Source organism: Pelodiscus sinensis, chromosome 11, assembly GCF_049634645.1.
Source record: "Pelodiscus sinensis isolate JC-2024 chromosome 11, ASM4963464v1, whole genome shotgun sequence".
Classification (NCBI taxonomy): domain Eukaryota; kingdom Metazoa; phylum Chordata; order Testudines; family Trionychidae; genus Pelodiscus; species Pelodiscus sinensis.
The window spans coordinates 32,532,069-32,597,946 of record NC_134721.1 but is presented as its reverse complement, the minus strand read 5'-3'; the positions used below and the strand labels follow the sequence as shown (position 1 = coordinate 32,597,946).

Sequence of the window (65,878 nt, the reverse complement as noted above, 5' to 3'; positions counted from 1 at the left end):
CTGAAGCTCAGGGAGGCAATGATGATTACTGTGTGCGGAAGAGAGACTTTAAACCCTGCATCCCCAGCTGGGCTGGATACACCATGGGGATCCCTATTAGTCCTCAGGAAGCCAATAGGGTCTGGGAAACTGAGGGCTGGGGAAGAGGTTTCTGAGAGTGGGGGTGCTGCAGTCCCCTCCCCCAGAATCTGAGTTGCTCTCCGTTCCCTGCAGGAAGCAGTGTATAGAGCTGGAGCAGCAGTTCGACTTCCTCAAGGATCTGGTGGCCTCGGTGCCCGACATGCAGGGAGACGTGGAGGACAACCACGCTGAGGGCGAGAAGGTCTCTAGGAGGTGGGCAGTAGGCGGCGTTGTGCTACAGGGAGGGGGGTGAGAGGCTCAGTGGGGAGGTTTGTACCTTGCAGCCAGTGCTGGCTAGGGATGTTAGAGACCGTGTAATTGAATAGTCGTGTAACCACATGAAATTTTAGCCGTTACATGATTATTTGATAGTCCCTGGGGGCAGAGCTGGCAGCCAGCGTGCTCCCGGCCCCATTCCCGGGGAGGTGTCTGCCACCCTGTGCTCTTGCTTCTCTATCAGAAGCACCAGCACAAGGTGGCAGGCAAGAGCCAGTCCACAAGGGGAGCCTGTTTAAAAACCAACTCCCTGCGCAGACGGGCTCCCGCCTGCTGCCCCTTGCTGCTGCTGCCTCTGACACAGAGGCAGCAGTGCGGGTGGCAGGAGCCCCTGTCTGTTGGGGCTCCAAGCGCCCTGCAGACCGAGGCTGCTCCGGCATGGAGCAGCCCCCTGTCCGGGGAGGTCGGACCCACACAGACAGGGGCTGCTGCTGCAGAGCAGCCTTTGTCTGCGGTGTTCCAAGGCTCACTGTGGACAGAGGCTGCCCCATGGGATGCTGGAGCAGCCCCTTCCTGTGGGGACCTTGGATGTGGGGACAGGGCCTAGGCAGCTCCGCGGAGCCAGTTGTTGGCTTCCTCCAGCACCAGTTCCTGTCTGCCCCCCTGCTGCCTCTGTAGGGGGAAGCAAGGGGAAGGGGGACAGGTGGCTCCACAGAGCTGGTATGCATGGAGAGCTGCATTCTTGGCTCCCGCCTGCCCCCCTCGCCCTCCACACTGCTGCTTCTCTATCAGGCAGTGGGTGGGACAGGCAGGCGGATCCAGTGAACATGAGGAGCCCGGCAGACACCAGCTCCCACCTCTCCTCCCCCTGCTGCCTCTGATACAGAGGCAGCAAGGCAGGGAATGTGTGTAATCAGCAGGATTAACCGATAAGCCCAGGCTTATCAATCAATTGTGTAGTCGTCTACACTTTGACATCCCTGCTGCTGGCGAATGCTCCCTGAGGCACTGTGCTACAGTGAATGAGGCTGGGGCTCAGTAGAGGGCACTCTGCACCCACAGCTGACGCTGGCCTTTATTCCCCAGTGTGCTGCAGGGAGTGTGGTGGGGCTCAGGAGGGGTGTGCCTCCTCTTAGTCACTGCTAGCTGTAGCACAGCACTAGGGAGTGCTGTGTTGCAGGGAGACACTGACAGACGGTGGTTACCACAGATGCTCTCACCCTTCACTAAGAATTTGAGAAAAAACTCCAGTGTCCAACTCAATTCCAATTCATTCTGCCTCCCAAAACCCCTGCTTTGCCCTCAGAACTAGGCGTGGGCCTTCTTCATGCTTCCTAGCGGAACCTGGGCGTTGTTGCTGTGTGCTGTTACCCAGCCACCATACCACACACCAGAGATGGCTGCACTCCAGCCCTGTTGCAAAGTGATTCCTAAACACCTCTTCCCCATTGCACCCCCAGGGGATTGGAACACATTACCGGTGATTGTCCCAGTAGGGAGTGCTGTGGCCAGTTTGGGAGCTTGACAAGTGGAACCCCAAAGTGTGGTTCAAGGGTGTTGGGGTTGGGATGTGACCGGGGAGCCCTGGCGTGAAGCCAGGGGGACTGAGTGACCCAGGATTGAGGGGTCAAGGGATGCTTTCTGCATCAGTCTCTGCTGGAGTCCCCATCCATTGACAGAGCCCTGACGACTCCTTGGTCTCTCTCTGGACGCAGGGGCCGGAAGCCGGGCAGTGGGCGGAAGAACGGTGGCACTGGCAGCAAAGGAAAGGACCCGAAGCAGTCAGGCACAGACTCTGAGCAGGAGGTGAATCTAGCAGGAGGTGTCTCCCAGCCCGCAGGCTCCTTCCTGCATGCAGTAGTGCCCCCTGCTGGCTGAGCTTTGCTGATGTGCATGGGACACTGAGGGCCGGGGGAGAAGTTTAAGTCCTTGTGTGGGATAGATGGTGAAGGTTCTTCAGAGGTTGCCCATCTTGGCTGCCTCCCTGTATGGTGTATGGGCTGGGTATCCACAGAGGGGTGTAGGGTCTGGTGGCTACAGCAGGGGGGTGCTGAGAGCCAGGTCTCTTGGGTTCTATTCTCAGCTCTATCGTTTCCCTTTTGTGGGACGTGGGGCTGAGTCCCTTTCCCCTTTTCCTGCTCAGTGTCCATGGGGCCAGCTCTGGGGAGCATGAGTCACTGTGTCCCTCAGGTGGTGCCATCTCCATGCTGAGCCCCCTGCTTAACCTGCTTCCACAGGATGATTCTGAGGACAGTGAGAGCGATGGGGAAGAGGAGACGTCCCAGTCTACACCCCCCAGCCGCCCCACCACTCACTTCCCCAGGTATGAATCGGAGGCTGTCCAGTCAGGAGCCATGGCCTGCCGAGCCAGGCACTACCTCAGTAGGGCTGAGGGACTGGGCAGTGCTGGCTAGTGTTTAGATCTTGGGCTAGGGGGCAAGACTTCTGAGTTCTATCCCTGACTGAGGGATGGGAGTGGGATTGAGGGGTTAGAGTCGAACTTTAGCTACTTACGGGGAGTGGGCGCTGGAACCCTCGTAGCAGAACATATGCTCTGGATGGATCCTGACTTGTGGAACAGAGCTGGGGGCATAACAAGCCAGATGGGCCTGTTGCCCTGATAGAGGGGGTGGACACCAGGCTGGATAGGATAATGGGGATACTGGAAGAGCCCATAGATGTGATTGGGCCAACGGCGGGGGTGAGGGATATGGGGTAGATGATCTTCCCTCCCCCACACTAATTTTCTTCCTTCTCCCCGCCCTGGCTCCAGCTCTCCAGCGCCATATTTGCACTTCACCTGCCCCCCACAGTCCACCATGGCCATGCCTGTCTCCGTGCCCCCAGCCCTGCCTGCCATGATGGCCTCTGCTCCAGCACCCCCTGTCCCAGCGCAGGACGAGGAGGAGGAAGATTATGACTCGTAGCCCTGATTCCTTTTAGTTTATTTTAGTTGCTGCATTCGACGGGGGAGGGGTGGTTCTTAAATTTATTAAAAAAAGAGAGAAAAGCATTTTACCTCCATGTGGTTTGTTTTTATTGTGTCCTTGGGGTGGGTTCGAACCCCTGATTCTCAGAGCCCAGCTGGCCTTGTTCTGTCATTCCTCTCTGTGGCGCCTTCCCTACTGGACCAAGCACGACTGAGCCAACCCAGTGATTAGCTGCAGATGTCTCCAGAGATGGGAATGGGTACAAAACAGCAACCCCAGCTTGTGAATCCTTCCCCCGACTTTGCATCGTGGCTTGATTTCTCCCTTCCTCAGCCTGAAGGAATCCCAGAGAATCTAAGGCTAGTGGTTCTGTTGGCGTTCCGGGTGTGATCCATGCTTTGTCTAGGACACTCTGTTCCATTCCAGGCCTCAGTATGGTCAGGCTGTCAGGTCACAGGGGCTTTTTTGGTGATGGGTAGGATTGTTTCAAGTGGCACCCTCCGGTATGCCCCCACCCAGCAACTCTGGCTTGTGATGGGGGGCTGAGCTTCATTTTCATTAGAAGCAGGACATTTGGTTCCACGCCAGCCCTGGTTCAACGTCCCCCTTTTCTCTGCTCCCGGCAGGGCGCTCTCTGATACTGAGATGGGGGCTCTTTGTACTAGCGAGTCCTAGTCCATTGGAGAGGAAAGGGACACAGTGACTCTCACAGGCAGCTTCTTCTCCCTGCCCCCATCACTGCATGTGAAATTGACTCAGCTCTGATGATTGACTGGGGATGAATCTGAAGTAGGGGATGTAACTAGGGCTGGAGAGGGATTCCCCCCCCCCCCCGAAAGGATTTAGTGTCTCTGGACATGTCTAATCTGCACTTAACTGCATCTGCCACTGGAAGATAGTCCTGTGGTTTCGCCCATCAGAATGCCACACACACAGCTTTCCTGGGCTCTGTATGTTCTCATTCTTTCATGCCATTTGCACTCCATCCTCCAAGTGGGACTGGGAGCCAGGGGTCCTGGGAAGGGAATGGGAAGTGCTAGGAACTAGGACTCCTGGGTCCCTTTCCCGTCTCTCTTTCCCTCCCAGGATATTTAGTGGACACAGTCTCCATTATTTCATTGTTACTAAACCCCAGGGCTCCACCACCCCACTCCTGTGAAGTGTAGCCCTAAGGGACAGAAATTTCCACAGGCCCTTTTCACACCCATCTGTCATAGGCTGTTTCCATGAAAGGGTGGGCCTTGGCATCCCTTCAGGGCAGGGGTGCTTTAAGCTATCGGGGTGGGGAGCATGAGGGGTGAACACTGGGTGGCTTGCAGCCACCTTGAGAGCTGGGATGTTGCGACTTTTAACACATTTGATTTTTGTATCGACTCAATAAAGTTCTGATTTCATTAGAATCTTTTTGTGTTTGGAATGAAATTTACAATGGTGTGGTTCTTATTGGAGAAGGCAACAGAGCTGGCCAGGACTCCTGGGTTCTATCCCTAACTTGCCACTGATTCTGTGCGTGTAGACTTTAGCACAGGGATGGGGAACCTTTTTTGGGTCAGGGGCCACTGGCCTCCAGAAAAATCAGTTGGGGCCTTATAAAAGTGAGAAGCAAAAAATAACAACAAAAAACCCCTCACGGATGTGGCCCCTGACTGAGAAGGAGAATGACACTCCCCACATTCCCCTTGCACACCAGAGCCTAGTGGGGCCCAGGTTAGTAGATTCTGTGTGCTCCAGCCCCGCAGGGGGAGGAGGCTGAAGTGCCAGCACAGGCTCCCCTGTGCTGTGGGGGAGCCCTGAGCCTTGGGAGCCACGTCGGGTCCCTGGGCCTGAGGTTCCCCACCCCTGCTTTAGCAAGTTCCTTCCCCTGCTATCTCTGCAGGGAGGAAAGGGCCATGGCCCCTCCCAGGGAAGAACTTTGTCAGGGTGTTTGTGAAGAGCTGTGGGGTCCTTGACAGCTGCAGGGTCTGGTCCCAAACACTTGCCCCATTGGCTGAGCTACATCCCTCAACCTCTTCCTCTCCCTGGCCAGGTGAGAGTCCACCTCTCTCCAACCCTCATTGGCCTAAGCTGGTAATTTGTCTCCATTCCCCTGCAGACTGCTCCTGCACAAGAGTACACACATCCCTGTGCTCTGAGTCCCCTCCATATCTCCCTAGAGGTGGGTGTTTTAGGGATACCTGGTTCTTATGCCCCAAGCCCCACCCTAATCTTTGATGACTCCTCCACTCTCCTGGAGTCACCAAGGGACTAGCTTATAACCCTCTTCCTAACAGTGCCCACACTCCACTGCAGCTCCAGTCTCCTCCCGGCCCCCTGGTACAAGTGCATCCTGCTCTCCAGCACCTGCCTCTCTGAGCCCCAACTGGGCTGGTGCCCCCTCCTCTCTCCAAGGTGGGACAGGGAGGTATCTGCACCCTGGGAGGTCTCGCTCCCTCTTCTAAGCACTTTGGAAAAAGTCAGCTCTCTCCACAAGCAAATGCTGGTTCTCTGAGGCGATGTCTAGACTGTAGTGCTTTTTAGCAGTGCCACGTCCAAGGAACGCGTCCGCTTTTTCGGAAAAAAATTCAAAAAAGCGGACACACTCTTTCACTATCCCTGTAAACCTTGTTCTATGAGGAATAAGGGATGTGTCAAAAGAGCACTTTTTCAGTTTGGTGCTGTATAGATGTGCCAAATTTCAAAAGAGCCTTTTTTGAAAGTAAATCAGAAAAAGACACACAAAAGATACCTTTTTCCGATTGAACAGTGCAATCTAGACGGAGTCTGAGAGGATCAGCCACTAGAGAGGGGACAGAGTTCCCCTTATCATGGCCTACAACTGTGTAGAAGCTGGTGCTAGAATCCAGAGCATTAGGAGGACTCCTAGGCTATGTCTACACTTGCGGCTTCTGGTGCCAGAAATATGCAAATGAGGCTAAGCGTGACATATCACTGAGCCTTATTTGCATACCTAATGAGCCACCATTTTTCAGAAGAGGCTCTTGTGCCAGAAGGAGCTGTCTACACTGCCCCTTCTTGCGCAAGAAAACCCTCTTGCGCAATGCCATTCTTCCTGAAAATAACTGACGTAACGGCATTGCGCAAGAGGGGTTTTCTTGCGCAAGAAGGAGCAGTGTAGGCAGCTCCTTCTGGCGCAAGAGCCTCTCCTGCAAAAATGGTGGCTCATTAGGTATGCAAATGAAGCTTAGCAATTTTCCACACTTAGCCTCATTTGCATATTTCTGGCACAAGAAGCTGCGAGTGTAGACATAGCCCTAGGTTTTCTCCCAGACTCTAGGGAGGCCTTACCAGGCTGGAGGCCTTTTCAGGAGAACCAACCACAGATTGTTGGGCCCTGTAGAGGGCTGAGCTGTGAGAAGCAAAAGCTCATACTGAATAGACTAGTGTTCCCATTGTCATAGTTATCAAGCTAATCCCAGGATATTAGGGACACAAGGGGACTTCCCCACAAGAGGTATTACCTCACCCCCTTATGTTTCTTTATACTAGTGACTAGTTCCTCGTGCTCAGGAATGGGGCATCTGTGTTGGCTGACACTAGGTCAGAAAAGCTGCAAAATGAACAGATGTCAGCACAGGAACCCTGGAAGTTTTTGACACCCCCCCCTCCCAAAATTCCTGGTGTTTCTGGTAGACATCTCAGAATGCGTGGATGCATAGCTGTAAATCTCAAGTAGGAGAAGTGAGGTTCTCTTACCTCTCTACTTGGCACTGGTGCAGCCATTGCTGGAGTCCTGCAGCCAGCTCTGGTATCCACAGTTCCAGAAGGATGTTGCTAAAATGGAGAGGGGGCCAAGAGCTAAGGGGTGGAATGCTACATTGCTGGGTCTCTGCATAGGAGGCTGCATGGTGAATTTGAACTGATGCAGTGCTGTATGGCTACAAAGCAAAGGACTGCAGCAAAGGGGTGTGGATGCACTTCAGTTCACTATGCTTACCTTGCTGCATTGCAAGTGAGCAAACCACGCTACACTGATGTCACCATGAGGACATGGCGTTAGGATGTGCCCTCTTGCAGGGTCCCAGGTACGGAGCAAACCTGGGAACACCCTGATTTAAAATGGTGACATACAGAGCAATGAACAGGGTGCAGAGGGAGCAGCATCTGTGGGAATGCTTCATGCAGTGTTAGCAGGGCTTACACAAGCACATATTGCGGGCCATTCCCTCTGAAAGGCAAAGTGACTGAGACCTGGATCCAGGAGGGTTTGTGCCCAGGTCTGCCTGGGTGTCCTTCCCTGTAAAGCAACTGTATGATTGTTGCCTCCATAAGGCCAAAGGACAGGCAGAGAGGCCTTGTTCTTTGGCCTGTGAAGGTGAGAGCTCTGTTAGGAGCAGTGAACTCATCACGACTGTAGAACCTTGGGTGGCATCCATAAGGGACTGAGAGGCACTAGGATTCATTGCGGATGTAGGTCTGGAGCAATGGGGCAAGCAGTGCTGGCATCGCTCCATCAGCTGCCTGAGCCAGAACAAGGGGTGGGTGTTGTCTCCATCTGCTTAGCCTCCCACTGCCATGCCTGCAGCCTCCCAGAGCCCCCTGCTCCCCCAGCTCCCAAAATAGCAAAGGGTACCACATCCAGCTGATACGCTTGCAGCATCCCAGAGTCCCCCGCGCCCCCATCTCCTCAGCTGCCAGGGGGTCACACACACACACACACATCCATGCAGCCGGGACCAGCCCGCCAGGGAGGGGGCACACGCACACTCATCTCCCCTACGCCCCCTTAAGACTCTATGGCAGACGCCCCCGTCCCCGCCGCTTGGTGGCCGATGGGTGGGAATCCTAGCGAATGGGAGCGAGGACTCCGTGCCTGGTGCCCAATAAGAAGAAGGGGCGTGGAGCAGCTGTCACAACCGATTTAAAGAGGCGACACTCTCCGCCGGCTCCCCCTCCCTATTCCTAGTCAGCTGATGAGGCCTGAGCCCGGGTCCGCCTACAGGGCATCCTGGGCTGCTCTTTTCCCGGAGGCGCATGGAGGAGCCGCTGGAGATGCCGCCGGGGGAGGAGAGCAAGGTGAGCCCGTGCCCTCAGCTGAAACCTGCATTCCCCACCCGAGAGGGGCAGGAGCCTGCACCCTGCTACCCCCCACCCTGGTGCTCGGGGTCGGGTATCGCCCTGCATCCTCCCCCTCTGCGGGATTGGGTGCCCGTACATCTAACCCTCTTCTCTTCCTCAGCCTTGCTCATTTTCAGGGGAGCTCCCCGCAGACCCCTCCTTGCAGGTTGAGATCTCAGACGCAGTCAGCGAGCGGGACAAGGTGAAATTCACTGTCCAGACCAAGGTGAGGGGGGAATATGGGGTGAGGGGATTGGAGAGACAGGGTGGTAGGGGACCTTATGGGGGGGTCTCCCACCATGGGGCTCTGATGTTTGGGGGTCACTGGAGAATGTAATGAGGTTTGTGGATTCTTGGCTTGGGCATCCCCATTTGAGGTAGTCTTGGGGGGGGTCCTTGGTTTGAGGAGGTCTCTGGCAGGTCTTTATATTGAAGTGAATACTAGGGGGGTCCCAGATTTGGGGTGTATCATTCTTGCCCCATCCTTGTTGCAGAGCTCACTGCCCCACTTCACCCGCCCAGCACTATCCGTGGTCCGGCAGCATGAGGACTTTGTGTGGCTGCACGACACCTTCTCTGAAAATGATGAATACGCTGGCATCATTGTAAGTGGGAGTATTGTGGGAGTGGAGGGGAGCCTGGGGGGACATTGTAAAACGTGACTCCAGAAGGGGCAGATGAGATATGGAGATCATCATGATGTGGAAGGTGTCTGGGGGGGACATGGGGAGGGGTGTCATAAGGGGGAACATTATGTCAGGTTCTGGGGTCCACAGCTTAAGAAGGATGTTGCTAATGTGGGCTCAGAGAAGAGCCCTGAGAAGGATCAAAGAACTGGGAAATGGAGAGACTCCAAGGCTCAATCTGACCAGTTTAACCAAGAGAGGATTTAGGGGTGACTTGATCCCAGTCTGTGGGAACCAATATGGAGAACAGAACTATGGCCTGGAAATTGTCCAGGAGGTGTGTGTGAGCCTTTTGCCTTCCCTGAGCCCTGCCCCTCCACACACATTGCAACTGGCTATGAACCCTTTTTCAGCCTCTCCAGCTCCACCTCCCAGCCTCCTGTCCCAAGCATTGCCCCCCACAGCTTCAATCCCCTCCCCAAAAATGTGAGCTTCCCTCAGCTCTGCTCTCCCCCATACCCCAACTATGAGTCCCCATCAGCTCCACCCCATGCCTCCAGACTGCCCTAGTCCTCCCCCTTCCCCTAGCCTTCCTCACTGCTAGTATCAGGAGACCATGGGCGCTTGGGGTCACAGAGGTTCGGGAGGCTGGAGGAGGGATTCAGAGCTAATATTTCTCCTGGTTCTTTCCCCACCACCTCCCGCCCAGATCCCCCCGGCACCTCCCAGGCCTGACTTCGAGGCATCCCGGGAGAAGCTGCAGCGCCTCGGGGAGGGGAACAGCACCCTGACGCGGGAGGAGTTTGCCAAGATAAAGCAGGAGCTGGAGGGGTGAGTGACACCAGGGGAGGGTGGAGGCTGAGCTCAATGCCCCAGGATGGCACTAGGAGGCGCTGTGCGGTGGGGGTCAGTAAGGGGCTCTGTGCCATGGCTGCAGTTCAGTGAGAGGTGACACAGGGGTCAGTAGGGGCACTGCAGGGGGCAGTACAGGGAAGGTAGTGGGGGTGATCCAGGGGGCTCACTGGGGACAGTATGGAGGACAGTGGGGGGCACTGTCCCTGCTGATGCTCACCAAGCTGTCTCCCACAGCGAGTACCTGGCCATCTTTAAGAAAACGGTGGCAATGCATGAGGTGTTTCTACAGCGCCTGGCAGCCCATCCCATCCTACGCCGGGACCACAACTTCCATGTCTTCCTGGAATACAATCAAGATGTGAGACCCCTAGCGCCCCTCCTCTGAACACCTCTCCCCTGCTGAACCCCCTAGTCCCCCACCCACCTGAGGGCCTTTTTGATTCTGCGCCCCCCCCCCCCCCACCTGGACTCCACTAAGTCTGCCCCAATCCCCCCACCTCTCCTCTTCCATGCTGATCTCCCCACTGAGTTACCCCCCCCCACTACCAGCCTTCTCCATTGCTGAGCTGCACCTCCCTCCCCCCTCCCCCCGAGATGTTTGCCTTCCTGGCACAGGCCTCTGGTATCCAATTTGAGACCATTCCCATCTCCACCCCTCCCATCAGCAAGAGGGGCCATGTGGGAGATAGTCCCCACACAACACGAGGAGAACAAGGCCTGGAAGGAGCTAGAGATGTAAGAGGGACACCTCTTTCTCTCCTCTTCCTTGTCCCCCTCTCCCCTCCAACCCCGGCCTGCATAGACCTCTCCCCAAGTGCTCATTTTGTCTCTGACTCTGGTGGTAGGCTGGGAGGGATGTGGGGTGCAGGGGGTCCTGGGGGCCCCTCTCCCGTCTGCGCCCCCAACTGGCACTCCCACTCGTTGCAGCTCAGTGTGCGTGGAAAGAACCGCAAGGAGCTGCTGGGTGGCTTCTTCCGGAACATTGTCAAGTCAGCCGACGAGGCACTCATCACCGGGGTGTCAGGGCTGAAGGTGAGTAAGGGCCTGCTGCACAGCAGTGGGGTGTGTGAGCCCCCTGGGGATGAGGAAAAGAGTGCATGCCTCCATCTCATCCTATTGCCCGCAAAATCCATGGGCCCCGTGCAGACCTCTCTCCCCCCCAGCCTCGAGAATGGAATGGCCTGTCCCGATCCCCCAGTGACATTTGGGGGGTCAAGCCAGACCAATGCCTGTCCTGCAGCGCTGGGTGCCTCCAGTGCTCTGCTGCTGTGGCTCCCAGCCCTGACACCAACAGCCAGGCTATCCCCATGCAGGTCACACCCTCCCGCAGTGACCCAGCCTCCAGCCCTGGCTTCCCTCAAACCGTGGGGCAGTCTCCAGCCCTCTCCTGGAACACTCCCAGAAGTAACACAGCTCAGGGCTCCTTCAGAGACAATCCAGGGCTGCTGACAGATGTAATGCCAAACGCTTACTGAACTGGCGTGGATTAAAGGAAGTTTAGTGAAGGAAAAGGCCCAGGTTTGGTGGTTCCCAGAGGAGGAGTAAAGATAAAGGGCTACAACAGCAAAAGCCTCCCTTGTGCTTCTGAGAATTACAATCACTGCCTTAGCAGGGTCCTCACCTAAATCCAGTTCCTCTGGGAATTCAACCCCTTGGCTGGAGGACCCAATGGCAGGGCCATAACAAGGGTGGGGCAAGTGGGGCACTCGCCCCCAGCGCATCATAATCAGGAGCACAAAGACGCAATAAGTAAAAATAATAAGCTGCAAAAGTAAAGAGCATGATGCTGCTAACCTAAGGAGAGGAGGCACATAATTAATATTTTGCCCCAGGTGCAAAAAATACCTCGTTACGGTGCCACCCAGTGGTCTGTGGGTTCAAGAGCACTGGCCCCTTGAATCCGTCCTGGTTGCACTTAGCTAAGAGGCCTCTCCTCCACTCGCTAAGCTGCCAGCTTTGGTCACCTTTGTATGCACAGCTGACTTCCCTGTCTCTGCCTGATGACCAGGCAGGTCAGCTAAGCACATACATATTCCTTTGCCTACGATGGACTGGCCTTAGGCACTGCCTGCCAAACCCATTTGAAGAATGTAATTCTAGTGCTCATGTATAATGCTTTGTGCACATCCAGGCGCTACATCACACACACATTGTAATGAGCAGGGAATTAGCGGTCTAGTGAGATCTTGCATGCCACTGTTTGGGTCTATCTCATGCTAACGGTGTGTTAGGTGTAGTGAGGGTGTCAGGCCTGATGGGAGTGGCTGTCAGAGAAGCAAACCATCAACAGGCTTCTGTGTCATTCTCCCACCCTCCAAATCCCAGTGTGGAGAAACATGGCCTGTACAGATCCCCCCCCTCCTCACAGCAAGTGGCGCAGCTTACGCAACACACACACACGGTATTGTGGAGAGTGGCGCCACATGGACAGATCCACGTCCCCTCCTGGCTCTCACCAAGAGTGGCACGGCCTGCCCAGATTCCTCCCCCAGCAGCAGTGACCATGTTAGCACTTGGCCCAGCCCATGTAGATTCCCCCTTTTCCCCCCCGTGCAGGAGCCAAATGGCAATCTCTGGGCATGAGGAGCTGTGTAGTATATACAGTGCCCTGCTCCTGTTTTGGGTGGGTCCGTGTGTGGGGCACCCTTGGGTCTCTGGCTCCCTCTCACCCTCTGCAGGAGGTGGACGAGTTCTTTGAGCATGAGCGAACGTTCCTGCTGGAGTATCACACCCGTGTGCGCGACACCTGCCTCAAGGCCGACCGCGTCATGCGCTCCCACAAGAGTATGTGGGGGATCCCTTGCCTACCGCCCCCATTGGTACCAGGGTCACCCTGGCAGTGCCCCTTTCAGGAATGTCTCTCCTGGGGAAGGGAGGTCCCTGGTGATCAGGGGCACTCATGGGTGGGGACCCCTGGGGTGCTTAGCGCCAGGGATTCCTGGAGCATGGCAGCTGCCTAGCGGTCCCCTACCAGGAGCCAGTAGGGGGAGCCCTTAGGGATCAGAGTGGTGGCGGCCGTGGGGAGGGATACTCCATTGGGTTCCTGGGGTTGGGGGTGAGGTTGGGACCCCTGATTTGGTGGGGGGAGGTGGGAATCCCCAGGCTAAAGGGTACATCCCCTCCCTGATGGCTGCCCCTGCATATAGGCCTGGCAGAGGACTATATCCCCATCGCAGTGGCTCTGGGCAGCCTGGGCACACAGGAAGTCCAGCAGCTCCAGATGTGAGTATTGAAATGCAGGGAGGAGCTCTCCTAGGTCCTCCAGAACTGCTTGCTGCAGGGGCTGTGCTGGGGACAGAGGTATTGGGACAGGGACTTGAATAAACTCCACCAAGCTTGGGGGCAAGGGGCTGATATAAGGTGTCCCCCCCCCATGCACTCAACACTAGCTTCACCCTGCAGTGACCCAAGTTGGGCACCAGGGGGCACTTCCAACCCAGCCTGGGGTGCCAAATGGGGATTCGAGGCTGGGTGGTGGTGGTGGTTGATGCAGTGGTTGGGTGTAGAGCCGGGGGTGGGCGGAGAGGCGGTTCCTGGTGTGGCAGTAGAGTTCTGTGGAGAAGGGAGCATCTCTGGCAGAGCTGGGGGGTGCAAGCTGTGTCCTGCCCTCACCTGATGGGGGTTGTCAGGTGAAGGGCAGGATACAGGAGATACTGAGGGGGGATGGGGTGCTGTCGGGTGAGGGGCAGGATGCAGGGGACACAGGGATGGGGTGCTGTCAGGTGACGGGGCAGGATGCAGGGGACACGGGGGATGAGGGGGCTATCAGGAAAGGGGGTGGGATTAGTGGGTGCCCTGGTCCTGGGGGTTGTTCATGTGACATTGGAGGGAATATCTCAGTAGGAATGAGGCATTCAGAGTGGCCCTAATGTAGGGGAAGGGCATGGGGTCTCTCGGGGGCTGGTGGTGGTGGGGCAGTACAGGGTTACTGATGAATTTCCCCTTCGCTCCCCAGGAGCTTCTTGAAATTGGCAGAACTTTTTGAACGGCTGCGGGTGAGTGATGGCTCCCCCCGTCCTGTCCTGAAGGGTCTTTTCCCCTCCCCTACTCTGCTATGCGCCCCCTCTGCTCTGCAGCATCTCCCCTCACCCTGCCACCATTCCTCAGGCTCTGGACCGCCACCCAATCTCCTGGTGTCTTCCCACCCTCCCCTGAACTCCACAACCAGGATCAGCCCACCCCAAAGGTCCTACAGTGGGGAGGCAGGACCTTCATATTCCTTAGTCTGCACCCCTCAGAGGGCCTCCTTACCCACTTGCTGGTGCCCCATGTGGCTGAGTGTTTGTGACCTTTGAGTTCTATGCAGAGGAGGTGATGTTAGTTCAGAAGGGTGAGGTGGGGCAGTAGCTGTGGGATTAATCTCCCCCTTTACTGAACCTCCTTCTGTCCCCTCCTCCCCAGAAGCTAGAAGGCCGTGTGGCATCAGATGAGGATCTGAAGCTGTCTGACCTGCTCAAATACTACATGAGAGACTCACAGGCAGCCAAGGTACAGGCAGCATGATGCAGGGATGCAGCCATCTCTGGGGAATGGTACAAGGTCTATTTATACAGAGATCCCTCCCCGAGCACTGAGACACAGCCAGTTCTCTGGTGGGATGTGGGGCTGTTAATATGAGGATCTCTCATTCATCCCTGAGATACAGCCATCTCTGGGGTGGAGCATGGAGATGTATAACAGTCTGTGTCTCCAGGATCTGCTGTACCGGCGCCTGCGGGCCCTGGCTGACTACGAGAATGCCAACAAAGCACTGGACAAAGCCCGCATGAAGAACAAGGAAGTGAAGTCTGCTGAGACCCATCAGCAGCTGTGTTGCCAGCGCTTTGAACGGCTGTCAACTTCCGCCAAGCAAGGTAAGTACAGAAGGGCTCCTGGGTTCTGTCCTTGGCTCGGGGGGAGGAAGGATAGGGGGGTGGGGTCTCTAATGGGTTAGAGCAGGAGGCTGGGTTCCAGATCGCCTGGGTTTTCTCTCTCCCTGGGCAGAACTGACTGATTTCAAGTCCCGTCGAATCTCTGCCTTTCGCAAGAACCTGGTTGAGCTGGCAGAGCTGGAGCTGAAACATGCCAAGGTACCTGGGGGGACCCCCTCAGAAATCCCACAACCTGGGACCCCTGGGAACCCCCAACCCAGTCTGTGTGTGGAGACACAGGGACTCCTCCAACCTGACTGGGAACCCCTGGGGATCCCACACTTTCCCTCCCCTACAAACCTGAACTCAGACCTCCTCAGAAGCCTCCATCTCTTTCTTATCCAATCAGGGTCCCCTCCTCACCCAATATATGCTCTGTTTCACTATCCCCTGGTGAGCCCTATTCCCTCCCCCACCTCCACATGCTCTCTGCATGCTGGGGTGGGAGTCTGGAGAGTTATCTGAGTCCCCCTCCCATCAGCTGCATGCCCCTCTTAGCACAGAACCTGTCCTCAGTTGCAATACCCAGAGGCGGCCAGCAGAGGGCAGAAGACACACACGCTTGGGCCCTGTGCACAGCTTGAATCCTGCAACACTGCTCCCAGTCAGGCTGGGAGCCAGCACTCCTGGGGTCTGTCCCAGCTGAGAGGGCCAGGGAAGGGTCATTTTAGGTTTGATGGGGATCCCAGTTTACCCCAGAGCATCACACTGTGGGGGTGAGTGTTCCCCTCCCCTTTAACTCCCCCTCTTTCTTCCAGGCCAGCAGCCTGCTGCTCCGGAACACCCTGATTGTGCTGAAAGGTGACGTCTGATGCTGCCACCCAGCCCTGCACCTGTGGAAGGGGCCGCTCAGCCTTTTGGTGCAGAGATCCCCCAGTACGACTGCAGCTGCCTCAACCCAGCCCTGCCCAAGCCAACCCTGCTGACATTCCAGCCCCTCGATACCTGCTCTGCAGAATGGGTGGGGCCAGTTGATTTGGGGGGCAACTACCCCATAACAGCCCATTAACTGACTTCCCTTGCCTCCCAGCCAATGCTGCAGCCCACAGTTCCTTCAGAAAGGCTTCCTGGGTTCTATCCCCACTGTTGGAATGGCAGAGAGGTAGAGTGGGCAGGCTTGGAGCCAGGAGTCTTAAATGTGCCCGTTCCCCTCTGCCTCACCCTCCCTTGCTGTGCATTGGACCACACAGGGTAGAGAGAGAGAGAGAGAGGTGGTTAAAAAGAGAAGTTTTTCCTCTTTAACCTCTGAGCATAGGACAAGAAGCAATGGGCTTAAATTGCAGCAAGGGAGGTTTAGGTTGGACATTAGAAAAAAACCTTCCTGTCAGGGTGGTTAAGTGCTGAAATAAGATGCCTAGGGAGAGTGTGGAATCTCCACCTTGGAGATTAAGAGCAAGTGAGAGAGAGCTAGCAGTAGTGGTCTATTACTCATCCCTGAGTGCAGGGGCCTGGATTAGAGGATCTCAAGATCCCTTCCTGTCCTTTCTAGCTGTGCAGAAGAGTCCAGGCTCAATGCCCTCTCCTAGCAACTAGGGGCAAGCAGAAAGAGGGGAGAAGGGGTAGGAGAAAGACAACACACCATGGCCAGGCAGCTCTTATTCAATTCTGCCCTTCCAATGCAGTCAATCCATTCACAGCTCTGTAGCCCCCAGCCCTAACCTCTCCCAATAAAGGCCCATTTTGTATCCAGCTCCATCCAGTGCAGCCTCATTGCCAAACCCATTTTTCTTCCTAGCCCTGCTTCCTACACAGCTGCTGCAAGGACTTCCCTGCTTCAAACACTGCTTACCTTTACTTCCCCTGTCTCCCCACCCTCCCCAAACACTCAGAGCGGAGAAGCTGTGCTGGCATCTCAAGCTAGGGTGAACATCCATACAGGGTCGTCAAGCTGTCGGAGGCTTCAACCCCCCACACCTTAAGTGAGGGAATGTATCCGTGAGGGCAGAGGACCCATTCAGGCCCCATCTCCTGCTGAGCTAGTACATGGCATGGCTCTACCCCCCATTGAGACTCTGGGTGGCTGCTGGGAGTAGCAGCCCCAACAGATTGTGAGAGCAAGGAGTGGGCAGCACTATTGTCCTCTTGTGTAGTTCACTCTCCCTCCCATCCCCCCCAGCAGCTCCACTACCAGGGCTAAGGAGCCATGTGTCAGGGGAAGCAAAGCCTAGTGCAACAGACAGCCAGCAATCTGGGCCAGGACTGAGATACGTGCAGGGTTGGGAAGTGGTCCAGCTGCCTAGATCAGGAGCCAGGCACTGTGGGAAGAGACCTTCCCAGGTCCCTCTGTGTCCTTCCTTGTCAAGCAGCTGCTATTACTGATAAGGCAGCAGCCACACCCTAGCCTCCACACTGATTGCAGACTCCCAGGACTCCTTAGTTCCGTCTAACCTTTCCTGGTGACCTCAAACCTTCCAAATTAAAAAAAAAAAAAAAAAAAAAAAAAAAAAGAGGCAGGGCAGTAGGTTGTTAGCATTCATTTTTTTTATTGAAGGTCATTACAGGTGCTGCTTCCATATTAGTAAGTTCCACTGGAAGGGTGTATCCCAGCCCCCAGTTACTTAAATTTTGCAAGTTTCTCCACAATATTCCATTTATACACAGTACTACAGACAAGCACAAAGCCACTAAGTCATGGACAAGTTGGCAACAGGGGTTTGCTTTCCAGGAACACCCCCAGCTCTTCTGGTGGGGCTACAGAGAATCGGCATCCTTCATTGTTTCAAAAACACAAAACTCTTAAAAAAATGTACACACACAAGAAATGTTTAATTCCAGAGTCAGGAAGAGGCTACAGGGATGCAGTTAAGAGGAGCTACTAGGATGTCACCTTCCACCAGAAACTGCTAGTGGCTCAAGACCTGGGTTGGCTGTTGGAGGGTCCCTCACTCACTAGCCCTGGCCAGCAATGGGTTGGCCATTGAGGCTTCAGCCCTATGGAGTATTTGAGATGGGATGTCAGGAGAGGGCAATGTGACCATGAAACCAGTTTGTCTCCTTCAGAGGTTGGTCAGAGACTTTCTGGAATTGAAATAGGGAATGGTCCCAGAACTAGACCAAGCTCAGGGAAGGCTCCCCAGGAATGGAAAACTGTCCTAAGACCTACAGTGAGCTCCCATTCTCCAAGAATGGTCCCTTCTTGGTGTCTCTAGATACCAAGCTAGGGAGCTCAATGCATGGTCCCTTCTGATGGTGCAGTGGCCCAGGACCTTGAGGAGAAGCTACAGTGCCCAGGGAATGGTCCCTTTTGTCTCCAAGGCAGAAATTCCAGGTAACCAAGGAGGCAGTGGGTTTGGCAGGTGCCCTGCACACCAGGCACGGCCGGGCCGTGGAGTGTCTTGGGGACTCTGATCGTGCAAACCGGAGAAGGAGACTTAGGAGGCAAAGAATCTGAACATTATCTAAGTAATTATCCCCCCCCCACGACCCTCCCAACCCCACCCCCAAAAAAGGTAGCACAGGACTGATTAACATGGAAGCTCCGGTATAAACTGGCACTAGGAGCCGCTCACAAGGGCTTCCCTTCCAAGCTGACGACGGCATTGCCGCCCAGCTTCTGGGCCAAGGTGCAGCGATCCTTCACCTCCTCGTAACAGGTTGCTTGCAACTCATGCTTGATACCTGAGGGGAAAGGGAGGGAAGAAATGGAGGTTTACGGGAACCAATGGGCTGCAATCATCCCAACATAGCTGGGATCCAGCTTGACTCTTCCCCTACCTCCCAGATCCACCTCCCCTTGGGATCTAGCCAGGACCTGGGACATACCCTTTTCCATCACTCCCTGTGGGCAGGGTGAAGGTGTGATATCCAGGACAACAAGCCTTAGCCTGGACATGATCAGTTGGGAACCTGAGGATTCCCAGCTCTGCCCCCATCCCATCAGGGACCTTTCCACACCCCACTCTGAGCCATCCTGCCATGGGATCATGGACTATGTAGCACCTCCCAGCTGGTCACATGCATCAGGGAACTGATACTCCCATCCAAGGGGGGAGTGGGATAAGTCTCAGAGCACAGCAAGGAACCAAATCTAGGCTCCTGGACTACTACCAAGTGGCTCCAGCTCAGTGTTTCCCAATTTTATTTGGCTACGGAACCCTAGGGCCATGTTTCATCAAAGAAAAAAAAAAAAAAGCCCCACTGCCGCAATTCCCACCGCAGCTCTGTCGACTTAAGAGGGGACGGGGGAGTGCCGGCTCTTCGCAGAACCCCAGGGTTCCACGGATCACCAACTGGGAAACACTGCTCTAGCCCATTAGTCCCACTCCCTCCCAGAGCAGGGATAGGAGCCAGGAGTCCTGGTATCACAGGTGGTAGCTCCCCAGGGCCACTGCCAGTGCACCGTTCCAGCTGGGCTCAGGCAGACCATGAGGCTAGAATCACACAGCACCGTCACTGAGCCATCCTGCTGCAGAGCTGCTAGCTTACTCACCCACCACAGGCCAGGGCCCCCTGAGCTGGCAGGGCTGGGGGCACAGGAATTGACTCACCTGTGAGTTTCTTCTTGATAGCATCCTTAGAGCTGGCATAGATCATCTTGCTCTTGAGGGGGGCACATTCTGGGGCCCTGTGGGGAGAAGGGGAGGACTCACACCAACCTCAGGAACTGGAGGCTTCCCCAAGGGACAAGCCATCACCTGAGGTTTCAGACACAAACCCACCTGGGGACAGACTGAAGGGCTAAGAGGACAGAGCAGCAGCAGAGGCTGAAAGGAGCAGGTGGAGAAGGGGCCCTGCTATACACTAGCAATAACACCCCATAGGCAGATTCAGATTCCCAGCAGGAGGCACAAGCAGCAAGAGGGGCACAGCCATGTAGGGAAGGCCCAGGAGAGAGATTGTGGGGGGTTCGCAAGGCAGAGGGGGAGCTCTGGGTTTAGTGTCAGGGTGGCTCTTTGCCCAGAACAAAAAGGGTCTTTCAATGCCACTTCAAAAGAGGTTCGAGCCAGTGCAGCAGCTCCCAGAGACGGTGCCAAGTCTCCCCTGTCCCATTGGCCTGATTCATCTACTGCTGGGCAGAGTTTCAAATGCAGGCCAGTCATAACTCCTAACCCCAGCACCCACTCAGATTCCCTCCATTAATAGCACCCCCGCATCTGCATCTACTCATGCCTCCCAAGTTCCCATTCCAGCAGCCTCCAGCTGGCCCCAGGGCAGGAAAGAGCTAGTGTTCAAAACCCTGTGAACGTGGTGTGCCCTGGAGGGGGTGCCCCAGCTGGGCTCAGGGGGCTGGCAGAGCCAGCATAAGATGCACTGACTGGGTCACTCCTAGAGGCCCAGCTCCTCCCATGTGCTCTAATGCTGTGGGCCCCACCGCCAGCTAGCCAGCCAGCAGCCCCTTTAAATTAGCAGCAGGCATTCTGCTGGGCTTGCTCCACCCAGCAGAGGAGCCGGGTGCTGACACTGGGTGAACAAAGGCAGCTTTCACTGCTGCTCTGCAGAGGGAAGGGGTGGCACTGCTGGCCTAGGATAGGGAACCAGGGGACTTTTGAGAACAGGGATAGGGGAACAGGGCCCCAGAAAGGGGAGGGGCAAAGGGGGCCACCCAGACTGATGGGTGTGGCTCAAAATATAGCAGGCAGAATGGAAGAGGATGCAGGTGGAGCAGGCACAATACTGGAGAGGAGCATGGCCAGAACAGGCGTGCGCTTAGGATGGACCCAGCTAGCAGGGCTGAGGGGCACACCATTGCAGGGGACCAAGGAGTGACCAAGGCAAGGGGCGCGGACCCTGGAGGGAATGGGGTGGGGGCAAGCCCTACCAGAAGACGAAGACCAGATCCTCCTTCTTGCTCTCCTTGGTCTCATAGGTGGCGTCATAGAGGGCGTAGCGGCAGTCAGAGTGGGGGAGCATCTTGACAAAGTGCAGATAGGGGTCCTCAATCGTCTCACCCACCTCCCCTACCAGGATCTCCTTGCCCTCCTCCAGGATGATGTTCCTCTTGTCCTCGCTCAGGCAGAACAGCACTGCCTTCTTGCGCTTCTTCACCTCATCGGGGGTGGAGGCCTTCCGCACCTTCATGTCATTGAAGACCTTGATAACTCCATCAGAAACTGCTACGCCAGATGCCTGTGGGGGAAGAGGGGGAATTAGGAGCTGGGGAAACCTCTAAAGGTTGGTCAATGAGGTGCCCATTACTGGGATGCCAGCCCCACCACACATCAATTCCCAGCAGCCACAAGCAAGAGACAGGGGTTTCCTAGCTCCAAAGGGCAGCTCGTCACAAGGGAAGCCTTGCAAAGGGGGATTATTGGGGTAATCCAACCATTGCCCCCACCACGAGGTCTCGGGGGCTACTTGTTTCACCAGGTACCAAGCCAATGGACCCAGCAGATTTAACCCAGCAGCTGCCATGGGCTTTGGAGCACAGAGGGAATCGGGCAAGATGCAGAGTTGCAGCTTACACAAGCAGGACCAGAGAAGACACACTCCAAGGGCCCGCAGCAAACCAAATAGACCCCAACTACAAGAGCGCTCAATGGAAAGCTCTGCATCAGTGCCTTACACAAGCACCCAGGACAGGCGCTGCAAGGGAACCCGAAACCCCATGCAGGAAACAGCACTACACATGACCTCTGCAGGAGGCTGTGCCCGCTGCTTCCCCATCACCAGCCAGCAGCCCGGGCCCTTCCCACACAGCATAGCACCAGCCCCCATTCACCTCAAGAGGAGACTAATCACCCCTCTACAACTTTTACCCCATAGTCCCTGTTCACCCTGTGCCCTACCTCCCACTCATCCTCCCCATTTAACCCCAGCCTTCTTCCACTAGCTACCCCTCCCCACACCACCACCAAGACAACTGCCAGTCTGTCTCTTGGTGCAGTAAAGCCAGCCTCCACCCTCCTTCCTGGCCTGGTACTCAGAGCACAGCACTTGACACTGAGTCCACCCCTTTTCCCCACCCCCCATTAGACACCTTAAGACCGAGAGCCTTGTTATTTGGGGCACTGACATAGCACTTCGCACTCCACTGCCTGACAGCACAGGGGCCAATCTGAGTAGCTGGAGGCACCCCAAATTCTAACCACTCAGTGCTCCATGCAAGTCCCAGCCCAGGTCTCCCTGGATGACCAAAGGTCCAGCCAAGATCCCCAGCCAGCCAGTCAGCTGAGTCTGGCTTCAGCAGAGGGGCCCGGCAAATCAGCAGGGTGATATGCTCTTATATGGAGAAGGGAGGCTGCTTCAGGGGAAGCACAAGCCACTGTGCTCCAGCAGCCGCTTCTGGGAGGAGATGAAAGGGACATGGGGACAATGCAGGGCTCAGAACACGGACCAGTGAGAGAATCATCAGATCCCCCAGCCTAGGCCTAGATACTGTAGTCAATATCTTCCCTCCTGCAGCAAGGCTGATGCAGCCAGGATAGCTCCCCCCTCCCCCCGAAGCCTCCTAATTGAGTGGGCCCATAGGAGGCTAAAGGGCTTTTGTTCCCTAGCCCAGAAGCCCCGTTTGAATCCATGGCAAAGACCTAAGTAGTCAGTGCTATTGGCTCTACCAAAGAAATGAGACTATTCACAGGTCTTGCTGATCACCCTTCTCTCTCCCCCCCCCCCCCCCGATTCTCCTGTACCCTCCACCCCAAGTTTTGCTCACCACTAATCCCCAGCCAGGCAATGCTAGGAGCCTGGGTATTAGGCTAACCAAGCACCACTCCCCTTCCCCATCCCCCTAGCATCTTTGTCCTCCGCGTGGGAGGGCTCTACAGGCTGCAAGGGAACACTCCCACCGCTCAGACAGTTCAGAGCGCTAAGCACCATGAGAGCTCCTTGCTGGCACTAGGTGAAGCAGGTTTGGCCAATGCAAGGTGGGAGAACCAGGGCTGGGAGCACAAGGCAGAGAGAATCAGACATTTTGCAGAGCAGCACGCTTGCCCACCATCATGGCATTATCAAAGGGTAATGGTGGGGAGCAGAAACTGAGCGAGGCAGTTGAGAGCAGGACACTGGATTGGCTGATCTGGGGGGAGCTAGGACAATGTGGAGCACAAAATAGTTTCATCTTAGACTCAGATGTTAATGTCAGAAGTACCTCTTATGGCCCAAAGATATCTCCAGCCACTCCTACATCCAGCCAACATCCCCAGCAGGGGATACCCAAAATTTGGCACACCAAAGGCCATCTGTACCATGGCAAGGCCTGGGATAGAAAGCTCAACTGTTGCAGACATGGGGAGCCCTGAAGTCACAGGATCCCATACACATAGGGCATCAGGCAGAAGAGATGGATCAAAGGGGAGCTGGCAAGCCTCAAACCCCATGTTTTAGGGGATCTCCCATTGCCATCCCGCACTCTGATGCAATAGCAGCCCCGGAACAACATGCCTCAAGAAAGAGAGCAATACCTAGCCCATCCCGCATTAGAGAATAGGAGAAGGGGCCAGGCCCACATGGGACTCACTCAGAGGTGCATCATCAGCATCCTGCTACACTTGCACCTATAAGGGAAATGGCCAAAACAGGCCGCATAAAAAGCCTATAAAATCCTCTCATAGGGATGCCGATCCCAACCCCATACAGGAAAAAGGAGGAGGTCCCCCCCCATGAAACCCAGGGGTACCTTCCATAGGGGGTGGAGGAAACCCCTCGCCCATGGATCCTACAGGGGCCTTCCGACGCAGAAGGGAGCATACAGCCGCCTATAGACCCCATACGGGGAGAGGCTCCCCTTGCAGATCCCATTCATAGAAACCCAGAACAGAGCAGCGCCCCACCTGCCCCACGGGCGAGAGCAGATTCCTGCCCTGGAGCCGACAGCGGGGCCCCCGATCGCTCTTACAGGCGCCCCCTACAGAGGGTGGCGGGTACGCCAGGCTCCCCCATCCCCTATGGCTCCCGTAGGCGCCCCAAAGGCAAGATGGCGGGCGTGGGCCATAAGATGGCGGCGGCGGGCCGGGGTCCTACCATGGTGCTGCGGGCAGGGGGATCGCGGTCCGGGCTGCGCGGTGTCCGTTATACTGCAGCTCCTCTCTCAAGAGATAACGGTACCAAATATCGCCCCGCCCCGAGCCTACCGGCCGCCCACTTCCGCTTTATGGGGGAGGGGGCACTTCCGGGCGGCGCCGGCCACGAAGCATGCAGGGAAATAGAGTCCGCGCCGCGGGGCACGCAGAGAAAAGGAATCCGTGCCCGCCGCCGGGAAAGAGCCGCAAAGCGCGGGGAAATGGCACGAGCGAAGGAGAGCCACGGGAGACATCGGCAGGGGAGTCATGGGCGATGTAGTCCTGGGATCAGGGAGACGCTGCCGCGTCTGCAACACCCCAGTGCGGGTGCCCTGCAGTTGCGTGCAGTGCATCATGGGTAACAGACCCCCCCCCCCACGAAATAGTAGGACACGTCGTTTGATCACCACCGCCCCTCGCCTGCAGGGCGCTGGGCTGCGGGCAGCCCTCACGCCTGAGTTCCCCCTGGCTCTGGGTGCAGAGCGGGCCGGGAGTGGGAGCCGAGCCCCGGGAGTGCAGCCAAGGGGCTTGGCATTGGGAGCCTCCCTGAGGCCGACGTCCAAGCTGCGGCTTGGAACCGCGCCTGGAGATAAAACAGCCTTTGTATTAATCAGGGTGTCCGTGAGCGGGGCGGCGCAACGCAGCACAGGTAGCGCCCAGGTCGGCTTGTACTGAGCGCAGGCGGCCACAGGCTCTAGGGCAGCAGACTCCGAAGACCGGCTGCTGATTGGCTGAGCCGTGCCGTGACCCCGCCCCCTTCCATTGTGGCGCTGTCCTTCCTCTCCTTGCGTCGCTTCCAAATAAGGGCGTGAACCAGCTGCACAGAAAAAGGCCCCGCCTCCTGCAGCGTCCTCTCCTTATAAGGACATTTAGGGCACACAAGAGGAAGCCCCCCCCCCCCCCACCTACCCAACGCATTGAGGTGTGATCCTTAGCTACACGGAATCCTTCGCCTTGTCCCCTTCCTAGTCGTTTCCTTTGCTTCTGCGCAGACCCCTGCTTTCTCACTCATTATTTCCTCATGATCTTGATTGTTTTCTCTAAAGCTGCAGCTCCTGGACTCAAGTGAATCTGCGGTGCTTTCAGCCTTCAGTTCTCAAAGAAAAATGAATTTCTAGCTCTCTTGATGTGGTGAAAGCTTCAAAATGTGACCCCGGTGCATCCTAAAGGCTCAAAAAAGCAAAATCCTCCCCCCCAAGCTATTATTCTTACATAATCTCATGATTTTTGTTAAGTGTGGCTCCTGATTTTTTTAACAGCTGGGGTTGGCATCTACCACAGGATAGTTTATCTAAGAATAACTCTATACATTTTACCTGGTAGGGTTGAAAATGTTTTGGGTGACTCCCTCACACTATGGTAAGTTGACAGCCAAGTGACCACCCTCCTTATCCAAAGGTACAAGAGCCTCTGGTTATTATATCTCTTAAAGACATGCCTTCTGTTGCTCCCATTCTCTGAGCCAAAGCCCAAGCACAAGTTACATATCATAAGTAGTGGACCATTATGCTCCAGAGTAAACAATGGGGCTGTGTCTAGACTGGCAAGTTTTTCCGCAAAATCACATGATTTTGCGGAAAAACTTGCCAGCTGCCTACACTGGCCGCTTGAATTTCCGGAAAAGCACTGACGATCTCATGTAAGATCATCAGTGCTTTTCCGGAAATACTATGCTGCTCCCGTTCAGGCAAAAGTCTTTTTCCGAAAGACTTTTGCACAAAAGGGCCAGTGTAGACAGCACAGTAGTGTTTTCTGCAAAAAAAGCACCAATCACAAAAATGGCGATCGGGGCTTTTTTGCGGAAAACTGCGTCTAGATTGGCCATGGATGCTTTTCCACAAAAAGTGCTTTTGCGGAAAAGTGTCCTGCCAATCTAGACGTGCTTTTCCGAAAATGCTTTTAACGGAAAACTTTTCCGTTAAAAGCATTTTTGGAAAATCATGCCAGTCTAGACGTAGCCTGGGATAGGGTGCTTGGAGGCAATGCCAAACCTCTCTCTCCATGCTGCCATTCCAGGCATCCTGCATGACTCAGCAAAGAGTGCTCTCCCCAAAACCAGTGCTCAGCTTGCTATGCCAGTAAACCCAGCATTAACATGCCCTGTGCATCACCTCAGAGGACACTGTGTCTCAGAAATAAGGAGGGAATCCTTGTATAAACAGGTCCTGTGCCCCACCTCAGGCGGCTGAGTCTCAAAGCTGGGCAAGTACTGAGGAGGGGTAGGGCTGTCTCCAGGCAGAAGAATATCTATCTCAAAGTATTAACTAAATGCTCCAAGATTATCCCCTCCACAGATCAAATCAACCACCTGTGTGTGTGTGGAGTGGGGGGGAGTATGACAGCCCAGTGGGTTGGGGACAGCTGGAGAGGAAGGATGATATGAAGCCAGGACAGTGGTTCCCATGGTGGGGGAGGTTGGTTCCCCTCCTTTCTCAGCATGACCCCTTGAAGTAGGGTGGCTGTTTTGGCTGGGACAGAACCATTTTAAGCCCTTCCCCAGCCATTTTTTGGCAAAAGCGGGCATTTGTCCCATTTGCTGTTGCTGACTTGATCAGTTGCCAAGAGCAAACAAGACAAAAGTCCACTTCTGTCAAAAACAGTGGAGAGAAATGTGCAGAGGAATGAGCAGCAATGCCAGCCCCCATGTGGGTGGGAGGCAGGGCTCAGGCAAGCAGCCACCCCAGCTGTGCACAGGGCTTGGGTGTGCAGCCACCTGGTCCATGTCTGGGAAAGCAGGCAGGGCTTGGGTGAGCCAGCACCAACCCCAGCTGTGCATGGTGTGTGAGCGGGAGGCAGGGCTCAGGTGGGCAGCCACCACAGCTGTGCACACTGGGGAGGAGTCAGGGCTCAAACAAGCAGCCATGGAGGAGGTGGGCAGGGTTTGGACAAGCCATCACCCCAGCTAGCCCCAGCTGTGTGCAAGGGGAAGGCAGCTTGGGTGAGGAGCCCCAGCCAGCACCATGGGGATGTATTCACATGTGCTTGAACCAGCAGCTTGGGCCAGTCCTGGGAGGGGAGTCTGGGGAGGCACTTAGTCTAGGCCCATACTCTGTCCTTTGGGAAATATGGTCACCCTGCCTTGAAGGCTCCAGCTGTATCATAAATCTACTCGCCAATATGTACATCCTTCTTGTCACACATATTCTGCTGCTTCCCTTAACCTCTTACCAGCCAGTCTAAAAACCCTTTAGCAGCGGACATGTATCCTGGGAGATCTTCCAGGGGGTATAGCAACTCATCTAGATATTTGCCTAGTTTTACAGCAGGCTACATAGAAAGCACTAGCAAAGTCAGTACAAATGAAAATTTCATACAATGACTTGTTTATACTGCTCTATATACCAACCACTGAAATGTAAGTACAATATTTACATTCCAATTAAATTGTATGGCAAAAATGAGAAAGTCAGCAATTGTTCAGTATAGAATCATAGAATCATAGGACTGGAAGGGACCTCGAGAGGTCATCGAGTCCAGCCCCCCGCCCTCAAGGCAGGACCAAGCCTCTGTCTAGACCATCCCTGACAGATGTCTATCTAACCTGTTCTTAAATATCTCCAGAGAGGGAGATTCCACCACCTCCCTTGGCAATTTATTCCAATATTTGACCACCCTGACAGTTAGGAATTTTTTCCTAATGTCCAATCTAAACCTCCCCTGCTGCACTTTGAGCCCATTACTCCTTGTCCTGTCCTCAGAAACCAAGAGGAACAAATTTTCTCCTTCCTCCTTGTGACACCCTTTTAGATATTTGAAAACCGCTATCATGTCCCCCCTTAATCTTCTTTTTTCCAAACTAAACAAGCCCAGTTCATGAAGCCTGGCTTCATAGGTCATGTTCTCTAAACCTTTAATCATTCTTGTCGCTCTTCTCTGGACCCTTTCCAATTTCTCCACATCTTTCTTGAAATGTGGCGCCCAGAACTGGACACAGTACTCCAGCTGAGGCCTAACTAGTGCAGAGTAGAGCGGCAGAATGACTTCACGAGTTTTGCTTACAACACACCTGTTGATACAACCTAGAATCATATTTGCTTTTTTTGCAACAGCATCACACTATTGACTCATATTCAACTTGTGGTCCACTATGACCCCTAGATCCCTTTCCGCCATGCTCCTTCCTAGACAGTCGCTTCCCATCTTGTATGTATGGAACTGATTGTTCCTTCCTAAGTGGAGCACTTTGCATTTCTCTTTATTAAACCTCATCCTGTTTACCTCTGACCATTTCTCTAACTTGCTAAGGTCATTTTGAATTATGTCCCTATCCTCCAAAGAAGTCGCAACCCCACCCAGTTTGGTATCATCTGCAAACTTAATAAGCGTACTCTCTATCCCAATATCTACATCATTGATGAAGATATTGAACAGTACGGGTCCCAAAACAGACCCTTGAGGAACTCCACTTGTTATCCCTTTCCAGCAGGATTTAGAACCGTTAACAACAACTCTCTGACTACGGTTATCCAGCCAATTATGCACCCACCTTATCGTGGCCCTATCTACGTTATATTTGCCTAGTTTATCAATAAGAATATCATGCGAGACCGTATCAAATGCCTTACTAAAGTCTAGGTATATGACATCCACCGCTTCTCCCTTATCCACAAGGCTCGTTATCTTATCAAAGAAAGCTATCAGATTAGTTTGGCATGACTTGTTCTTCACAAACCCATGCTGGCTATTCCCTATCACTTTATTACCTTCCAAGTGTTTGCATATGATTTCCTTAATTACCTGCTCCATTATCTTCCCTGGGACAGACGTTAAACTGACCGGTCTGTAGTTTCCTGGGTTGTTCTTATTCCCCTTTTTATAGATGGGCACAATATTTGCCCTTTTCCAGTCTTCTGGAATCTCCCCTGTCTGCCATGATTTTTCAAAGATCATAGCTAAAGGCTCAGATACCTCCTCTATCAGCTCCTTGAGTATCCTGGGATGCATTTCATCAGGACCTGGTGACTTGCTGACATCTAACTTTCCTAAGTGATTTTTAACTTGTTCTTTGTGTATCCTATCTTCTAAACTTACCCTCTCTCTGCTTGTATTCACTACATTGGGCACACCTCCAGACTTCTCGGTGAAGACCGAAACAAAGTCATTGAGCATCTCCGCCATTTCCAAGTTCCCTGTTACTGCTTCTCCCTCCTCACTAAGCAGTGGGCCTACCCTGTCCTTGGTCTTCCTCTTGCTTTTAATGTATTTATAAAAGGTCTTCTTGTTTCCCTTTATGCCTGTAGCTAGTTTGATCTCATTTTGTGCCTTTGCCTTTCTAATCTTGTCCCTGCATTCCCGTGTTGCTTGCCTATATTCATCCTTTGTTAGTTGTCCTAGTTTCCATTTTTATATGACTCCTTTTTTATTTTGAGATCATGCAAGATCTCCTTGTTAAGCCAAGCTGGTCTTTTGCCATATTTTCTATCTTTCCTACACAGCGGAATTGTTTGCTTTTGGGCCCTTAACAACGTCCCTTTGAAATACTTCCAACTCTCCTCAGTTGTTTTTCCCTTCAGTCTTGCTTCCCATGGGACCTTACCTACAAGTTCTCTGAGCTTATCAAAATCTGCCTTCCTGAAATCCATTACCTCAATTGTGCTGGTCTCCCTTCTACCTTTCCTTAAGATCATGAACTCTATTATTTCGTGATCACTGTCCCCTATACTGTCTTCCACTTTCAAGTTCTCAACTAGTTCCTCCCTATTTGTTAAAACCAAATCCAGAACAGCTTCTCCTCTGGTAGCTTTTTCAACCTTCTGAAACAGAAAGTTGTCTCCAATGCAGTCCAGAAACTTATTGGATAGCCTGTGCCTCGCTGTGTTAGTTTCCCAACATATGTCTGGATAGTTGAAGTCCCCCATCACCACCAAATCTTGGGCTTTGGATAGTTTTGTTAATTGTTTAAAAAAGGCCTCATCCACCTCTTCCACCTGGCTAGGTGGCCTGTAGTAGACTCCTAGCATGATATCACCCTCATTTTTTACCCCTTTTAGCTTAACCCAGAGACTCTCTACACAGCTATCTCCTACATTCATCTCCACTTCAGTCCAAGTGTGTACATTTTTAATATACAAGGCAACCCCTCCTCCCTTTTTTCCCTGTCTGTCCTTCCTGAGTAATAGTGTGCTGTGACACTTCTGTATTTTTATATCCGATTTTGTAAGAAAGCAGGTTTTTTTAGGTGAGGAGAGGTTAAAGTGACTGGGACTTTTCAGTTTAGAAAAGAGGAGACTGAGGGGGGATATGATAGAGGTCTATAAAATCATGAGTGGTGTGGAGAGGGCCGATAAAGAAAAGTTATTTATTAGTTCCCTAAATAGAAGAACTAGAGGACACCAAATGAAATTAATGGGGAGCAGGTTTAAAACTAATAAAGGAAAGTCCTTCTTCACACAGCGTGTAGTCAACCTGTGGAACTCCTTGCCAGAGGAGGCTGTGAAGGCTAGGATTATAATAGAGTTTAAAGAGAAGCTAGATAATTTCATGGAGGTTAGGTCCATAAAAGGCTATTAGCCAGGGGATAAAATGGTGTCCTTGGCCTCTGTTTATCAGAGGCTGGAGAGAGATGGCAGGAGACAAATCACTTGATCATTGTCTTCGGTCCATCCTCTCTGGGGCACCTGGTGCTGGCCACTGTCGGTAGACAGGATACTGGGCTAGATGGACCTTTGGTCTGACCCAGTACAGCTGTTCTTATGTTCTTATATGTGAGGGAAACTTGGGGCTACACAAGAAGACAAATCAAGACTCCTGAAAGGCTCTGGAAAGGTTGGGGCCACTGGCCCTATATCCTGGCCAGGGAGGATGGGGGTTGGACAGTGCTACCTGACCCTCCTGCTTGGTGGTTGAGATTGGGGGCGCTCTCACTACACTGCCAAGAAGGGGGAAAGCTAAACAAGGAGCTAAAAGGGAGAGATGCCACTAGTCTCTGTAGGCACAGAAACCCCCCCAGATCTGCCAGTCCTCCTCACTCCTTACCCACAGCCTCTTGCAACCAACCCCCCCACACCTCATGGCTGTGTCTACATTGGCGTGATCTTGTGCAAAAACTTGCTGCCTGTCTACACTGGCCGTGAGTTCTTGCTCAAGTACACTGACGTTCTAATGTATGAAATCAGTGCTTCTTGCGCAAGAACTCTGATGCTCCTGCTCAGGAATAAGCCCTCTTGCGCAACTGTTCTTGCGCAAGAGACCAGTGTAGACAGGCAACATGAATTTCTTGCACAAGAAAGCCCCATGGTTAAAATGGCCAGCAGAACTTTCTTGCGTAAGAAAGCGTCTACACTGGCATGGATGCTGTTGCGCACAAGCACATCTCTTGCACAAACGCACATGCCAGTGTAGACGCTCTCTTCTGGAAAGAGTTTTTGCACAAGAACTCTTCTGCAAAAGAGTTCTTGCGCAAGATCATGCCAGTGTAGACGTAGAATGAGTCCTAGTTCCCAGCCCCTTTGCTGCAGTACCATAACAAGGGTGGGCCGCTTGCCCTGGACACATCATAATCAGGGGCACAAAGATGCAATAAGTAAAAATAATAAGATACAAAAGTAAAGAGTGCAACATGTGCTAACCTAAGTCCCAGTTTATACGAGCCTGTCTCGAGGCCTGACAGGAAACGAAACAGTCATGCTGAAAGGCTCGCAAAGTCTCCATTTACACATTTTCTTGAGAGGCAGCAGGCTTCAGCTTGCTTCACTTTAAGCTGAATTTACACGGAGCGTTGGGCACATTGAGCCTTTACAGCATTACCAATGTTGAATACAGAAAACAGTTCACAGTGGATGCAGTGGTTTTTCAATGCACGTACATGCGAATACACTGTCAACACACTCAATGCTGCGTCAAAATATTAAAGGTATTTTGGTGCTAATGCTTGGCATAGGTATTTGATCCCCTACAACACTTTTCCATTCATAGACATTATAAAACATGTTCCTAATATTGAAAATATATTTGTTATATTACTATACTGTTGATTTAGTTGATTTTTCTTGACTTAAAGATACATAATTAGTAAACTAGAGACATTTTTTAATTTGGAGGAGAGGGGGCACATAATTAATATTTTGCCTGGGGCACAAAAATACCTAGTTATGGCACTGCTCTGTAGTGAGCACACTACCCCTCACTACCCTCCCTTTCTGAGCTGCGAGTAGAGCCCAGGAGTTCTGGCTCCCAGGGTTGGGATAGCCCCCCAGCCCTGCCTGTGTCCCCCACTCCCGGCCCGCGGCCTCCTGCTACCCCAGCCCCGAGTTCCAGGCGCCCCGCCAGCGCCCAGCTGCTCGCTCTGTTCCGAGGGGCACCCGCAGCGCTTTGGGCAGTGCGGGCTCTGCGCGTCTCCCTCGGGCCGCCAGGGGGGGCTGGAGTTCCCCACGCGGCGGACGCTCTGGCCCGGGAGTGTCCGCGCTCTACGATGCCCAGCTGCGAGGGGCGGGGCTAAGGGAAAGGGGGGAATCGCTCCCGGGTTGGGGGCGGAGGGTTCGGGGGAACCCATGAGTCCGGGAGGGGGCGTGGCCTGTCATCCCCCGTGAAGCGTGAGTCACCAGGGCCCCCCCCGGCCGGGGCAGAGGTCGAGCGAGGGGGACCCCCCCCCCGGGCTGGATCGGAGCCGGCGCCCCCTAGAGGAGCGAGGCTGCGAGTCCCGGGGCTGGGGGCGGGGGCGCTGCTCCTTGCCCAGCTCGGCTGCGGGATGGCGGCCCCACGGCGGCTGGGGCGGAAGAAGCCGGTGCCCGCCTGCCCTAACCCGCTCTTCGTGCGGTGGCTGACGGAGTGGAGGGATGAGGCTGCCGAGAAGGGCAGGAAGACCCAGTTCGTGTATGAGAGGGTGAGTCCTGGTTCCCAGACCTGCCCTCCTGCTCTGACCACTGCACATCACTCCCCTCCCTTTCCAGCTGGGACTAACGCCCAGGAATCCTGGCTCCCAGCCCCCTGCTCTATCTCGCTAGCCCCCACGGTACCCAGGAGTCCTGGCTCCTGTGCTGGGATCACACTGGGGGAGGATGAGCTGGAGGCTCCCTGTGTCAGTATCTCCTCTCTGCCAGGCCCTGAGCTCTCTTCGGAGGTACCCGCTGCCCCTGCGCAGTGGGCGTGAGGCTGCGATTCTACAGCATTTTGGGGATGGGATCTGCCGGAGGCTGGACGAGCAGCTGGAGAAGCACCGAGCTGAGGAGGGTAGGTGCAGAGCACCAGGGATGGGGTACCAGGGCTGAGGGGTCCCCAGGATGGCATGAATTGAAGGATGATGAGCAGGGGGCAGGCAGCCACACGAAGGCATAAGGTGCACCAGTGGTCCTAGATAGCAGGTTCCACTATCTTTAAGATCCTAAACAACTGTGGCAGATTTGAAATCAAATGCCAGTGCTTTGTTATTGTAGGGTCTCTCATATTAAATGGGAGGGTATTGTCTCCCCCTCCCTCCCATGGTGCCTGTCCTTGAGCCTAACAAGTGAGAGTCTGCTCCCTGGAAGGAGTCCCCCCCATGTCTCCAGCTGGAGGGTGGGGGAATGGTCTGGCTGAGGGAGGCTGGGAATAGGAGAAAGGACCTGTCCTTTAGGGGGCATAGGCTCCAATCCGGGCCCAGGGTAGGGGGACTGGCTGGTTGAGGGAGCACCTAACTTATTTCTTTTTGAACCCTAGGTGCAGAGGTGCTCTTTGAAACTGTGGGAGGGGCCAGCCCCTCCATGGGAGCACAGGAAAGTGATCCCCCCAGCACAGAGCACCACTCCCCCGATGACCCTTCTGCCTCACAGGACTCACTTGTGGACCGGGAGCCTCCCCCGATGGTGAGAGCACAGCCTCTGGCAGAAGGGCTTGGAACCAGGTCTCCTGGGATCTATCTGGCTCTGGGAAGAGAGTGGGGGGGTCTAGTGGTTAGGGAAGGGGGGTGGAGTTAGAATTCCTGGGTTCTAGCCCTGGAACTGGCTCTCTGAGATGCTGGGTAAGTCCCTGTGGGTTGCAGGGACAGGTGGGGGCTTGGAAGGACGTCGGTACAGTGAGGAGATCAGAGTGGGGACCCTGCTGATTCTCACTTCTCTTTCCAGAGGAAGCACCGTCCAGCCCGGGCGTACGTCCCAGCCCCACGCTCTGGGGGCTATGCTGTGCTGCTAGCCCTCTACAAGGACAGCATGGTAAGCCTGGAATCCTGGGTTCCATGCCCCTGTTCTGGGAGGGGAGTAGGGTCTAATGGCTAGAGCAGTGGGCTGGGAGCCGGCATCCCTGGGTTCTGTTCTTAGCACTGGGAAGGAAGTGGGGTTTGGAGCCAGGCTTCCGATGTTCTCTCTCCACTGCTGACTTCCCTGCTCCCCATTACAGAGCCCACACAGCCGGGGGTTCCTGACGAAGCCTGAGCTGCAACGGGCAGCTCAGCCGCTGTGTGACAAATCCTTCACCCTGGTGAGTGAGAGCTGCCGTGGCGTCCCCCAGCTGGCCCCTTTCAGTCCAGCACCATCAAACATTCCTCAGGAGGCTTGGAGTTGATGACAGGCACCTCTTATTGGGGGAGTGTTAGTCTTGATGAGCCATCAGTCCTGCCATAGAGATCTGAGCCCATCACTCCACCCCACCCCCTCAAGTTTCCCTACAGCCTCTACTTCCCCCAGTCTTGCCCTCCGGCTCAAGCAGGTCCCACCCAGAAGAGTCACATGGGGTATCTGTGTCTTGCAGGGTGACCCGGGAAATAGGTACACAGCTTGGGCATCGGTGGGCACCTTGATCCGCAAAGAGCTGGTGCTGAAAACCAATGTACCGGCCAGGTAGGGTGCTGTGCTGCAGGAGGCATGGTTCAGGGTTCGGGAGGGAGTGCTGGCCTTTGGAAGGGTGCTGTGCTGTGGGGAATGGGCTTCAGCAGGGAGTAGTGTGCTGCTGTGGGTTTTTGTGGGCATACCTTGGCCATTACCCAGTCTCCTGGGCGTAACCCCAGTGCCCAGAGGCCCACACCTTCCTTAAGGGCAGCTGCCAGCCAGGCAGCCTTAGTGACTCAGTGTGGGTCTCTCCTGAGCTTGCTGCAGCGACGCCAGGGTCTGTAGGGAAGCTGGGCAGCTTGGCCAGGCTGAGGGAGCATAATGTCGTCACCTGGGATCCAGTGTCGCAGGGCTCTCCAGCAGCCTGGGAAAGCCACACTTAAGAGTCCATGTTGGTAGCAGCAAATGCTTTGCCACATTCTGGTTCTCTGAGCTCCATCTTCACTCTGCCCATGCGGGCATCCTGTCTGATCACAGGAGCAACCTTCAAACCAGCCCCTTAACAGGTTGTTCCTTTGTTCCCGTGGGAGCCATTTGTCTGCCTTGCCCTTGTATCAGAGGCAGCAGCACACGGTGAGGGCACCACATGCCCCTTGCGGGGAGGGGAGAATTTGTGCGCTGCCTCCAGCCCAATCATTGCAGCTCCCTTTGCCCACCAGGGGTGCACAGCACCTAAAGGGACCTACCAGCCATTTTGAGCAGCCTTGGGCTGCAGCAGGCAAAGACTCTGTCTTGGAGTCTCACTGGGACAGGCCATGGGGTGGATCAAAAGGCCAAAGTCCTCCATTCCCTTCAGTAACTCAGCGACTAGGCACTGAAAGGTGGCAGGTTCTGTTTAGGCCAGAGGTAAATCCAGGGACTTCTAGAGTCCTGGTGAGGGGTGAAAGCACCTGGCACCCCCTTCTTGCCCTTGGTGCGGTCCATGGTGCCAAGGGGGCAAGCATCCCCTTGTCTAGAACCTCTTCCACTGGGGGCATGGGGGAAGCATCAGACACTGTGATTGCATGAGCCTTTCCCTAACCCTTTGCTGCTTGGGCTGTTGGGCAGCTGAAGCCCCCCAAGGGCAGCATGTTCCAGGTGGTGGGCAGTTTTTCCCCATGACTGAAAGGAGATGGGAAAGTTGCCTTCTGTCTCCACCTGGTGGACAGCTAGGCTGGTGCACCCTGGTCTGCTGGAGGATACCTGCCTGAAACATCACTGCTCTGTCTCCCCCTGCAAATCTTGCAGCTTATTCTACACTAGGATGAGTGTCATAAGCTGGTTCCCTAGTCTGTGTTACTGGGCATGTGCTTGCCTTCGGCCGGCCGACAGGGAAGAGAATCCGGCCTCTGGGTCCCTGTTACTTGAGCCTCACCTGTGTCCAGGCCCTGTCCCTCTTTTGGGGTGCAGCTCTTCCTGTGAGCTTAGTACCTGGATGCAGCACAGCCCCTCAGCCTGATCACCATGCAGACAGCCCCTGTCCTGAGGGGTGAGCCTTCTGGGTGCAACTCAGTGCTTGCAGGAGCCCCAAGGTGTCAGACACCTCCCAGACTCCCCTGCTGTGCTCTCTTTACCTCTTCACACCCAGCACAGAGCTCAGACCCAGCCTCCTGCCCACAGCACTAACCGCTAGCTCCGCCTTCCCTGGGGAGGCCTTGACCTGTCTGGGCTCTGACAAGGCTTCTGCCTCAAGGCTTCTCCCTCTGCTGGAACTGCTGAAAATGGCCCAAGCCTCCCAAGAGCTCAGCTCCCCCCTTTTATAACTGTCCAGCCTCCAGTGAAAGGGTCCCCTGACATCAGCTGCCCCAGGCGAGCCCGGCCCAGCCAGGTGACCTCGCTGCCCAGGCTGCTTCTGCCCCCCGTGTTCCCCATGACCCAGTTTTCCTGGGGGGCCAGTCTGTTGGCTGGAATGAGCCTGGTGCTGTTACCCCTTCGCTGCTGGCCTTGGGGATCTGCCTGCCATGGGGGCCAACAGGTGAAAGGCTGCACCTCAAGGGAGCGTCCCGCATGGGAAGGAGCCAGGCAGCGAGTGCCTGATCCTGCTCAGCGTGCCTGGATTGTACCCACGCGCTCCCAGAGGCCCAGTGGGGGGTTCAGCAGAGGGTGTTGTGCTGCCTGGAGGTCTGCTAGGGAGCAGGGCAGGGATTCAGTAGGAGTGTCGTGCTGCAGGGCCGGGGATCGGCATGAAGTGCCAGGCTGTGGGTACGGAGCGAGGGTTTAGCAGGGCGGCAGACGGGACACTGTACAGATGCCCTTTGCTCCCCGCAGGTTCTCTTTGACAGCGCAGGGGCTGGCGCTAGCCCAGAGGCTTGTGGCTGCAGAGCAGGCTCCGATTTCAGAGGATCGAGCCCCAGAATCTGAGATCTCCCAGGGTGCCCAACCCCCAGATCCTGCTGCAGAGGAGACACTATGCCTGGAGCCCCAGTTGTGAGTGCCTGCCTGAGGCGGGGTATACCCCCAGGGAGGGGGCAGGACTCCTGCAACACTGGGGCAGGACTGGAGTCTAGCAGGTCGGAGTGCAGGTGGTGGGAGTCAGAACTGCGGGGTCCTTGCTTTGGGAGGGAAGTGGGGTCTAGTGGTTGGAGCCCTCCCTCCATTCATTGTGGCTGGTTGGTCTCTCCAGACCCAGCCAAAGGGAGCGTTGCTGCTCACTGTAGCAGCGACTCCCAGCTTCCCCCAGCATGTGCTCTTGGGAGGCTGGGGGGTGGAACAGGACTTCCCTACCTTTGCTGGCCCCTCTCCATGGCTCTGCTCTCATTGTGCTGTCTGCCCCACTTTCCTGCAGGCTCGATGGCGCCCTGGGATGTCAGGAGAGGGCAGCGGGTGGCTCTGGAGTGCAGAGACCCCATGACCCTGAATTCGTACTGAGACCCGGCCAGTTTGACATCATCCTGTGTGTGGATTTCATTGAGACCATGGGGTGCGTTGGGGGCCCTGAGCTGCGGTGCTGTTGGTGTAGGGGGTGTATTGAGGGAGTGTGGTTAGGGGTCCTGAGCAGGAATGATTATGGGGTGTTCCAGGTAGGCTGGGCTGTAGGGATGAGATGTGGGGTAACGGGGGGTCACTCACAGTGTCTTGGAGGGTTGGGGCATTGCAGGGGTCCTGAGCTTGCCCCAGTCCCACCTCATCTCTCCCCTCAGAGGCCCTGGGGCTCGAAAGCAGGACCTGCTGGCTGAGCTGCGCCGCAACACCGTGCCCTTCGACGTGCGCAAGCTGCACGTGGGGGACTTTGTGTGGGTCGCCCGGGAGAAGGTCCAGCCCTGCCCAGGTAGGAGCTGCCCAGCCAGCAGCAAGGGAGCGCTCCTCAGGTGTGACTGGCCCCACCCCCCATACATGTAGTGGGGCATTACCCCAGCCCCACACATGCAGATACACGGTACTGGGGTGTGTGTCCCTGAACGTCACTTCCAAGTGGGGGGTTATGGGGGAGCAGAGCCTCATGGCACCTAGATTGCCTCATTCTGGCTACACAGGGCTGGGGTGGGGTCCTGCTCTCTCCCTCCTGAGCCCGATCTACCCCCAGGGCAGCTGCACCTGCGCCCAGTGCGGGAGCTAGTCCTGGACTACGTGGTGGAGCGGAAGCGAATGGCTGACCTGTGTGGGAGCATCATCGACGGGCGCTTCCGTGAGCAGAAGGTGTGGGGGAAGGGGGCTGCCTTGGGGGCGGGGAGCTGAGGATCGAGAAGGGGAGTTGGGGGTTGTCTGGGTGGAGGATAAGGATCTCTGGGAGAAGTCGTAGGGGTGTGGGTTGGAGACCAGGGTGGGCCTCCCTCCCCTGGTAACCTCCCTCCCTTGCCCCACCCAGTTCCGTCTGCATCGCTGCGGCCTGCGCCACCCCATCTACCTGCTGGAGGAATACGGCTCAGTCCAGCACCTGAGCCTGCCTGAGAGCACCCTGCAGCAGGCAGCCGCCAGCACCCAGGTATGGGGACTCCTGCCCAGCACCTAAGTTCCCAAGCTGTGTGGCCGTGCAGCTACCAGTTAAGCGCTGTGGCAGGGGGACAGGCCTCTCCCCAAACTCCAGCCCTGCCATGGTGCCCCAGCCCAGAGCTGCTGCAGTCTGGCAGTAGCATCCCTCCTTCAGCCTAGCCTGGCTAGAGCTCCTGTAGCTGGGGCAAGGTGCCTCTCACCTGGCCCTGAACTGCTGTGGCAGGAGAGGGCTGGGGGGGTCCTTTCTCCCCCTCAGGCACCCCGAACTTCTTACCCCCCGCCTGACCCCAGAGCCCACACCCTCAGCCATGACCCCATTGGCTCAATCCTGCCACACACCGTCCGTGTGCAGAATGAATGTGCGCCCCAGTATGGCCCTTGTCACATCCTCTCCATACTGGTGCACGTAACGATGTTCATTCCACCCATGGACATAAAAAGGGACCCCTGCTCCCATCTTCCCAGCACCTTGGTACAGCGACCTCAGCCCCCCACCCCCCGAAGCCTCCACCGAGCACCCTGCAACAAGCAGCCACCTGCATCCAGCTCTGGCCTCCCCTTCCTAGCACCCGGCTCCAGGCACCCTCCTGAGGCTGCTCCCCCCAACAGCACAGGTGAAACTCACGAACCTTCTGAACCTCGAGGAGGCTGTGAACCCACGTGCCCCATCTCCACTCCAGGCTCTCCCCACCCCCACTCCCTGCTGCTCTCTTCCTCCCTGCCCAGGTAGTAGACGGCTTCTTCGTCAAACGCACCCGTGACCTGCGGGAATCGGCCACATATCTGACCATCATGACACGTCACCTGAACAGCCTGTATGGGGTGAGCATGGGGCTGGGCGTGAGGGGCACCCCCAGCACTGGGCTTCTGAGTCAGAGGTGAGGGTCCCAAGCAGAGCTGGGGGGGAAGGATGCTCAGGGCTGCGCTAGTAGGGAGTACTGAGGGGCACCGCCAGGGCTGGGCTCTCAGGGGCGGTGTGGCAGAAGCATAGATGCCAACTCCAATTAGTGGATGCTCAGCACTTGCTGGCAGCCAAACTCCCCCCAGTGCCTCTCAGCTGCTGGGGGTGGGGGCTGAGGACCAACTTCCTCCTCTCCCTCCCACCCATCCTGAAACAGCTGTTTTGCATGTTTTGGAGGCTGGGGCAGGAGGAGACAGAGTGGGGATGGCAGGGAGGGGTCAAATCCCCTGGCTAGAGGGGGAGTCAGCAGGCATTTGGGGTAGGCTGGGTTGTTCAAGTGCTCGGTTCCTTTTCTTCTCCAGAACAAGACCCTGGTGAGCTGCACCAAGGAGGAGTCTCAGGACCGCAGCCCCCTGCAGCCCAGCAGCGACTCCTGTACCTTGATGACCTTCCAGGAGTTTAATGAGGGAGCTGTCAAGAATAAGGTGAGACTGGTCAGTGGCCGGGCCCCCCTTTCCGGCCCTAGGACAGGGAATGGGACACAGTGTCTTTTCCCCTAGCAGGCCCTGGCTGGCTGTGTCCTTTCCTTTTGTGTGGGTGTTGCCTAAGGCTGGACTACACCCTGACAGCTCCCCCTGGCTCTGCCCCCCCAGGCTCAGACTGTGCGCGAGGTGTTTGCTCGGCAGCTCATGCAAGTCAGCGGAGTGAGCGGGGAGAAAGCAGCCGCCATCTTGGAGAGATACAACACACCAGCCAGGTACAGGGCCCCTTGCCTGCATTGTGGCTTCCGCTCCGGGAGGGGAGTGGGGTTTGGTGGGAGAGCAAGGAAGGGCTGGGGCCCAGCAGCCTGGGTTCCTTTCCTATTGCCTGCATACCTGTCTTGTCCCATGCCTCTCTTTCCCTTACTCTACAAAGCGTGGGGGTGGGAGCCTGAGTCCCTCCCCCCCTCACAGTCTGTCTCCACCCCATCAGCCTGCTGGCCGCCTACTCTGCCTGCCCTGATGCTGCGAGCAGGGACAAGCTGTTGAGCACTATCAAGTGTGGCAAACTGCAGAGGTGAGTGGGAGCATCGTGCTGCCCTTTAACCCCCCGCCCCCTGCTAACCCAGCCCTGGGCTGCCCCTCATTCCTGCCCCACAGTGCCCTGCTAGCCTGGCCCTGGACTCACTCATTACCACAGCCCTGCCTGTGCCCCTGAGTTCCAATCCCAGCACAGCTGCTCCAAGGGGCAGTAAAACCTCCCTCTGGCATCAAATGCTTATTTAGGATGTTACCGCCTCCTGGCTTGGGGGCATGTCAGTTCCTGGAGTTAAGGGGGGCAGGGAGCCAGGACTCCTGAATTCTCTGGCCGTGTGTTAGGTGCTGCATCTGTGCTTCAGTTTCTGGCTGTGAATGGAAGTTGGGGGTTTCTTGCTGTGCCCCTTTCCCCAGCCTTAACACCCCATTGTGCTTTCTCCGCAGGAACCTGGGCCCCGCCCTGAGCAGGACACTCTCCCAGCTGTACTGCAGCCCTGGCCCCCTCTCCTGACAGGAAGCCCCTGTTCCTCACAGGTTCTGCTTTGGACCTAGTGCCCCATCTGGGTAGCACAGGGGTGCTGTAGCCCTTTGACAGGGATGTCACTGGGCAGGGAGCCCAACACCAGAAAATGTGCGTGGGGGGGTGTCAGGTGGGGACTCTGCCTCTGTGAGGTGTATGTCCATGAAGCATGATGGCCATGAGGGGAGGGAGGTTTCAGGCAGGGTCTGGAAGGACTGTCTGAGGCATTCGACCCCAGCACTTGTTTTAATGAATCTTTGTATTTTCCTTGTTCCAATAAATTGGGTAGCTCCTTTTTTCCTGCTGGGTTTTCCTTGCCCTAGAAGTGAGGGGAGATCCCATGGCTACTTCATCACCACTCTCATGGGAAGGGGAACTAAAGCAGGAACGGACTAGGGATGTTAAAATTAGGTTAATGTACGAATCAAGTAGTCAATAGAATTTGTATCGATTAATAGATGGGGGAAGGCAGCTGGCTCAGTCCCTGCTCATGCTGGGACCAAACCGCACTGCGGCTCTGCAATTTAAAAGGTAGTAGGAATTGGGCAGCGTGGGCCCCCCCGGCTCCTACTGTCTTTTAAATTGCAGAGCCAAAGTGGGATTTGGCCCTGGACCCAGCGCAAGCAGGAACTGGGCCGGGCTACCTGCCCAGCTGGCAGCAGCCCCTGTTCACAGGACCCTCTGTGGACAGGGGCTGCTGCTGAAGCAGGCTCTGCCCGCAATGATCCTGGGCCCACCATGGGCAGAGGCTGCTTTACAGCAGCCTCCCCTGCCCCCCTTCGCTGCCTCTAAGAGAGGCAGACAGCACCACTTGGTGCTGGGGGGAACCAGCTTTTTAGCCAGCTCCCCCCAGATGCGAGTAGTGGACTCGACTACCTAATAAGCCTAGTTGAGTACTCGCTTACATCCCTAGAATGGACACAGGCTTGGTTTGATCTTGTCCCAGAGCTAAGCTTGTCGTGCTGGCTGGACGGGACCCCCCACCCCCACTTCCACTCCCCATGTCTGCCCCGTTCCCTTGCTCTAGCCTGCGGGCGAGAGACACACACACCCCACACCCCTACCTCTCCCCTGAGCATTTTGCCCACTCCCAGAGGGGAGAGCATCCCCTACTGAAGGGCTTCTGTCCAACTTTTGAGCACATTTGCCTATGATTCAGGTGGCTCATTTCTTCACACTTAGGCAATTGTACGTGGTGCTGCCCAAGCCCCAGACACATACAGACTCACACTCACTGTGGTGCTGGTAGCAGAACCCAGACCCCCAACTCAACCTGCTTTGCCTTATTCTAGGTTTGGTCTTGGTGCTTTTACTGAAATTTTCCTTTTTTTAAACCAGAAAGTGGAATAAATCTGCTACAAAATCACACCTCCGCTCTGAGCAGGAGCCTGGCACCGGGGGCTCCAGCCAGGGAGGAGCAGAGCCCAGGGCAGGCTGAAGGGATGGGAGATGTGGGCCCAGCTGCATGTCAGTTTCCAGTGCTGGTGCCTGGGGTCCTGTACCCCACTAGCATCTCTCCAGAGCTGGTGCCGATGCTGGATCCAGTTGCACTGTCCCCTTTGGACCAGTGCCAACCTGCAGGGGCAGAAAACAGGCACATTGGGGGCCTGGCATCCTGCTTTAGCCCCCAAGGAAAAGGAGAGGGAGGGTGTGTTACAATCCACATCCCCCACCCCCCAGCCATTCCTTGGTCCAACTGAGCTGGCTCTACCAGTGCTGGGATTTCTTGCTTTTACGGACAGACAGGACACTTCTGATTCCCAGCCCAGAACACAGCTGGGTGAGGCCAAACTTCAATGGGGCAGAGGCAATAATCTGCCCCCTTGCATAAGCTGCTCTCCCCAATTTCCAGGGCAAATCCACCCCTCAGTTCCAGGCTAGGTCTACACTACAGGGTTTTTCTGGGATGTCGGAAATATCCTGGAAAAACTCCGCCGTGGCCAAGGACGGCATCTGCTCTTCTGCTTTTTTTTTTTTTTTTTTTTTTGCGGAAGAGCAGACGTGCTCTTTCAGAAGCTCTGTCTTCTCCTTCCACAGGGAAGATGGGCTCTTCCTAAAGAGGAGGCTTTTCCGAAATTTGGCCCAGTGTAGATAAGCCAAATTTCAGAAAAAGGTACGCAAATTGGGGAGCATATTTTGCATACCTCTTTCCAATAGATCATTGTAGTCTAGACATAGCCTGAGTGTCTGGCATTGGCTTCACTCAGCCTTTGTCTGCAGGACAGAGGAACCAGGATCTAGCCCCTTGGAACCTTTGTTGGGAGAAACTCACCCAAGGGGGCCCCCACCTCTCACCTGGGCAGGGCCGGCCTGAACCCTTTTGGTGCCCAGGAGCGCAGCGCGCCCCCCCCCCCCCCCCCTCCGGGCGCAGGGCGCATGTGCGGGCCGGTCACCGCTGCTGGTGCACAGCCCAGGGCCTGCCCCCGGGGCGCACGGCGCATGTGCTGGCCAGGCCAGCGCTGCTGGTGTGTGGGCCGGGCGGTGCAGGGCCCCGCAGCCATGGGGGGAAGGGCGCTGCGGGAGCTGGGCACGTGGCTCCTGATGGCAACTGTAAGGGACGCCGCGCACCCCTTACAGCTGCCATCAGGTGCCCCCCCCCATTGGTTGGCGCCCTGGACAGCTGCCCGGCTTGCCCATGCCTCCACCTGGCCCTGCACCTGGGGTTCATTCGCAGGTTTCTCAGAGCTGGGTGTGCCCTAGAACTGGGGGCAATCTCTTTTGGTCTGGAAAGGTCTGATGGGGCAGCTACCATAGATAATGGGGCTTCCCATTGTAATCAGAGACCCCCCCAATTCCACAAACTAGCCCTATCTTACCCAGGCTGGGGCACTAGAAGGAGTAGGCTCCCACGAAGATGGTGAGGCGTAGCACCGAGCTGGAGCGGTAGCTCATGAGTGAGTTCATAGTCACCATCTCCAGGTCCAGCACGTATTCCCGGGGCCCTGTGACAGGCCGGGCCAGAACCAGCATGGCACTGATGTTATTGATTTGCTGCCAAGAAAGCATGTGAATTAATGCAAACCTCCGGGGGCATTGGCTGCCATCTGGCCCCAGGTGAGGGGAAGGGGCGGAGGGACATGACTCTAGCCCTAGCCCCACGTTCAAGGAGGCAAAGGAAAAAAGGGGGCTCAGGGTAGTCACTTCCTGCTCCTTTGATTCACTGTGTGTCCCTGCCCTTCCTGCTTCTCCCCCGCTGTCTGTCTCCTCCAGCTCCCTCCATAACTAGTGGGCATCTACAGCTCCTGGTGCTCAAGCACATTGCCCCAGTCAGGGCTCCTGGCATCTGTCCCCCCAGCTGCCTGGTGCCATCCTCCACCCCCTCTAGTTCAGTGATTCCCTGTAACTCCTCCCCTTCTTGCAGGGGCTCAGTCTGCTCACCCTTATTCCCCTCCCCCCATGAAACAGCTGTTCCCCCTCTTTGGTTACCAGGGTTGACTACTGCAGGAAGTCCTGCCTTCTGGGAAGCACCCACTGCCTGGTGCTAGGAGCAGTTCACGAGCTCCTGCCCCCAAGATCAGATCAACTGGCTGGGGCTCTGGCTAAGGCGAACATGCCCATTGCCTGGTACTGGGAACAGCCCAGAAAGTCCTGCATTTGGGGTAGCAGCCCCTGCTCTTCTTGGTTGAGCTAAAAGAGGAAGTCCTGCCTTTGGCAGTGGTCTGTCCTGCCCAGAGGCCCCCCACTCACCCGGATGTAGAACTCTCCCTGCTCGTTGCCAGAGCGGATCTGGAAGGAGTTGTAAGCCCCGGGGTAGACGCTGGTGGCCTGGATCTGGAAGACATCGGAGGGAACGGTCCGGTCAGCTGTGATGCTCATGTAACGATGCACGATGGACGAGGGCTGCTCCCGGCACAGAGGGTTCGTGGTGGGGCACAGACAGCGACTGCGGGGGAGTGACAAAGTTAAGGGAGAGCAGGATGCCTGGGGGCTATCCCCAGGTCTCACTGACTTACTGGGTGCTTAGAAAAAGTGGCATTCCCAGGCACAGGAAGCACGACCCATCCTGAGCCCTCTGGCCCTGCAGCCTGGCACCTCCACTGCCGCACGGATCAGCACTAGCTACACTGTAAAAGCAGACAAGCCTGGTGTTTCCTTAGCTAAAGGAGACCAGCCCGTCCCTGCCCCGCCCACCACTCAGACTCACTTGTCAGACACCTGCACGTAAGGCTCCAGACAGCGGTTCTTCTCCACACAGCGATAGCCCCCATGGAAATTAATGCACCTCTGGGTCTCAGTGCAGTGGTGGGTGCCTGTCTCACATTCGTTAATATCTGTGGAGGGGAGAGACTGGGGTAACTGGAGTCAGTGATCAGGCGCAGCAAAGACCCCAACCGAGACTGGGGCTCTCATTGTGCCAGATGCACAAACCCCAACACAATCAGCAACCTCCCCCAGCAGCCCCACACCACACAGGACAACCTGTAGGTCAAAATCAAGGCTCCTGCTGTGCCAGGCACAGACACATGGGCTATGTCTACGCTGGCACGATCTTGCACCAGAGCTATGCAAATGAGGTTAAGTGTGGAATATCACCAAGCCTCATTTGCATATCTAATGAGCCGCCACTTTTGTAAAAGAGGCTCTTGCGCCAGAAGGAGCTGTCTACACTGCCCCTACCCCTTCTTGTGCAAGAAAAACCCTCTTGCGCAATGCTGTTATTCCTGAAAATAATCAGTGTAACAGCATTGCGCAAGAGTGCGCAAGAAGAGGCAGCGTAGACAGCTCCTTCTTGCGCAAGAGCCCCTTCCACAAAAATGGTGGTTCATTAGATATGCAAATGAGGCTCGGCGATATTCCACGCTTAGCCTCCTTTGCATAGCTCTGGTACAAGATCGCGCCAGTGTAGACATAGCCATGGTGACAAGCCCTGCACCAAAGAGCCTCAGTCTGAACAGACTTGGGGCAGGAGGGGAAACTGAGGCACCAGGCAAGGAAAGAACTTTTTCAGAGTCTGGAACAGAATTCAGGAGTCCCTGCCCATTCCTAGCCATGACCCGCTACACTGGAGGCTGGATGCCCTAGGGCAGTAACAGGGATCTGCTCAGAGCTGAGTCTCTCTCTTGGGATGGCTAATGTAGAGAAGGGGGAAACCCCAGACAGCATTTCACACAGCTCTGCCATGGCTTTTAGTCCCAACACCAGTCTCCTGCTATGCCAGGCCACCCCCTTCCAATGGCTCTTGCAGAGGTTCCAGGATTTATTTAGGCCAGCCAGGGCTGGGGTCAGCTGGGATGGGCAGTGTCCTGGGGAGGGAGGCACAGCGGTGGGGAGTGGGGGAGCATTGGTACCTTGGCAGAGGCGGGTGCCCAGGAGTTGGTAGCCCTGGGGGCAGTCACAGGAGAATCTCCCTGGCTCATTGATGCACTGGAACTGGCACAGATAGCTGGAGTAGCTGCACTCATCAATATCTGGGGGGAGGAGAAAGATGTGAGTGCGCTGGGCTCCCCTCATCTCCTAGTGCCCCCCCACCTGCACCCTCAGGATCTGTCTGTGCCCATCAGCCTCACTTTAGAGATTCCCCCTAACCAGCCCCACTGGCCAATGGTGGGAAAAGAGCAGGGGGAGGAGCTAAGAAGGGCCACAAGGCAAGGGGATAGGTAAGTGGGTGGGGCAAAGCAAAGGGGGATAGCTAAAGGGAATATGGGGAGGGAACACAGAAGTGGGAGGAACAGAACAGAGTGGGAGGAGCTAGAACTGGAGACTAGAGGGGAGAGATTACCAGTGTGAAAGGACTAAAGGAAATGGGAAGGGTTGGATTTAGGGAGGGGCTAAAATAGGAGGGAGATTAAAGCTGGCAGCTGATATACAACAACACAAGGCTACACATGGGAGGAGCTAGGCCTGGGCAGGGCCATGCTAAAAACAGGGACAGAGGAAGAGGAAGGGCAAGGACTGGGTACCCTGCTCACCTACCATTGCAGGTGAAGCCGTCATGGTCGAGTTCATAGCCCTGGTTGCAGCGGCAGATGAAGGTGCCGTAGGTATTGAAACAACGCTGCCCGCACGGCGCCCCCATGTCGCACTCGTTCACATCTGTGCGGAAAGCACAGTGAGACATCCCAATATACCCAGCACCAGGACGCGACTGCTTCTGGGGTGAGCCATGATGGTGTACAACAGTGTTCAAACTGCCGGGTGATGCAAATGGGAACAGGAACAGAACCCAGGAGTCTGGAGTCTCAGCACTCCCCATTCTAACCACTAGACTACCCTGTCCTGCCAGAACTAGGAGAGACCTCAGGAGTCCTGGCTCTCAGACCCCATTGTCCCTCTGGCAGAGCAGGTCCCTTACCCACACAGGAGCGGTTGTTGCTGGCCAGCTGGAAGCCTGACTCACACTGGCAGGAGAAGGAGCCTGGGGAGTTGACACAGCGGTGCTGGCAGTACCGGTACCGGCACTCGTCGATGTCTGCCACACGGGAGAGAAGGGGTTAAAGCACGTCCGCGTCCCAGCCCTGCAGCAAGGCGCCCCCAGTGGCTGGTGCACACTCACCCACACACTCAGAGCCAATCTTGCGGTAGCCGTCGGGGCACTTGCAGTGGAAGGCACCGGCCGTGTTGATGCACTCCTGGCTGGGCTGGCAGTCATGCAGCTCTTCCTCGCACTCATCCACGTCTGCAGGGGGCAGCACCAGGACATGTGGGGTTAGCCAGGACGTGCTTTAACCCCAAGGGCTTCCTAGACAGGAGGTATCTGCCCCATAAAATCACCCTCCTTTGCCCCATAGCCCCCAGTGATACCAACCACCTTCCCCACACACACCTGAGCTGTGCCCCCTTTTTGTCCTTCCCGCCATTTCCTCCTCCTGGCTGTGCTCTCTGCCTTCCCCCCAGTCATGCCCCCAATTGTCCTCCCCAGCAATGTCCCCCTCCTGGCTGTTCCCTCTGCCAATGTTCAAATTTTTTCCAACCATGTGCAGAATAATGTTTGTCCTTTGCACTGAGGCAAGTGCAGATGTGCACCACCAATAGAAATAATTTGCTGCTGGCTGTGGGCACACTGCTAATCCGCTGGGTGGCATTTGCATCTCTCTTGGGTGGCCACCCAAGCACAAAGCTTACAGGGAGCACTGCCCCTGCCACTCCCCCCAGCCATGCCCCTTGCCCCTCCTCCCCCCAACCAGCCGGTGTACTCACCCAGGCAGGAGCCGAGCCCATCAGGCTCATAGCCCTGAGGGCAGGTGTTGTGGGAGGCGGTGAGTGAGGGTCGTGGGGGCCGGGGCCGAGGGGCACTGGGGGGTGCAGCGCTCTCGGAGTGCACGTCATTGATGACGGAGGCTGAGCGCGGCAGGCATAGGTACCCGCCATAGTGATTGATGCATTTCATCTCCCCCTTGCAGGCCTCGGGGATGGTCTCACACTCGTTCACGTCTGGGGACAGACACAGGGTCAGAACCCGGGAGTCCCAGCTCTTCCTCCCCATGACCCACTATCCCCTGCTCCTCTTCCAGCCCTGGGGTAGAACCCAGGAGTCCTGGTTCCCAGCCCCACCCCTGCTCTATCACAGTAGGCCCCACTCCTCTCCCAGCCCTGGGGAGGAGCCCAGGAGTCCTGGCTCCCAGCTTCTGTCCACTTCCCACACTGTCCTGCTCCATACCTTTGCAGTGCTGTGTGTCTGAGTCCCACTGGTATCCATCCGTGCATTCCTAAGGGTGGCAGAGGGAGACCGTTACACTCAGGGGTCAACGGGGAGGGAAAGACCCACAAATAGAGGAGTGAGGAAAACAAAGGGCTGGCCATGAGTAGGGTCACCAAGTAGGTTTAGAAAAAATACCGGACACACTAGATGGGGGGGGTGATGGGGGGGGACTGGTGGGCATGGGGTTGGCCCAGGGAGATGGGGGAGGGGTCGGGGCAGCGCAGCTGGCCAGGGGAGATGGGCGGGGCAGCGTGGTTGGCCAGGGGAGATGGGTGGGGCAGCATGGTTGGCCGGGGGAGATGGGGGAGGAGTCGGGGGCAGTGCAGCTGGCCAGGGGAGATGGGCGGGGCAGCGTGGTTGGCCAGGGGAGATGGGGGAGGGGTTGGGGGCAGTGCAACTGGCCAGGGGAGATCGGGAGGAGAAGAACCGGCCAACAGGAAGCGGGGGTGGGCGGGAGGGGGTCCAGGTCGGGGGCAGCAGAGCTGGTCGGGAAGGGTCAGGGGGCGGGACTGACCCAGGCACATGCAGATTCCGGGGCGCTGTCAGTCCTGTGCACGGTCCAGAGAAGCGTGAGTGAGTCCGGCTGTGGTTCCACCACGCGCTCAGGAGCGGGGACAGGGCTTCTCCTCCTCCCCAAGGCATCAGATGCAGCCAGGGCTCCCAGCTGCTCCCCCAGCCCCCGCCAGGCTTCCATTTGGCACCCAGCCAGAAATCCAGGAAATACCGGACACTGCACATGTCCCGTATTTTCTGGATTTTTTTACCGGGCAGAGGGCCTGAATACCGGACACCTGGAAACCCTAGCCATGAGCCAACCAGACCCCATTGCTCTTGAAAGTATTAATGGGCTCTGCAGGGTCAGGGGAGGAACCCAGGTGTCCAGGGCCAACTCTGGGCAAGCAAACAGCTAAAGGCCTTGCACAGACTCTACCAGGGATCAGGGACACACCCACACATACAGAGCAGGGCTCATCCTTTCCAGTAGGGGGCAGTGCATGTGCACACAAAACTCTCAACAGATTGAACATGGCAAAACAATGAATTGATATCCCAGACCAGACAAATCATAATGGTGGGGAGGGCACACAGCACGTCCAATGGAGGGGAGTGGGGGGGGGGTTGGAGGAAGCCTCTGAAATAGAGGGGAGGGTAGCACCCAGGGAGCTGGATTTGGGCAGGGAATGGGGGGCTGCAAGGAACCCTGGGGGATGCAAGGGAGTAACTGCTAGGTAATCTGAGAGCATTAGTGTCTCCATTTGTGCGGCTGGGCAGCCCAGTTTGTTATTCCAGAGTTTCAGGGGCAATAAGGAATGGACCCCCTCCAATGTACTGGAGTTTTGCTGAGAGATACCTGCATACAAAGTCTGCACATCTCACCCTAGAGGCAGCTGCATCTCAGCACCAGACCAGGGACCTCTGCATAAACAATCCATATGGGGCCCTCCAGAGGCCACGTGCAGGGTGGGCAGCATTGGCACATTCTTACCGTGTAGGAGTCAGGTTCCTCCAGCTCCTGTGAAAGCGCCACGCCCACCAGCACTGCCAGCAGCAGGCAGGAGACAGGCCACATGGTCCTGCCAGAGGTAAGACAGGGGTTAGCATCACCCGCCCACAGTCCTGCCAGTGCCCCCCAGATAGGTCATCTAAAACCCCTCTGAACTGAATCTGACCATTGGCATGGTATGACACTGTGCATCATTGCCTCCGTACTGCTAAGAACGAATGTGATTCCTCCTGAGCCTTGGAGCAGCAATCCTGTCTTTGCAGCTCCAATGGGGCCGAGCTCATCCCACAGTACCCTGGAGCAGATGGAACACAGATCCTCATCCCTGCTAGCTGAGCCTTCCCCCATCGTCCCCTCCCCTTCCCAGTCTCCCAACACTCAGCAGATTCAAAGCCAAAGAGTTTGGCAGGGACACACTGGCTCAGAGCCACAGAGCATCCAGACCACACCCATTCCTATTCCCACTGGGCGCAAGCTAGTGTCCATCCAGCCCCTTTTGGAGGATGAAAGGGAGAAACGTGGCAGCCCCCCACCATACATTGAATCTTGATCTTCCCACTGGGCCTCTCCACCCCTAAACTCCATGGAAGAGAGACTCCAGGAATTCTGGATCCCTTGGAGATTTCACAGTGAGGTTCAAAGCGTTATGTGTTACGCAGGGTGTGTTATGAGTTGGAGGGGCTCACCATTGATGCAGCCAAACAGCCATTGCGAGACTGGGCCTCAATGGCTGGGATGGCAGGGGGATCATGGGTCTGGACTGAGGGGGACTGAGTGAGCAGTAGCAGAGGGCAGAGCCTAGGGGACTGAGAGTCTGGATTGAGGGGAACTGTCCAAACAGTGGCTAAGTGAATAGCCACCCACTCAGCTCCTTGATTTTCCAGAGCTTACTTTTTGTCAGCCACTCAGTTTGTGGGAGGTAGGGATCCTGGTGCAGCCATCAGCAAATCAGAACTGTGGGGAGCCAGAACATATCAAGACTGGGCAGGAGCATTATATTGTGGTGGGGAACAGGGGATTGGTGGGAGCAGTGGAATCAGGGGAAGGACGCATCCTTAGGGGATTGAGGGGAACAAAGTAGGATCTTCCTCCCCCACCCCAGTACACAGCACAAAGTATGTGTGGATGCCACCAATGCAAAGTCTAATGGGAGCCTTCTCACTGACCCAGCAGTGTCAGTATTTATATCTGGCCGGGTGTATAATTAGCCTCCAGGGCCTGGAGCCCTGTGGCCTCTCCCAGTCAGCCAGAGCACAGGCGCCTAAGGGAACATGGGTGTGTCCTAGAGGAGTGTATAATTGACAGTCCCTAGAGCCCTACTTTCTGGCTGTTGCCCCAAGGACTGGTATTACAGGGAAGGGAGGGGGCAGGAGGGAGCAGACTGGAGCTGTCCAGCTGGACTCTTCAGACTCTCCTCCCTTCTACCCCAAACTCAGTCCTGCTCTTGGAAGAAAGTGGTTGAAGGAAGAGCCCCTGCATCAGCACAAGGTCTGATTGGCTGCTCTTCAGCAGGAGGCGGACCACTGAGGAGGACAGCCAATCAGAGGGGGATCCCCAAAGGGCAGGCTCTATCAAGACTTGTCTCCAGTTGGGCATTCTTGAGAGAGCAGGACACAGGAGGTGGGGTGAGGGGTCAGCCAGAGACTGGGCAACAGGAGAGGCAGCTGGGTTGGGGATCAGGCTGGGATCCCAGCCATGGAGCAGGTTGGCAGGCAGTGTAGGGACCACAGGCTGGAAGGTGAAAAACCGGGAGGGGTCACAGCAGTGGGGGAGAGGAGCTGGGGGAGGGGGGGACTGGGGAAGAATCCCAGCACTGGGAGGACAGATGGTGGGTGGGGGAGCTCCAAGGGGGAGAGGGATCAAGGAAGGAGTCGGGTCAATCAACGTGGGGGATGCGCCAGCGGGGGGGGGGGGGGGGGGTCAAGCAGTTAGGGGATACCCGCCCCCAGTGTAAACATTGGTCCAGCCAAAAATCTTAGTTACCCTCCCCCCAGCCATCTCCGCGCTGGCTCCACTAGGGGGTCTCTCCCCCGCCCCCATCTCCGCCCCGCTTAGGGTCAGTGCGTTACAAGCGGCTTGTTTGGGCCTTGGGGAAGGGGCTGGTCTGGCGGGGTCGCGCCGGCCCAGCCCCGATCCCAGCCCGTCCCGTTAGGGTTCCTTCCCATCACTGCCAGGCGCGGGGCTGGCGCCACGGGTACAAAGCGGGATTTCCAGGGGTCGGGCGCAGAACGGCCCTGCGTGTTTCCCTGCTTTTAAGGATAACGCCATCCGGGCTCTTCCCCGGATCCCTTCACGGAGGCCCGGCCCGCTCCTGAGGATCCCCGCCCCCGCTGACCCCTGCATGGCCCGACCCCCTGAGCCCGTACACGGCCCCTCCGCTCCTGGGCATCCCCCCGACCCATGCGCGGCTCGATCCCTTCTGGCCTCACTTACCGTCCTGGCTCGGCCCCCCGCCCCCGTGCTCAGGCCGGGGGGTCCGGTCTGCGCCCCCCCGGACAGGACGGTCTGCCCCGATCCCCCACGGCGGGCGGGCGCACACGGAGCAGGCGCTGGCGGCCAAGGCTCCCTGGGAGAGACGCGCTGGCTCCCCCCGGCCCCCCTGCCCCGAATTCCTGGCTCCGGGCCAACGGGACCCGCCCCGCACCTGGATCCACTTACAGCCGGCGCCGCGCGCCCCGGGCCGGCCAGCTGCGAGACCGCGCCCCCTGCAGCCCGGCCCAGCCCCCACCGCTCCACCCCGTCCTCCCCCAGCCCCTCACCCCGTTGCCCCGGCCGTGGCGCCAGCCCCGCGCCTGGCAGTGATGGGAGGGAACCCTAACGGGACGGGCTGGGAGCCTGGGATGGGGGCTGGGCCGGCGGGACCCCGCCAGACCAGCCCCTTCCCCAAGGCCCAAACAAGCCGCTTGTAACGCACTGACCCTAAGCGGGGCGGAGATGGGGGCGGGGGAGAGACCCCCCCTAGTGGAGCCAGCGCGGAGATGGCTGGGGGGAGGGTAACTAAGATTTTTGGCTGGACCAATGTTTACACTGGGGGCGGGTATCCCCTAACTGCTTGACCCCCCTGGCGCACCCCCCACGTTGATTGACCCCAGAATCCTTCCTTGATCCCTCCCCCCTTGGATCCCCCCCACCCACCATCTCCCCTCCCAGTGCTGGGATTCTTCCCCAGTCCCCCCCCCCCAGCTCCTCTCCCCCACTGCTGTGACCCCTCCCGGTTTTTCACCTTCCAGCCTGTGGTCCCTACACTGCCTGCCAGCCTGCCCCACGGCTGGGATCCCAGCCTGCTCCCCAACCCAGCTGCCTCTCCTGTTGCCCAGTCTCTGGCTGACCCCTCACCCCACCTCCTGTGTCCTGCTCTCTCAAGAATGCCCAACTGGAGACAAGTCTTGATAGAGCCTGCCCTTTGGGGAATCCCCCTCTGATTGGCTGTCCTCCTCAGTGGTCCGCCTCCTGCTGAAGAGCAGCCAATCAGACCTTGTGCTGATGCAGGGGCTCTTCCTTCAACCACTTTCTTCCAAGAGCAGGACTGAGTTTGGGGTAGAAGGGAGGAGAGTCTGAAGAGTCCAGCTGGACAGCTCCAGTCTGCTCCCTCCTGCCCCCTCCCTTCCCTGTAATACCAGTCCTTGGGGCAACAGCCAGAAAGTAGGGCTCTAGGGACTGTCAATTATACACTCCTCTAGGACACACCCATGTTCCCTTAGGCGCCTGTGCTCTGGCTGACTGGGAGAGGCCACAGGGCTCCAGGCCCTGGAGGCTAATTATACACCCGGCCAGACATAAATATTGACACTGCTGGGTCAGTGAGAAGGCTCCCATTAGACTTTGCATTGGTGGCATCCACACATACTTCGTGCTGTGTACTGGGGGGGGGGGACATACCATTTTGTTTTCATGAGAAGATCCCCTTGCAGCCTGGCCCAGCCCCCACCGCTCCACCCCGTCCTCCCCCAGTCCCCCCCCCCATTGCCCTGGCCATGAGGCTCAGTCCCTACTGCTCCATTCCATGCTCCATCATCCCCTGCCCCAGCCCCATCACTCCTGTCCTTCCCCCTGCCCTGCTCCACCTCCTGCCCCCATCACTCCCCTGTAGCCCCTGTCGCAGCCCTCACTGCTCCATCACCTCTGCCTTCTCACGGGCCCTGCTCCACTCTTCTGGGCCCCTGACACCCAACCACTCCATGCATATCCCCATTACCAACCACTTTTGCTGCTGGCCTGACATCACTCACCCCATCGACCCCCCCCCGCCCCTCCGTCCTTCCTTCCCCCTCTGCTCCACACACACCACCTCTCTCCTGTCTCCACCCCATCCTCTCTCCTTGCCCCTAGCCTTCTCCTCTTCCCACTCCCTAGACTCCACATTACTCATCTCCACCTCTGCCCCCCTTTCCATGTCAGCTTCATCCCATCCCAGGGAGCAGAGACTGTTAATTCTAGGGTATATTTGCCTCTCTTCAAACACACCCTCCACCCACATGCCCTGACTCAGGGGACAGGGATTGTGTGTCTGAGAGTTCGACCCCTGGCTGCTCAGCAGCTCCCTCCAGAGGGGTAATGCCCCTGTTGTCTGGTCCCACCCTCCAGCCAGTCCCTTTGCTCACTTAGGGTGTGTCTAGACTACAGGGATTTTTTGAAAAAAGTGGCCTTTTTTCAAAAAATCTGAACCTGCGTCTAGACTGCAGCTGCAGTCTTTCAAAAGTAAATTGAAAGAATGCGGCCATTCTTTCGACCGCAGAAAACCTCGTTTTATGAGGAATAACCCCATTTTTTCAAAAGTGCACTTTCGGAAAAAAGAGGCTATGTAATGCAAGCTGTGCTTTTAGAAAGAGAGCATCCAGACTGCCTGCTTGCTGTTTTGAAAGTACTGGTTGTAGTCTAGACGCTCTTTTTCGAAAGAGGCTTTTTCAAAAGATACTTTTGAAAAAGCCTCTTTCGAAAGAGGCTTGCAGTCTAGATGTAGCCTTAGAGTGCATCTACACTGCATCCAGAGCTAGAAAGAAGTTACACAATTTGAGCTATGATACATGTGTAGCTTATTTCTAGTAAATTTCAAAATAGCTTATTTCAAAATTTGGCACTGTCCACACAGCATGTATTTTGAAATAAAGCGCTATTCTGAAACATCCCTTACTCCTCGTGGAATGAGGTTTATGGGGATGTCGGAATAGCGAACCCATTATATTTTGAAACAACAGGCTTGCTCAAAAGACACAGAATAGCTATTTCAGGATCTCTCTGAGATCCCGAAATAGCGCTGCAGTGTAGATGTAGCCTTACACAAGGAGCTAGTGAGTTTGTGAAGGAGGAAGAGCCCAGGCCCCCCTGCAGAGTAGCAGGTGCCCCAATAGCCTGTCCCACTGCTAGAGCCAGTCACGGTCCAAGATAAATGCTGCACCGTTTTTAACTTTAAGGGTGATTAACCCTTGGACCAAACAGCCAAGCGCCATGGGGCATTCACGTCTCTCCAGATCTCCAGCTTCAGCCTGACTGCCTTTGGGATGATGCTTCCTTCAGTCAGGCACACGCAACTGGGCTCAGCTCCGGGGCAACAGTCTCTGACCTGGGCCCTCCAGGTTAGCTGGTCTCAGTCCCTTCTGGTGTGAAAGTCTATGGACCCATGTTGGATACAAGCACATGGTGGGGATCCCAGGGTGCTGTGGGCTGCCCTCCTGAGGGACCTTTCACACCTGTTCTGGAAGGGCCTGGCTCCCAGCCCTCCCCTTGCTCTAACCTACCAGACCCCCCTCCTCTCCCAGAGCTGGGAGATCCCAGCGGAGCCTCAGGAGCTGGGGCGGGGCAGGGAAATGGTATTGTGCCTCTGGGGACTCACACAGGAATGGGGAGGTGCAGACAGAACATCCCTCTAGGGAAGGGATTAGCTGCACAGAGGCTCCAGTGTCCTGCCTGAGCTGGCACTGGGCCAGCGTGCAGGGCTGTCTGGAGAACAGAGACGTGGCGAGGGAGGGGGTGGGGGAATGGGAGTCAGGATTCCTGGGTTCTCTCTCACACAAACATTCCCCCACACATATCCTCTGCTGACAGGGTGCTCTCAAGGGTTTGGCCCTTAGTTTATTATTAAAGTATGTTAAATAGAATCGGTGACACAGCTCTACCCCTCAGTCCTGGCCCACAACCGGGTTCACAAGAGCGGTATATAAAGGGATGCAGCTGTGCGTGGGGTGAGATCCCATTAGGGTTGTTCAGCTCGGGTCTGTGTTTCTCCCTAACCCTACGTAGAGCTGAGGGAGCTCCCCACCCCGGCACAGTCTACCCATAGCATGGGGGCGCTTCAAAGATTAGTTCTAGATGACGCCAAATTGTGGCAACGGGGAGACGATGATTCTTGGAAACAGCTCCACACCGATGCCCGTGGATACTGAAGGACAGGGAAGGGGAAACCAGGCTGGCCCTGTAGCTCCAATCCGGTGGGGTTTTGGTGGTGGGGATACCAGTCCAAGCTTGAGACTCCGATCCAAGGTAGGGTGACGGGAGCAGTCTGGGCCAGTGGTTCTGATCCAGGCAGTATTGGTGGCGAGGATACTGGGCTGGCCCCATGGCTCCGATTGGGGGATGATGACGGTGAGGATACCACGCCAGGCCCAGGGTCTGAGCTGACCTGAACAAAAAGTCAAATCCAACAACTGGCTCTTCCATTTATTGTCCAAAATGAGCTAAAACTCCAAGGACGTATCTAGACTACGCTAGACTTTCGAAAGAGGATATGCACATTCCGCGGGAACTTGCATATCTTCTTTCGAGCTCACTTTCGAAAGCGGCACTTTTGAAAGCAAAAGTAATTAAGGTGCGGTTTTGTCGGCAAACTCCCCCGTTTGTCGACAAGCTGCTTTTCCTTAAAAAATGAGATTTACGCGGCTTGTCGACAAACGGGAAGGTTCGCCGACAAAACTGCGTCTTAATTACTTTCATTTTCAAAAGTGCCACTTTCAAAAGTGAGCTCGAAAGAAGATATGCAAGTTCCCGCGGAATCTGCATAGCCTCTTTCAAAAGTCTAGTGTAGTCTAGATACGCCCCAAAGGTGGAGAGAGGAAATCTTGGGGGGAGGCAGCACCTGGCCCTGGGAGAAGCTCCCTGGAGGAGTGTGTGTGTGGGGAGGGGCATCACACCAGGGCTGCCAAGATGCAGCCCAGATAAAGGGAACCAGGGATTCAGCAGGAGGAGCTGCAGTGGAGCAGAGAGTTTAAAATAGTCAGGGTGCCCCCTGCTGGTCAGTCGTGGTACATCTTAAGCAGGCAGGATTTGATGGTGTTCATGTACCGATCCCAGAGCGCCTGGTGCCTGCAGGTAAAGAAATGGGATGTCAGACAATGGCATCAATATGCATCCACCTCTGGGGTGGAGCATGGAAGCTGTTTACCTAGGGATCCCTTGCCTGGCGCTGAGATGCAGCCTGTTCTGAGCAGGGGCGCAGAGGCTGTTTACACTGGCTCTGTGGCCCAGTGCTGAGATACAGCTGCCTCTGCAATGGGATGCAGAAGCTGTTCCTATAGGGAGCCCCCACTTGGCGTTCAGATGCAGCTGTCTCTGGGGTGTGGCTGCTGGTAACAGTTGTCATCAATGCTACTCACACGTTTAGGACAGGAAGTGAATGTGGATGGAGAATAGATGGGCAGTGATTCTGGTGGTGGTGGTGGCCCCCTCCTCCCTGGTGGGCAGTACTTACCGGAAGGCATCCACAGTGTGAGCAGATGTCATGTACTGCGTCAGGAAGAGACGCACATCATTCAGGGTCCATTTATCTGACTTGCAGGGCTCAATGAACTGAGGAGAAGGGGGGAATAGTCAGAGGTAGACTGGGTCCTGGGGGACAACACCCCACAACTTTGCCCTCACCTCCTGCTTGCTGGGAATTGGAACTAGCTGGCTCAGGGGGCCAGGGAAATGGGACCAAGGCATTTCCCCTCTAGATGCCATCTCCAAGTCTATAATTCCACATGGGGGGCAAGTTGTTGGGTCTCAACCCTGTTCCCACGGGATCAGAGTCCCTAATATACTCCCCTCCCCTGCCAGGGCACTCTCCAACTTCTCCCCCTGCCCATGGAACCTGGGGGGTGAAGGCCATGAAGGTCAAATCACCCTCCCCGTTACTTCCTGGGCATGCAGGGAAGCATGTGTTCTGGGGGCTTGTTTTGGGGGGCTCTCTCTGCCTGGGAGGAGAAGAGCTCCAAGCCACCCCAAATTCACCCCGAGAATTCAAATGCTGCAGGTGGGGAATATGAGACAACTATGTGTGTGTAGTGGGGGGATGGGGTTGATTTATATGGGGCAGTGGATGGGGGGATACAATTTCCAGCAGTCAGTGAAGTCCCTGTGTCTTGGGTGTGGGGGGCCATGATGCAGGGAGGAAGGAAACATGAGGGGTGGTACCTTTTCTACTAGGTCAATGAAGAAGTCGCGCACATCCTTGTTATGGGTCAGCTTGGAGGCGATATTGACCAGAGCTCGTGACAGGTTCTGTGGGGCCCAGACAGGTCAGCAGAGAGTCACAGCCCCTGCCCAGTTAGAAACCCCCCCCCCCCCCAAATTCACTCACAGGAGAAGGGACTCACTCACCAAGGTCGCTCAGTGAGCTAGTGAACAGAGCAGGGGAGATAACCCAGGTGTCCTGGCTCCCAGCTCCAAGCTGGGAGAGGGGCAGGGGCCCAGGGCAGAGATAGCTTCTGGGGATACCCCAGAAAGACAGACCTGAGGGAAGGGTGTTCATGGCCTCACAGCCCCCAGGCATGCAGGGCCCAGAAGGCTAGTGGCACTGGCTGGGGCCAGGCAGCCTGACTCAGAATCCCCCTCTGGTGGGCACCTGAGACATGGCAGGTGCAGCTGGAAGTGGGGGTGCAGGGGGTCCAGAGCAGGAGGCTGCGGCGCCAGGCTGTGGGCTGCAGCCCTTCACTGGCACACAGGGCACCCAGGTCATTTGGTAACAAAAGGGAAATACATTGATAGGTGGTGCTAACAGGGGGCACCAGCCAGAGATCTGGCCACTAAGGGGGGGGCTTCTTGAACCAGGTAAAATCCCTCCTCCACACTCCCTTTACTCCCTCCTTGTCCCCACGATACACCTTGAAGTTGGCCTCCATCTCGTTGTACACAGAGATCTTCCCACGCAGCGACGTGCACACCAGGCTGCAGAGGGACAGAGAGGTAAGGCCAAGAAACGGTGTCTCGTAGGGACAGAATAGACACACCCCAAAATGGTCCTTCATCCAGGTCCACCAAATGTACTACAGCACAGGCCACATGGAGAAGGGAAACCAGGAGTCCTGGCTTCCAGCTGCCATGCTCTAACCCAGTAAATCCCACCTAATCCCCCTGCTCTAACCCACGAGACTAGGGATGTGAAGGACTAGTCGGCTTTCCAATAAGCAAATGCTTATTGGATAGTTGACAGCATAGTCCACTAGTCACTTCCTGCCCCTTTGCTACCTCTATCAGATATGGGCAGCAAGGGGTGGGGAGAAGAGGGGGATACTTCAAAGTGGCAGCGCCGCACGGAGCCCGGGGTCACCTCCTCCAGCTGCCGCTTTGAATGCCGTGGGGAGCCTCTATCAGATAGAGGCAGCAAGGGGTGGGTAGAAGAGGAGGGTACTTCAAAGCAGCAGCACCGTGCAGAGTCCGGGGTCAGCAAGGGAGTTCTCAGCTGACCCCGGGCTTCGGCACTTTCGCCTTTGAAGTGTAGCCACAGCCCAAGGGCTGGTGCTACACTTCAAAGGCGGAGGCGCCCTTATCAACTAATCGAATAGTCAATGCAAAAATGCATTGACTATTCGATTATTCAATTACCCACTACTTAACATCCTTATTCCAGATCACACTCCCTCCCGCAGCTAGGGACAGGACCTCGGAGTCCTAGCTCCCAACCCTGCCCATACCAGGCCTGTACCTTTTATGCACATCAAGCAGGTCCTTATCAGCGATCAGCACCTTGAGCTCCTTCAGTTCCTGCAGGAATTCCTTATCCAGATCCACGTCCATGTCATCCACATTGGAGTCTGGGGTAAGGATGTTAATAGGTGGGTAAGTGGCTAATTGTGTAGCCGTACAATTTGTACCGACTACACAATTAATTGATGAAGGAAGGTGCCCTGTCCCGGCTAGTGCTGGGTCCAGGAGCTACCCCCACTGCAGCTCTGCATTGTAGGAAGAGCCGCCCGGCTATTAGTCCCTGCACCCCAATGTAGTAAGAGCAGCCCAGCTACTACTACTTTTAAAATACAGAGCCACAGCGGGGGTAGCTCCCGGACTCGGCGCAAGTCAAGACTGAGCAACAGCCCCTGTTCACAAGGACCCCACACAGTCAGGGGCTGCTCCCAGGATGTGGAGCAGCCGCTGTTCGCAGCAAGCCTGGGCTTGCTGCGGGCAGAGGCTGCTTTGTGGAAACAGTGCTGGCAGGAACTGGCTTTTAAGCTGGCTCCCCGCAAGCACTGGCTCCTGCTCCCTCCCTCTTGCTACCTCTGATACAGAGGCGGGGCGGGGCGGGGGGGAATGTGAGCAGTCGGCTAGCCGCTTACATCCCTAGTCTGGGGGCAGCGAGTGTACAGTGGGAGAACGCTTTAGGGTGCAAGGACTATTTCTACAGGGATCCCTAACCTAGCACTGAGATGCAGCTGCCTCTAGGGTGGGACATGGGGGTTGTTTATAACAGATTCCTTATCCAGTACTAAGATGCAGCCATCTCTGGCTTCGGGCATGGGGGCTGTTTACACAGAGGTGGGAATAAGTCTGGGACCACAGTGGGTAGCTCCTATTCTAGAGGAGGTCCAATTGGTGCATTTCCCACAGCACAACCCCACAGAGCCACGTGTGAGGTTGCCTCTCCCCCCCCCTCCCCCGCCTCTCCCCACAGTGGAGTAAGCTGACATTGCAGATCCCGACAGCACCAGTGGATGGTTTGTAATGACTGTGCCAGAAACTGTCCAGGCACAGCTCTCTCTAGCTATGGTTTGCCCCATGTCCTCCCAAGCGGGGGGCCCCAGTCTCACCCACGGCGCCCAATGTCCAGTTCTCGATCATCTGCTCTGCACAATAAGCGAAATCCTCAAAGGTCAGGAACTGCAGCTTCTTCTTGCCCGTCTCGAAGCGGCTGTTTGCAAAGAAGACGATGGCAGCATAGTACCTGGGGCAACATACATGGAGTCAGAACATTCTCCTGTCCCTAAGCCCTGCCCCACTGCACCCCCTACCATGGCTTTGGGGCCAGCACTGGCTGCCAACAGAGATCACCCATCTAAGACCCAGATCTGAAGGGATGGCTCAGAGCAGCTCGGGTCTGTGCTGAGCAGGCCCAGCTAATAGACTGGAGGCTCAAGCCCAGGGTTCCAGCTCCTGCAGTCTTGTGATCATTTCTGCCTGAATATGCAGAGAGCCTGGGCTAACAGAGAGCTAATTGCTCAGAGGGAGTTGCCCCAGGCATCCTAAAGGAGATGTTAATTCCAAGCCTCACTGCTTCAGGGAGCCTTATGCCAGCCCTGTGCCTGTGTTGCATAGGAGGCACTGAACTCACCTGGCAGAGACATTCTAGGGGTGGAGCTAGAGCACGAGTGCTCCCACTGGCACCTCCCAATCTGTTACCTGGCCAGCCGGTCCGAGAGCAGGAAGTGCTGCTGGATGTTCTCCACCAGGGACCCCCGCATCTCCTCCACCACCTTGAACACCCGCTTGAAGTTGTCAAACTGAGAAGGACACGGGTGAAGAGAGGGGGAGTCAGAGTCCTAGAGGGGAAAGGCCCCGTATCCCATCCCCCGCTTTCTGAGCCAGCCAATCCCTTACCCCGGGACCTGATGGGAGCCACTTCCTCAGAGGCTCCTGGGAATCCCCTAGCCAGGGTCCAAATAGGTGTCCTTGTGTTGGAGGCTCCTGGCAATCCCCTGCCTGTGTCTTGACAGAAGCCACTGCCCCTGAGATTTGTGGGAGTCCCTAGCCCATGTTCCTGCAGACACCACTGCCTCATAGGCTCAGGGACGTCCTTAGGATCTATGGGGCCCTATGCGATGCTATTAAACTGGGGGTGGAGATTATGATGATGTTTTAGAGATGTGATTTCAGCAACACACTAATGAAAGCATTTTAAATCAAAGGGTCCTGTGGACTAACACTGCAAATTCAGAAACTGACAGGCTATACCTGGGGTTGGCAAATGCCCATTAAGTGGCTTCATTATCACTTGAATGGCTCTTTCACAGGTTCAATGTTCTGCTAATACGTCTGGCAGGCTTTTTCACTTTCAAGTTAACTAGATCCTCTCTGGAGGAAGCACAGCCACAGAACAGGGATAGAGACAGGCAAGAGGGTGGACATTAAGACCCAGTAAAGCCCCAAATTTTCAGGTGCCCTGCGCAGCTGCATATTCTGCATATGGATAAGGGAGCTGCACAGGCTCATGGGAGCTGCTGGTTCAGGGCCTGAGAACAGCCACTGCCCTAGAGGCTCATGGGAATCGCTGGCCTGTGACCTAATAGATGCCACTTTCTCTGAGACCACTGGGAGCTCCCAGCTTGGGTCCAATGGTAACTGTTGCCTCAGAGACTCATGGGGGCTGTGGGCTGAGCTGTACCTGGCGCCGACAGCTCTTGAGGGTGATGTTTGTCTTGGTGCTGATGTCATCCAGGTCCTTCTTGGTGCCCTTGGAGAGCTTCTTGCCCAGCACCTCACGCACAAAGGACTCATCAAAGGCATAGTACCTGCCATCACAAGAGGGGGAGACAGACTGCACCTCAGCCCACACACTTGAGCTGCCCCACTTGTACTTCAGATACTGCCCTGTCCCCAGAGCCTCAGACTCTCCCACCATTGCCATGGAGTCTCAGAAATCCTCCCTTCCACACCCACCCTCAGACATGCCCCCCCCCCACCCACACACACAGTTGGTGGGGATTCAAGATCACACCCAATCTTGGTCCAGCTTCCCTTCCCCTCAGCAATGGGTGGGGCTTCTTCCCTCCCTTCCTTCCCAGCTCCTCCACCTGGCAGCCTCCCACAGCCTCAGGCCCAATTTCCTCTTTCCTCCCAGCTTTGGACCAAATTTTCCCCAGCCTCCTCTCTTCCCCCCCTCATTTCTCCACCCAGCCTTGCTTCCTGGCCTTCACCCCCAGCGCTATACCCCACCTCTCGATGAGCATGGCCTGGCGGGAGGGAGGGATCTGGAAGTGTAGCTGGTGGATGAGCTTGGAGGGGGTGTGCAGCAGGCGCTCCAGCATGTGGAAGGTGCGGTAATGATCCATGGTGTCGCTCTGCAGCACATCCACTGTGGCCCCTGTCTGTTCCAGAATCCCGCTGCGCAGCCGCAGGGTCACTGCATCACTCACTGGGGGGACCAAGGGACTGAAGTCAGCAGGGTCAGCCTCTCCTCACCTCACTCACTTCAGGGTTGAATGGGCTCAGAAGTTAGATCAGTGTTTGGTTGAGGGCAGGCAGGATGGAGGGGTCAATGAGATACACATTCTATTTCCCACCTAGGCACTAGCAAAACATCATGGTAAACTGAGGCACAAATGGGTTGCTGGGGGGGAAAACATTCATCAAGATTTACTCTTTTCTCCAAGCTGGAGACAGAACCCAGCAATCCTGACCCATCAGCCATCCCTTGCTCTAACCCACTTAGATCCTATCTCCACCCACAGGCAGAATCCTGGAGTCCAACAGCACCCTGACCCCTCCATACCTGAGAACCCATCCAGCCAGAGCCGGTACACATCCTCGTCGATCAGTGTGGTGTTCCCCACGAAGATGTCCAGGTCATTGGTCATGGCCGGCGGCACCTGTTTGGCCTGGCCCCGGCTCTACAAGTGAGACCCCAACTCCTGCCTACCCTCTGCAGGCCTCCAGAGAAGAGACAGGGAGTCTGCGGGGAGAGAAAGGAGGATTGGTCTAACAGAGCAGGGGGACAGTCACATCATGGGGACCTCCCCACGGTACAGTAAAGGAGGGCCAGGGAGTTCTGCCATCAGTCCCCTTACTCTGCCAGACCCATTTCCCCTCCCAGAGCTGGGGATGGAACCCAGGAGTCCTGGCACCCCACGCTGCTTTAACCACTAGCCCCCACTGCTCTGCCAAGGCGGGGATAGAACCCAGGAGACCTGGCACCCCACGCTGCTTTAACCACTAGCCCCCACTGCTCTGCCAAGGCGGGGATAGAACTCAGGAGACCTGGCACCCCACGCTGCTTTAACCACTAGCCCCCACTACCCTGCCGAGGCGGGGATAGAACCCAGGAGTCCCGGCTCCCAGCTGTTCTCCGCCCCAGCGCAAAGACGAACCTGCGGAGCGGCTCCCGCTTGACACTTTCCATATGACCCCAGAGCTGTTTGCTTCCAGGTCGAGCAGCCGCATGGCTGCTCGCGTCACCCTGTAGGGGCGGAGCCATCTGGGCGTGAGCCACCCGGAGCCAGGGCTCCTAGGCACTATTCTATGCCTAGGTCTGGGAGGAGAGTCGGGTCTAGTGGTTAGTGCAGGGGGCTGGGCGCCAGGACTCCTCTGTGGGTCTCCCGGGGGGGAGTCCTGTCGCTGCTGCAGCCTGTGATTGAACACGCACTGGGAACTGGGGCGTGCCTCCCGAGAGGTCCTGGTGCGCCCCTTTGCAGGCTGCAGCTGGTGGTGTCCCGGGGGTCTCCTTTGTCAGGTCTTGGCAGTTACAAGGAGGGGGCAGGGGGAGAGAGGAGGAAGGTTTTCCCCCTTCAGAGGCTGCCTGCGAACAGAGCCGATTTCCCGGCTTTCCTTTTAGCAGCTGGGTTGCAACCAGCTTTCCTTCTGCTGTTTCTAGAGGGATACTTCCCTGGAGCTGAGATGCAGCCACGTCTGGGGTGGGGCGTGGGGACTGTTTATATAGGGATCCCTTGCGCTGTGCTGGATCAATGGGGTCAGCAGTGAATCTTAGGCGAGAGCAGCTCCTAATAAACGCCCCACGCCCACTGCTGCAGAGCTGGAGTCTCCTGGTCTCCTATGCCAGCCCTGTTCCTGCCCATTTTGAGGTCCCCTGGGGAAAAGAGGATATTTTGTGACCATGAGTGCCAAGGTCTCTCAGCCTCCCATCCTAACTCTCCCTTTCCTGCCTTGTGCCCATGTCCCAGCTTCCCTTCCCTCCCCCACCCAGGCCTCTATTGCTCCCCCACTGCCCAAGCGGGAAACACAAAAGCCCTTTGTTCCCACCAGCCTTGGCATTGCAGGAATGTGGCTCTATCTGCCAGCCATGGCCCCGCTACTCCTGAACCCTTCCTTCCTGCAAGGGAATGACCCCAGGATTCCTGGGCTCAAATCCCAAGCCCCCTCCCCGCTAGAGATCCCCTCACTCCTGCTATTGAACCCCCGGGCTCTCCCCTGCTAAGAAGCATCCCCCCCATCTTCTGGATTCCACCCACCAGTCTCCTCCCTGCTAGACAATGCCCCCAGACATAGTCTGGATTCAACCTCCCAAGTCCCCTCCCTGCTACAGGGAAAAAAAACCCCCGCAGAGTCCTGGGTTCCAGCCCCGTTGCTCCACCTTAGCCCCTTCACAGCCCCCTGGGTGTGTGTGTTGGGGGTTGTTAGTACCCATCTCCCTACTCAGGCCTGGCTGGGGCCTTAACGGTTAACAGCATTTCCTCCCCTCCGCCCCAATGTCCTCTTCTATTGTAGCCTACATCCTTCCTGTCTCGGGACAGGATTCCTGGCAGTCCCTCCCCCGTTCCAAGCAGGGGGGCCCAGCAAGGCAATGGGAGAAGTTGTGGGAGTGGGGGTGGACTCTCCTCAGCTGTCAGGGCCGGCTGGGGTGTGCTGCAGGGAGTAGGCCAGGGTTTGAGGTTGATGCTGCCCAGGCCAGAGCTATGTGGACAATGTTTGGGGGGGGGGGGCTAGGCTGAACAAGAGACACTGTCCCCTGAAGGGCTCCATCAATTCCCTACCTCCTCTCCCAACTATAACAGATGCAGCTGGGTGGGGTGTGGGGGGGAGTCACTGGAGTACGACCCTACAATAACCAGCCCAGATTGGCACCTGGACCTTCTTGTCAGACAGGCTGGA

At 56.1% G+C, this 65,878-nt stretch overlaps 6 protein-coding genes across 13 annotated transcripts in view; 3 read left to right on the top strand and 3 right to left on the bottom strand.

Annotated features, from left to right (window-relative positions):
- DRAP1 (DR1 associated protein 1) overlaps window positions 1-3,349 on the top strand; it is a 9,353-nt gene extending 6,004 nt beyond the window's left edge. The window contains exons 4-7 of one of the 2 annotated variants that reach the window (XM_075939005.1): window positions 214-333; window positions 2,052-2,142; window positions 2,574-2,659; window positions 3,110-3,349. In XM_075939005.1, coding sequence (XP_075795120.1) covers window positions 214-333; window positions 2,052-2,142; window positions 2,574-2,659; window positions 3,110-3,263 — 451 coding nt within the window. In that variant the 3' untranslated portion in view covers window positions 3,264-3,349. The remainder of the gene's footprint in view (window positions 1-213; window positions 334-2,051; window positions 2,143-2,573; window positions 2,660-3,109) is intronic. The other variant, XM_075939006.1, reaches the window with a different exon arrangement.
- Window positions 3,350-8,122: 4,773 nt separating this feature from the next.
- Window positions 8,123-17,140, top strand: SNX32 (sorting nexin 32). 2 transcript variants are annotated; one of them, XM_006129691.4, is made up of 13 exons: window positions 8,123-8,279; window positions 8,443-8,547; window positions 8,816-8,926; window positions 9,657-9,778; window positions 10,037-10,160; window positions 10,730-10,834; window positions 12,481-12,586; window positions 12,949-13,024; window positions 13,758-13,797; window positions 14,204-14,290; window positions 14,496-14,655; window positions 14,786-14,871; window positions 15,471-17,139. In XM_006129691.4, exons 1-13 carry the CDS (start codon window positions 8,238-8,240, stop codon window positions 15,522-15,524), a joined length of 1,218 nt encoding a protein of 405 aa, XP_006129753.1. In that variant the 5' UTR covers window positions 8,123-8,237; the 3' UTR covers window positions 15,525-17,139. The 2 variants fall into 2 exon arrangements, with proteins under 2 accessions (XP_006129753.1, XP_014432330.1); XM_014576844.3 differs by lacking the exon at window positions 14,786-14,871 and having other exon boundaries at window positions 15,471-17,140.
- Window positions 17,141-17,175: 35 nt separating this feature from the next.
- Window positions 17,176-23,950, bottom strand: CFL1 (cofilin 1). Of its 2 annotated transcripts, XM_075939007.1 has the most exons (5): window positions 23,611-23,950; window positions 23,108-23,144; window positions 20,471-20,778; window positions 19,200-19,276; window positions 17,176-18,330 (listed from the first exon to the last, which is right to left on the bottom strand). In XM_075939007.1, the coding sequence occupies exons 3-5, from the start codon at window positions 20,728-20,730 to the stop codon at window positions 18,218-18,220; spliced, it is 450 nt and encodes a 149-aa protein (XP_075795122.1). In that variant the 5' UTR covers window positions 20,731-20,778; window positions 23,108-23,144; window positions 23,611-23,950; the 3' UTR covers window positions 17,176-18,217. The 2 variants fall into 2 exon arrangements, with proteins under 2 accessions (XP_075795122.1, XP_006129755.1); XM_006129693.4 differs by lacking the exon at window positions 23,108-23,144 and having other exon boundaries at window positions 23,611-23,769.
- Window positions 23,951-32,086: 8,136 nt separating this feature from the next.
- MUS81 (MUS81 structure-specific endonuclease subunit) lies at window positions 32,087-41,027 on the top strand. The gene is made up of 16 exons (XM_075938994.1): window positions 32,087-32,469; window positions 32,687-32,816; window positions 33,282-33,427; window positions 33,686-33,772; window positions 33,957-34,037; window positions 34,308-34,396; window positions 36,632-36,790; window positions 37,149-37,283; window positions 37,504-37,631; window positions 37,887-37,999; window positions 38,169-38,285; window positions 39,020-39,115; window positions 39,557-39,679; window positions 39,848-39,951; window positions 40,167-40,250; window positions 40,655-41,027. The coding sequence occupies exons 1-16, from the start codon at window positions 32,335-32,337 to the stop codon at window positions 40,719-40,721; spliced, it is 1,794 nt and encodes a 597-aa protein (XP_075795109.1). The 5' UTR covers window positions 32,087-32,334; the 3' UTR covers window positions 40,722-41,027.
- Window positions 41,028-42,023: 996 nt separating this feature from the next.
- EFEMP2 (EGF containing fibulin extracellular matrix protein 2) lies at window positions 42,024-52,486 on the bottom strand. Of its 3 annotated transcripts, none has more exons than XM_075938995.1 (13): window positions 52,307-52,486; window positions 50,040-50,168; window positions 49,856-49,943; window positions 48,328-48,376; window positions 47,868-48,101; window positions 47,224-47,346; window positions 47,023-47,139; window positions 46,644-46,763; window positions 46,019-46,138; window positions 44,875-45,001; window positions 44,418-44,613; window positions 43,547-43,721; window positions 42,024-42,305 (listed from the first exon to the last, which is right to left on the bottom strand). In XM_075938995.1, exons 2-12 carry the CDS (start codon window positions 50,066-50,068, stop codon window positions 43,560-43,562), a joined length of 1,365 nt encoding a protein of 454 aa, XP_075795110.1. In that variant the 5' UTR covers window positions 50,069-50,168; window positions 52,307-52,486; the 3' UTR covers window positions 42,024-42,305; window positions 43,547-43,559. The 3 variants fall into 3 exon arrangements, with proteins under 3 accessions (XP_075795110.1, XP_075795112.1, XP_075795111.1); XM_075938997.1 differs by lacking the exon at window positions 50,040-50,168 and adding an exon at window positions 50,765-50,827 and having other exon boundaries at window positions 52,307-52,484; XM_075938996.1 differs by lacking the exon at window positions 50,040-50,168 and having other exon boundaries at window positions 52,307-52,482.
- A 3,436-nt stretch (window positions 52,487-55,922) lies between these two features.
- FIBP (FGF1 intracellular binding protein) overlaps window positions 55,923-65,878 on the bottom strand; it is an 11,098-nt gene continuing 1,142 nt past the window's right edge. The window contains exons 1-11 of one of the 3 annotated variants that reach the window (XM_006129696.4): window positions 64,141-64,290; window positions 63,546-63,725; window positions 62,990-63,188; window positions 62,439-62,565; window positions 61,457-61,557; window positions 60,868-61,001; window positions 59,769-59,877; window positions 58,948-59,011; window positions 58,259-58,345; window positions 57,555-57,652; window positions 55,923-57,169 (exon numbers count right to left, since the gene is read on the bottom strand). In XM_006129696.4, coding sequence (XP_006129758.1) covers window positions 57,100-57,169; window positions 57,555-57,652; window positions 58,259-58,345; window positions 58,948-59,011; window positions 59,769-59,877; window positions 60,868-61,001; window positions 61,457-61,557; window positions 62,439-62,565; window positions 62,990-63,188; window positions 63,546-63,630 — 1,074 coding nt within the window. In that variant the 5' untranslated portion in view covers window positions 63,631-63,725; window positions 64,141-64,290 and the 3' untranslated portion in view covers window positions 55,923-57,099. Of the gene's footprint in view, window positions 57,170-57,554; window positions 57,653-58,258; window positions 58,346-58,947; window positions 59,012-59,768; window positions 59,878-60,867; window positions 61,002-61,456; window positions 61,558-62,438; window positions 62,566-62,989; window positions 63,189-63,545; window positions 63,726-64,069; window positions 64,291-65,878 lie in introns of those variants that run through there. The other 2 variants (XM_014576857.3, XM_075938992.1) reach the window with 2 other exon arrangements.

What these genes read in the sequence shown, in the direction of transcription:
- MUS81 (XM_075938994.1), top strand. Translation starts at nt 32,335, where the DNA reads ATGGCGGCCCCACGGCGGCTGGGGCGGAAGAAGCCGGTGCCCGCCTGC. An exon ending in AGGCAGCCGCCAGCACCCAG is followed by an intron (nt 38,286 to 39,019) that starts GTATGGGGACTC and finishes CTCCCTGCCCAG; the next exon opens with GTAGTAGACGGCTTCTTCGT. An exon ending in AAGTGTGGCAAACTGCAGAG is followed by an intron (nt 40,251 to 40,654) that starts GTGAGTGGGAGC and finishes CTTTCTCCGCAG; the next exon opens with GAACCTGGGCCCCGCCCTGA.
- SNX32 (XM_006129691.4), top strand. Translation starts at nt 8,238, where the DNA reads ATGGAGGAGCCGCTGGAGATGCCGCCGGGGGAGGAGAGCAAG. An exon ending in CCGGGGTGTCAGGGCTGAAG is followed by an intron (nt 10,835 to 12,480) that starts GTGAGTAAGGGC and finishes CACCCTCTGCAG; the next exon opens with GAGGTGGACGAGTTCTTTGA. An exon ending in GTCAACTTCCGCCAAGCAAG is followed by an intron (nt 14,656 to 14,785) that starts GTAAGTACAGAA and finishes CTCCCTGGGCAG; the next exon opens with AACTGACTGATTTCAAGTCC.
- EFEMP2 (XM_075938995.1), bottom strand. Translation starts at nt 50,068, where the DNA reads ATGATGCACAGTGTCATACCATGCCAATG. An exon ending in AGGAACCTGACTCCTACACG is followed by an intron (nt 48,377 to 49,855) that starts GTAAGAATGTGC and finishes TGCCACCCTTAG; the next exon opens with GAATGCACGGATGGATACCA. An exon ending in TACGTGCAGGTGTCTGACAA is followed by an intron (nt 44,614 to 44,874) that starts GTGAGTCTGAGT and finishes ACTCCCCCGCAG; the next exon opens with TCGCTGTCTGTGCCCCACCA.
- CFL1 (XM_006129693.4), bottom strand. An exon ending in GATCTGGTCTTCGTCTTCTG is followed by an intron (nt 19,277 to 20,470) that starts GTAGGGCTTGCC and finishes TTCTCCCCACAG; the next exon opens with GGCCCCAGAATGTGCCCCCC. An exon ending in TATCAAGAAGAAACTCACAG is followed by an intron (nt 18,331 to 19,199) that starts GTGAGTCAATTC and finishes CTTTCCCCTCAG; the next exon opens with GTATCAAGCATGAGTTGCAA.